Source organism: Mesoplodon bidens (assembly GCF_964165515.1).
Source record: "Mesoplodon bidens genome assembly, chromosome: 2".
Taxonomy (NCBI): domain Eukaryota; kingdom Metazoa; phylum Chordata; class Mammalia; order Artiodactyla; family Ziphiidae; genus Mesoplodon; species Mesoplodon bidens.
Window position 1 is genome coordinate 113,585,317 of NC_138177.1, and position 72,089 is coordinate 113,657,405.

Here is a 72,089-nt window from a genome sequence, read left to right on the forward strand (position 1 = left end):
TCTTCCTGAGTACTCCTTCTTAGAGAGAATCTACATCTTGCAGCTTTATCCGCTATAGTCCATTGTATTACACTGGAACACTTTTGGTGTGAGGGACAAGTGTGTGGGGGTCTGATTATATGTAATTCTTTTAGAGGTTCTGTGTTTCTGGGCTGTGACTTTCATAAGTATTTTTTCAATTGGAAGGATTTTTCCTTCTTAGGTGAAATAGAAAGGCTAAAATGGGATATAGTGTGTGGAAAGACCTACCCTCAGTTGGGATAAGGCTCTGGTAAAGTCTTATTTCCTTGAGAGTAGACTTTTGCTAAGGAATAATCTCTAGCCATATTGTACAATGATTAGTCCTCTTCTCTTGCCAGAGGCAAGAGAATGTCTTTCTTGAATTTTCTCTGTGAGAATCTTGGGGCGTTTCTGGTGGTAAAATTGATAATAGTGTATCCCACTCAACACTGTAGCCTCCAATAGTTTCTCATTCTCAAGCTAGTCCACACTCAGACTCCAGTAAATTGTCAAAATTATCATTTAAGTGTTCATAATATTTTATGGTTCTAGTGACTCTGTTCCAATTGGCCATGTATGGCTGCTATGCTCTTGATTTAAATCTCTCCAGATTTGGGTGTTTGTTTGCCTTGTAATCTCAGTTCTCTGATGCGTCCAAGAAAAGTTGATTTTCAGCTTGTCCACCCTTTCTTGTTATAGTGGTTGTACAGAAAAGAGTGTAACTCCCATGGTTTTTACACATCAATGGTAAAAAAAAAAAAAATAATAAAGTATCCTTACTCCATTTCAGCCAGGTGGGGAGGGCATAGATACATCTTTCTTTCATATATCTCAAGCTCAAATATCACATATTTAAAATTGTCTTTCTATATAAAATATACACCTTCTAAGATTACTCTGTAGAATATCACTTCATTTAACAATTAAAAACTTTTTAATTTGTAAGTTTAGTCTAATTGATAGGAGCAGTCTGATCTTGATCCCCAAGATGATGTTTGAAATGACAGACTCAGAAAAAGCATTACCAGATATGGAATTTACATGATTAAGAAATAAACATTTATTGTATAAAGCTACTAACTTGTTTTTAAAAAGACAACTCCTGTATGCTTAAATGTATGTGGTCTATCATTCTCAGAAGCATCAACCCGCTTCTAACTGAGGGAATAGACTGAAATCCAATTCAAATAGATGATTTATAACGTATGTTTTTGACTTAAATAGCTGTCAATAGTATAATTAGTTTTCACCAAAAGAAGAGAACCAGGCATTTAATGGCTTTTGTTTGAAGGATAATAGGAGAAAAAGAGACTAGATCTTAGCAAAATTTGGTCAACCTCTAGTCTACATGAGGGTAGATGTCAGATGTACAGAAGAGAAAAGGTGAGAAAGGACTTGTATGAATATGGTTAACCATTACCAATATCCTATGGAATCCATGTTGATTTGCTCTCTATAGTCTTATATGGTAAATGAAATATTTTTTAATATATGAACTTGTTTGTAGGTAGGATGAAAAATCAGAGATTAGCTGTATACCCCAGATAACAACTCCTAATTCCATAATTATGGAGAAAATCAAAGATGAATATTTCCTTCATGAAAAATGGAGATGGAAAGAACATGTTGGTTTAAATCTTTTGTATAAACCAACAGGAGTTCAACAGTTTTATAAAGCAATTTAAAATAAAATATTTCTCATCTTGGATTTACATTATATAGGCAGTGTAACTATAAAGTTGGCAGTTCTCTTATTACAAATGTAACTTCACCATGGTTCATTGAAACACTTTCCTACTTCTAAACCTGAACCTCATCTTAAAAATAAATTAACATCTTGGTTTGCAATACTGTATTTTAGATCTTGTACTTTAGAAGCACTGTAATATCTTTCATTACTCCTCAAACACTATAGACAGCTAAATTTATGTTTATTATATTTCATTTAATCATTAATATAAGCTGCAGCAGCCAAGGACCTCATTTGGATTATCAACAATTACCTTAAACACCATAGATGGGATAACAGAAATATAAAGTTTTCCCTTTGTGATCCTTTTAAAATCAAAGTACTAGTGTTGACAGTCTGAGACTTGCCACTTCAAAAGACAATATAGACAATTAGAGTAAAATTACCCAAGTGCTCTGTTTTTCCACCACCTCTTTTGGAACAAATTTTGATGACAAATCCAGCACAGCAGTTAGGAACACGGATTTCAGGGTCAGCTAGAACTTGAGATGAACCCCTGATCCTGCTATCCTCTTTTACCCTCAGTTTCTTTTTCCCTAATATAGAGATAATAATAGTACTTACCTTACAAAAATATACTGAAAAAGATAATGTTATCGATGTGTTAGTATTGAGACTTGAACAGAGTAAGCATTCAAAAAATGTTACATTATTTGAAGAATATTCTTTTAGCCTGGAACTCTAAAATCTGTGATTTTCTTTTACTCTGAGGTCATAGAAAAACAAAATTGGTTGATTAAATTATTCAGGAAAATGTTACCTTGTAAGTTGATTAAATTTTATTCTCTGACATTTTATAACCCTATTGGTATATGTACATGTGTGTATGTATGTGGGTTTACATTTTGGGAGGGAGTAAAGGCTATTAGTGTGAATTACATTTATGACTATGTTATCTTACCAACTGGTGAGGTTTTTATTCTTCAAAGAAAAAAAAAATGCATTGGGGCCTCCAAGGTGGCACAGTGTTTAAGAATCTGCCTGCCAATGAAGGGGACACAGATTCGATCCCTGGTCTGGAAAGATCCCACAAGCCGTGGAGCACCTAAGCCTGTGCACCACAACTACTGAGTCTGTGCTCTAGAGCCCATGAGTCACAACTACTGAGCCCGTGTACCACAACTACTGAAGCCCACGTGCCTAGAGCCCATGCTCCGAAACAAAGAGAAGCCACCACAATGAGAAGCTTGCGCACAGCAACTAAGAGTAGCCCCCGCTTGCCACAACTAGAGAAAGCCCGCGCACAGCAACGAAGACCCAACACAGCCAAAAATAAAATAAATACATTTATTTTTTAAAAAAAGAAAAAAATAAAACTTCCTTAATTTGGCATTCAAGATCCTGTATTCTGAGCTTCATTGCCCAAGATAAAAGAGTTAGAAGGAAAAGTTTTTACAGTTCCCATTGCTGCAGTTGGTCCCAAGGCAACAATAAATGTTCATCAACTCTCCTCTACTAAATATTCTGGATCCCCCTCACCCTGCCTTATACTTTTATGGATCTAGCTTGCTTTTCCCGTAAGTTTTAAAATAATTAACTTCCTACCAAGTGAGTGGTTGGTCTCATTAAGGGATGGTACCCTGTTAGGTACTCACTGTTGGTCTCTGCTACTTATCTGGTTTAGTGGAAGGGAATGCAAGCAACTGAGTTTATGCATAAGCTCCATTCCTGTCACTGTGGATACTCTGTTCATGAGCCCTTTGTGCAAGCACCTCCATAGTTAAGGACAAAAGCTGGCTGACATATACTGGTTGAATCCTTTTATCCAGTGGTTGTCCAACATCTCTTCTGCAGTGAGCACTTTCTAGGGGGCACTGATGTAAGACTCAAAGATCTATACACTTAGTGCCCACTCTTATAGGTTCCCATCTCTAAATCTTCTATCGCCTTCTTCCGTACTCTGCCAATGTGATTCTGGCATGTTGAACTTACTTATTGTAGGCCATCTTTGTCTCTAAGCTTTAAGGAGTCATTACAGGTCCTTGTGAGAATACTGAATTCTGAATCACAGGAGGTTGCCCTATTTTTAATAAATCTCTCTTGTCTTGCCTTATATTCTGCACTGCTCTCAGTGGAACACTGTAGGAATAGTCTCTGTCAATAGTCCCTGTCATTACATAATATAAGCGTTCTTCAGGTTTTTGGTGAATAATCCATACCAGGGACAGACTTTCCCCATTTATGCCAAGACAAGACTTGATCCCAGTTATTGAATCTAGAATTACTGGGGTAGGGCAGTAGGGAAAGTATAGAACTTGAGGAGGGCAAACATCCTCTGTCAGGCATTGACCTCAAATGAGACCTTTGAACAGTGTCCAGGCAAGGGGAGCAATGTTTTCCTCTGGCAATGATGAGGGGAAATATAGGGGTTGAAAATTCTCAAACACATTTACTCATTCAATGGCTCATCCAGAGTCTTGATGTCTCATTCTTCCCTATAATAGCCCTTACTTTGGTGTAGAAGATTTTCTGGGGCTGTGAATTGATATTTATTTGTAGATACACCTCTCTTGTGATCAAATGGTGGCCCTAATTGTCAGTACATTCTGCACTTCAGCTGCAGAAGAGAATCCCAAACACTGCTATGAAGGCTTTCTGCTTTTACAGTCCTGAGTTGATAGTTGGCTGACTTAAGACTGTCATTCTCTTTCTTCAAGGCTTTTATTTCAATCATAAAAAGTCAATATGCTCTGCAATTCTTATATTTATCCTCATATCTTTAACGTTCTAGAACATTGGCTCTTAAACTTTACACCACTTTAAAATCACTTGCAGAGCTTTTTGAAACACAGATTTGGGGACACCACTGATCCCTGAGTTTCTGACTCAGTAAGTCTGGGAATTGGCACAAGAATTGGCATTTTTACCAAGTTTCCACATGGTGTTAATGCTGGTGGTCCAGAGACCACATTTTGGGAACCAGTGTGCTAGAGAGCTATTGAAAGCCAGAACTTCCTCTTCCATTTCACATCTCAATCCACCATAGATGAGAATCTATGTAATTGTGTTGCCACATCATGCCTGAATTATGACAATTCGGTTTTAGTTTGGATTCACCCAAAAGCAGACTCTGCACAAAGATTTGGGCGCAAGTAGTTTATTTGGGAGATGTATAGGTCTGAGTCCAGTTAGGATACAGGACTCACACAGAAATTTAAATATGGAAGTCTTCATATAAAGAAGTATTAACTATAAAATGAGATTGGAGTAACAGAGATTAGCTAAACCTAGGAATAAAGAGAAACCTATAGAATATAGAAATAGCAGCTATAAGGAACAACCACTATCCCAACTGCTGAGATGGAGTGCCAAAGGAAGGTCCTCTAGTAGAGGGCCTCCACTTCTCCACCACATGTGCACACACATACACACACACCTCCATCCTCAGGGCTAAGATCTAGACCTGGTTGAAGAGGATGTACCTCTGGCTCAGTGAGTTTAACTGAGTCAGTGAAGATGCCTAAGGGGTTCTAAGGGGAGCCACCCACAGGAAGATGCTATGCAAATGCCACTTCACTTCAAAGCTGCTCTAGGTAGTCCCATGGAAAATCATTTATGAGAGGTACTGTGCTGGAGGCATTTTGCTGCCAAACAACCTGAGAGGTGTGCCAGGAGAAGCTGTTCATGGAGTGCTGACTGCCAGGTGCACTTCATATGCTGTTGCAGCTAACCTAAAGGAGGACACTGAAATCAGGAGAAACTCCCTTCCTCTCCAGGGTGTTTCTCCAGCATCCTCTACTGAAACAGCTTAATATTGTGCCAACTGGCAGAAGAGAAATTCTATAGGGCTTATCTCCATTATCCCAGAGCAGGAAACAAAGTGTAGATTTAAAACAAATAAATTGATAACTGGCATAGGAAGCAACATGTAGGAGTGAAGAAGTTAGACAGTAAAAAGAGAAGGTTCATAAAATTTTATTCATGAGCAGATTACTCTTTTAGGAAGCTAGAGTCCCTACCCACTGGGGATCATCTGATAGAATTTCTGGATCACAAATCAGAGTAACACCATAGAAGGAGAAGTTGGGTGTTCCCACTCACAAATTCCCCTTCTTCATTAGTTGGGGTAATTCCTAGGGTTGTTTCTTGGCTTGCACTTCCGGTCAACTCACGCAAGCCAAGGTCAGACCTGACCTGAGGCAGAGAGAATCAGGAAGTGGTAGGTTTATGTGGAAACTTTGTGAGATCACTACTTGGCTAGGCCATTGGATGTAGGCAGGCACAGCTTGAACAGCATTCACTGTACTATCATAAAGTCCTAATAAACTAGGATCTAGTTCACTCACAACTAGAATAAAGTGGAAAACAAAAGAAATATATCCCCAGAATTCATGTTAAATAAAATTGTCTAGACATTTCAAAAGGTTTGCATAAATTCTACCACTTCTGTCCAAGTTCTAAGACATTCTGATAATGATAGTTAACACTTACTGAATACTTACCATGTTCCAGGCATTGTCCCAACTGATTTTTTTAACTTTTTATTTTATATTGGAGTATATTGATTAACAATGTTGTGTTAGTTTCAGGTGTACAGCGTCGTTCCAGCTGATTTGCTTACTTCATCTCTTGTTCATGGTAAAAAGAAAAAGTTAGATACTATTATTATTATTAAGTTACAGCTAAGGAAACCTTGGTTTAGAATGTTTGACTTAATGGCCTAAGTCTCCAAATACAGAAATTACTGAAGTCTTCTTACCTTTGGTTCTTAGATTCCTAATCCTACACTCCTAATCCCTGGGCCATGCTGCATTTGTGTTGCTTTGTACATTGTACTTGCTCAGATAATGTTAATCAATAATGCTGGCCTTCAAAACAAGAACTCTGGAATTCAGTTATCTAAGACATATCAAGCGACATTCTCAAGTACTATTAAAACCTGCCAGATTTGTCTCCTTGCTTCCCATCTCTTCAAATTCAAACCATTCTGTACACTGTCAACTTCTCAATATTTCTGAAATACTTGCTTCTTTATATCATCTCTCTGATACAAATCAATGTATTCTGACTAAATCCTGTTAATCTATTCTAATTCAAAATATCCCTTTCATCGACCTAATCCTTATAGCACTCTTTTTATTTCTAGCTAGTTACTTACTTCTTTATATTATTTTTTATATTAATATTTTAATGTTAATGCTATATTTTATGCTATGTCTCTTTTCATACACAAGATAATGAACTCAATGAAGTCAGGAGTTAGATATTATGAATCACTCATATTTGCTCCAGTGCCTACTGTTGTTGAGTCCATTTTAATTCAGTAAGGACTGTTTGAATACGCATTGTTAAAAGTAGGAATAGCAACAACAATCCATGAGGTTTTTGTTCGTAAAGAGAATTAATGAGAAAAATCCCATTATCCTAATTCAGAGTGTTCCATTTAATCAAGGTTCTACTGTACTATTTTCCTTCTCTTTTCTGAGTAATTAAAGCCCTCCCAAGCAGATTAAGTACACAGAGATACGCCTTTCCTTAATTTTATTCTCCCTTTCAAATTCAACCAGCATTAAGAAGAGATGCTCTTATCTCCCAGTCAGAATTCTTCCTCCCCCAAACAACTCTTGTAGCCTTTAGTTTATAACAGCTCAGTGAATACCACAGAACATAGGTTACCTTGTATTAGTCATGTATGTACTTATTCATGTTTCTCACTAGGCTGTGAGATCCTGGAGTTCAGGGACCCTGTGATTTTAATTTTGAATCTACAAGCATACCTACCAGAGGGAACTGCACATAGGGACACTCAATAACTATATGATGAGTTCAGTTTGATTTACTGATATCTGGAAGTATATCTAACAAATAAGGGTAACTGTATATGGGAAGCAAATCTGTGGATATTTTCACATACCCTACTATTCTTAACTCCTCATCAGTATAAGATGTAACTGTAAAACTTGTATTTTACAAATGGGGAAACAGTCTTACAGAGGGTGAAAGTGGGAATAATAAAGCTCCAAATACACATTGTGGCTTCCATCATATGTTTTATATAAGCATTCCATTTTTTTACTAATTGCACCAAATGCTCAAAACTACCCTGTACCTGAGTATTCTATTCCTATAAGGTGAATAAAATGAGGTTCAAGGAGGTTAAGGAATTTATCTAAGGTGAGACAATGCAGCTAGAACCGAAATGCAAGTGCTTTTGACTTCTAGGACCACACTCATCCCATGGTTACACACTGCTGTGTCTAAGACACAACAAAATAAAAGGCAAGATTCCTGACCTCAGAAAATTTACAGTTGTATTTATGAACTAATTCTGAAGGCCAGTAGAGTTAGGAAGAGTCAGGTTAGGTGATTTTTTTTTTTCCTGTAAAACACTCCCTCATCCCAAAGGTCATAATGATTTTTGAGTAAAGGTCTCAGGTCGTAGCATGCATAGTGATTACCCAAAGAGCTAATTAAAAAGGCAGATTACTAAGCTGCATCCTCCTGATTTCTACCACCCTGGTTGATAGTGATGCAGGTCGCCATCAGGATCTTGGTGAAAGGTTCTTTCAAAGAGACTTGAAATGACCATCACTGAGCTCTGAATCGAATGCATAGCCAGAAAAATGAGTAGATACATTGCTTCCACCTCTCCAGACTCAGATAAGAAGCAGAAGGAACAGAGCTCTCAGAAAAAAAAAATAACAAATAAACAAAAGTAATAAAGACTGAAAATTTACACATCTCCTTTGTACGAAGTTAGGCTCTTCTTTACCAAGTAAGTGGAGGTTTGACTTTGCAGCTCTTAGCAGGAAAGTAAGCACCATGAGGGCTTCTGAGAGCACTGCACTGCAGAAGAACTCGTGAGCACAGAGATAACAGCCTTAATTAAAGGAAAAGAAGAAAAGCAGGGAGAGAAGCAGAGAGGTAAAGAAGGAGGGATACAGGCAGGCCTGAAGGAAGGAGAAAGAAGGGCAAAAATGAGACATTAAGAGTGTAAGGTATTGCAGTAACAGAAAAACAAGAATAGATTTGGAGAAAAGGGGAACAATATCGTGCTCCACTATTATAATCTGGACAGCCAGAGAGGGCAGTTCTACTGCATGCTTTATTAAACTGACTTCTGCATTTCTCCCCAGGCTGGACTGCACAGAGGAAATTCATTAGCTCCATTTAAACGAACACCCCAGAGCCCAGCTTCAGTTTACAGCAGATCACAACACCTTGCACACTGGATACACTACTATGACTCTAGAGAATGAATTTTTAAAAAAATTAAGTCAACCTTCATGGAACAGTTTTTATTCTTATGATTTTTTTCATTATAAGTGAAGAACTACTCTATAGACAAAGACTGGGAAAAGTCATTATACTAAATAATTCATAGAGAATTTTGTTTGTAATAAGATCAGCAAGACACTAATGCTCTAGGCCATTGGCCTGGGCTTAGAAATAATTTTATAATTGTAAAATTTTTTCCAGTATTGTTTCTAGTTAAAATATAATTTAACTCTGTAAATAAATGTCCATCCATTTACAACTCACTAATGAATACCAGTAACCCATACTCGAAACTTTAGAATCATTTTTAACTGCTCATATGTGATCCCCACATCCAATAAATGTTTAAGTCTTTTCTCTACTGAGTCTTCTCTTGTTCCTCTTGGGTCTTCCAACAGTATCCTCTTAGCGTATCAATCCCTGGCTGTCTCATAAATGTTGATGATCCTTTGTCTGAGACCTTCTCTTACTGTAAACTGCAGAGGTTAAGTTCTCCATTCTCATGACTTTAATTACCATTTTTATGTTGATAACTTCCACAATTATATTTCTAGTCTGCAACATTCTCTTTAGATTTATTTGCATATTATCAACTGTCTTTTGGTTATTGTATATGCATGTAACACAAACTAATGTCCAAAGCTGAACTTTTTACACAATCCTCAAGGAACACTTTCATCTCCACCTATAATACTTAACTCAGAGAATAATATCACATTCATCTAATTGGCCAGACCAGATGCTCTTTCCTCCATTATCCCTCATTTAAATTACCACCATCAGAGACACTTTATTAAAATGGCAAAGTGATGCCTTGCTAAACCTAGGACTCAAATGCAGCCAGAGAGGAGATAGCAACTGTAATCATTGACTTGTTGAAGTGACCTCCTTCTAATCCCATCAGCATCGAAGATGAGAGTGTGTAGGCAAGGGAAGAATTCCTGTATGGAAGACCTGAAGAATCTATTCCCTGAGCTTTTGTGAGAAAGCAGGGGAATTTTCAGAAAAGTCTGTAGAGATACTTTGGGAAGAGCAATACCTAGCAAGTAAATATGTAGAGGTTCACACCATCATTTATAAGTTATTCCAATGAAATGGTACATTATTCTGGAGTCAAAAGCTGGATAAATGGATGATGCTTTTACAATTAACACACACATTTTATTCTGGAAACAAAGAAATGTAAGCTGTGGAAATGGAAAAATTCCATAAATGGATGTAAATATGACATATACATTTTCAACTTGCAGTTAATTTGATTTTAAGGGGAACTCTATTATTTTGGAGAAGTTTGAATACAAACTAAATAATTATAATAGTTGAATTTTTGTCACAGTGATATATGGAGATGGAATAATAGAAGCAATTACAATAAATTAGGATGTTTGTCAGTGTAGATTTGCTTTCAGAAATGGGTGAAGATACTGCCTAGCTAGTTACCCAGTAATATTTTGAGAATAAAGAAAGGACTGAATCTAAGCAATGGAGAGCTGCTGGGAAGCCAACAGGAATGAGGAGAAATGGTGGCAGGCACTTGGCTTCCATGAAAAAGTCAAATATTTAGAAACCACTTACAGCCCTGGGAAATGAGGCACTCAGGATCCAGTCAGTAAGTTGGCTTCCTAATTAGCTGACTGACTTACAGAGCATTTCTCACCATCATACATCCTTTCCCACATCACCAGAATCCTAGACAAGGGCCCAAAATACCCAGATGACTACAGAAGGGAAAAGAGGTACTTTTACCAGGTATTCAGAGAAGATGTTATCCATTGTTGCCCCTGCATCAGGAAGGGTTTTAACACTTAAAAAAGAAACATCAACCATTATTTTTGACACTGTAGTCCCTATTAGGTTGAAAGTATTTAAGATTAAGCTACACTGGTTCTACCTGGGAGTACGAAGCTTGTACAGCGTGAACTGCAAGGACTCTGTGATGACCAGCACACCTTATTTCAGTAGACATGCTTCAAATGGAATAGAATTTCTTTAAGGCAGACAAAATTTGCAAGCTATGTGAAGATTGTTAGTGGTCATGTGTGTGTGTGTGTGTGTGTGTGTGTGTGTGTGTGTGTGTGTGTTTTCTTCTAGCTTAAGTACATGAGTCATTTGCCTGAATCCAATCCAAGCAGTCCAAATCACCTTTGATGTTAGAGTCAGGGACTTCTAGTATGAATGACTTATTTGCAGCCTGTTTGTTATGTGTCAGAAAGGGAATGTTCATTGATTCTCCACAAGGGATCAGAGGAATTCACCCTCCCTGATAGTTTTTGCAACAAGAATTCACCTTACAGTCAAAATTTATGAAATAACAAAGAAATTTGATTACATACGTAACTTCTTTCCTTTTCTTTTTTGTTATAATTTCTGATTCCATAAAGGATTTCCACAGTCATTACTTTCAGATCCTTGCCACCTTCTTTATTTTAAAGACTTCTCTCTACCTATCAGACTTACAAAGTCTAATAGATATGGGAAAGTGTTCTGTCCAAAAGTTTTTTTTTTCTTTTTTTCCATTACACAGTCATCAGCTATCAAACACTGTGAAATACCCAATATGCTTTTTACCTTTACATCTTTAGATTTTTCAGACTAGAAAATCATTTCTACAATTTTGGCCCTGGAGACCAGAGAGCTGGCAGTGTTGCAGATGACAACATTTCTTGGCTGTGACATCCACCTCTGACTGCCTATATTTTTCCCTTTCCTGAGCTTAATGGGAACCTTAAAGCCATAGTCAAAACACAATAAATGCTGGCCTTAACCCTCCCTCCTGCCCCGCTGATACTTTTCCTGAGTATAATATATTTGTTTCTGTTTCTTCTTTTATCCCGTTTCCTTTTTGTGTGTGTGTGTGTGATTAACTTGAGAATTAGTTCTCCCAGTTCCAGGAGAGCATCTGCTGCTGTAAAAGTCCACTGAATTTTATCCCTGTGACAAGGAATCTTATGCTGTCATAAAGATACCTTCAGCATCCCTCAGCGTCCATAGGCACAGTGGAAAGGAATGCACCGGGGAGCACATAGTTGCAAACAGCCTAAATATTGCCAAATATTAGAGAACTTAGGTGTGGCTAGTGGTCAGCCCAGGCTCTGGCATCCAGCCATGGAATGCTGGGAGACCTGGAGGGAATTTCAAGCTGTTAAAGATTCCAGCCAAGGTACTTCTTGCAGTAAAATTAAAATATTGGTGTCTAGTCGACATCAATGTTACATTTCAGGGTTTATTTTCTTTCATAGAGCTTTTTGAAAGTCCACCAATCACACAGTAATTTAGCAATTGTTAAGCTATATTATTTCTACAGGTCACCTGGGAAATGTGTGCTTACATCAATTAACATGGAAGCAATGTAAATGATCTGTATAATGTTTCCAAACCACCGCCTCAATTTGTCAAAGTGAATTTGATGTAACATCGTATCATTTATTAAAATGCCAATAATGGTTTTCTGAATCCTGCATTAAAGTCTTCACCATCGCTACTCCTTATTGGCCTCAATCTGGGAACCAGCACCCTCAACAACAACCTCAAGTCCCCAAATAAAATGTTCCAGATGGTAGAAGATGCTATGCACCTCCAGATTAAGACCCGTGCTCAGAATCAAGTTGCTACCTGATCAGCCTGGACTCAGTGCCCCAGCTCTGTCTGACAACAGGGTCTGTCTGACTCCCCAACTTCAGTCTAATTCTATGTGCCCTGTTTTTACAATTGAGCTTCATTCTTTTTTGAGTTCTGTTAATTGACCTACTAATCATGTCTTCTTTTTAGTCAGTGTTGTGGATGGTTTTTTTAGCATCTGAAATCTCATATGCTTATGGAAATTACCATTGTGTAAGTCTTGATGAAAGATGGGTCCCTGATGGGCAGCCAAGGGGGCAAAAAAGATATTTTCTGTTTTAAAAATAGAGCAAGCAGATAACTGGAATTTACATGTGATTTAAGTTTACCCCATGTGACTCCTCCTGCCAGGACATTTGAAATAAATGTCCAAAGAAGCAGGAATGATTCAGAATTTATTTGGGCAACAGTAGTGCAACATCCTTTGTAGAGTGATTGTGGCAGCAACAACCCAGCTTCCTTGTTCCCATCCATTTTCTGAGCATGGTGCTCCAGGCTTAGTTGATTTCAGTTGATTGCAACCAAGAAACAAGAAACAAACCAACAAACCAAAACAAACAAAACAAGGACTTGGCTTTTGCAACCCTGACCCTGAAATCTAGCCAACAAACCCAGATTTATTGCTGTCAGCAACATAGATAACTAAACTTGAGTGCCTTCCAGGCTAGGAGTCTCCCCATCTGCCCAAACCAGCAACTGTTTCATTATGGACTCCCATCGCCAATTTATTTTACTCACGTTGAATGCAACTTGTGTTTGAGTTCATCTATGCACTCTGTGCTTGCTACCCTGGATTCATTTTTCCCTGGAAGCACCTGCAACTGCATCAACTCTTGAAGTTAATGCATCAACTGAATCAACTCTTCCAGGACTGTTCCTGTTAAAGTGAGTGAGACTCTGTCAGAACCAGCCTTCTCTCAGTCTGATCCCATCTTGGGAAACAGGACACATTATCTTCAGAGAATTGATAGTGTGTAAGTGTTGTGATAATTGTGGGATGATAGGTCTTTAAGAGACCTAAAAGAATCTGAGCTACTTTGAGTCCAGAGTGGAGTTGCTTCAAAATTCTTGACGAATCACTGATCTTTATTATGGGTTTTCTCAGAGGGGAGGTATAAAAATTTATAAACATTTACAGAACTCTTCCCATAGAAAAACTTCTGAATGTTGAAATTTTTTTTAAATCACTGTATCTGCTCCTATTCATTCTTTCCCTCTGTCCATCAGTCACACCTACTTCCCCTTAGATCTACTCATCCAGCCACCAACTCCTCTGTAAGTGTGAGGCAAAAGCCCCTCCAGGAATCTCTCAACCCACTTGATCCACACCTCCTTTCCCATAAGTATTAGCCCCTGAGCGGCGCAGTCCTTTTCTCACTTGGACATATTAGTTTATTGGATTGGTTTTGCTCGGAGTGGTCCCTTAGAAACTCCAGTTCAGCCTTAGAACAAATGTTTATTGATTGTCTGTTATATGCAGGCATATATCCATTACACATTGAACTTACATAGAAATTGTAAGAAGGGATTTTTTTTTACTGTACTCTTTTGTTTTGGTAGATTTGACTTTTAAAAAAACGTGTTTATTTGAGTGAAATTATGCATGATTTTCATTCTATCCTATTTTTCATGGTCATTGAATTAGGGATTTTTTTTTTTTTTTTTTTTTTTTTTTTTGCGGTACGTGGGCCTCTCACTGTTGTGGCCTCTCCCGTTGTGGAGCACAGGTTCCGGATGTGCAGGCTCAGCAGCCATGGCTCACGGGCCCAGCCGCTCCGCAACATGTGGGATCTTCCCAGACTGGGGCAGTGTCCCCTGCATCGGCAGGCAGACTCTCAACCACTGCACCACCAGGAAAGCCCGAATTAGGGATTTTGTAATAGAATCATCCCTTCTTATCTGAGAGGTATTGGTTCCAGGACTACCCCCTCTCCCACTTCCAGCATATAGCAAAATCCATAGATGTCTTTTAGTTGGACCTTCTTATCCAGGGGTTCCACATCTGCAAATTCAAACAATTACTGATAGTACACAATAGGAGGTTGATGGAGTCCAAGCATGGATGTGGAACCTCAAGACATGGAGCTTATGCATACTGTACAAGCATGCCTGGGTGATGATGTGCATTTGGTTTTTATTTTGGCGAGCAAAATGACCTTGGTCCTTGTCTTCTTTGAAGAAGGGATTCCACAAAGAGACCAAGACTGTAAAGAAGGCGCAGAGTTTATCAGAAGCATAGTACTTGTGGGAGAACACACAAAGAAGCCATTTATTTAGGGAAGAAGCAAAAGTTACACACTTGGAGAAGAAAAGTGTGAGCATCTTCGCAAGTGAGGGGTGTGCAATAGGGGCAGCTTAGGTTATTAATATGGAGTTAATCTCTCAGGGTTTAGGTAAGGGTGACTCCCCTTTCCCCTCCCCTATGAGCATGCCATCTGAAATCCCTTGTTTGGACTTCCACCAGGCATCATTTTGAATCCTTCCTGTGAGCACCTAAGCAAAACCCACGGTGGGTAGGGGCCAAAACTGCAATGCTAATGATATTGCAATGCAGCCAAGGTTACTAGAAGATGACTTGAGACTCCCTCTGTGCATGTGTTGGGCTGGGAAATCTTCTTGACCACAAAACTGAGGAGGCTGCAGTGGGCTGCTTTGTCTTTCACCCAATCATCAGCAATCAGTACATTTTTATTTGCACATGTTCCATGGTTTTCAAAGTTAGAGTTCCTTGCTCAGATGTTACAAAGTGTCTGTTTTAGATGCCATTCCTCCATGAGTCATGGTCTCATTAAGTGCAAAACAAGGAGGTGGCTTTGTCTTCTGCTTAATGCGTATACATGAGGAGGCTCTCCTTGGGCCTCACCCTGTCTTTCTTGCCTCAGCTTCAAACCACAGCAACAAAGTGAATATTGTAGTAAAGCGAGTTACACAAATTTTTTGGCTTACCAGTGTATATAAAAGTTATGTTTATATTATACTGTATTCTATTAAGTATGCATAGGATTATGTCTAAAAAATGCATATCTTGGGCTTCCCTGGTGGCGCAGTGGTTGAGAGTCCACCTGCTGATGCAGGGGACATGGGTTCGTGCCCTGGTCCGGGAAGATTCCACATGCTGCGGAGTGGCTGGGCCCGTGAGCCATGGCCGCTGAGCCTGTGCGTCCAGAGCCTGTGCTCCACAGCGGGAGAGGCCACAACAGTGAGAGGCCCGCGTACCACAAAAAAAATAAAAATTAAAAATAAATTTAAAAATGCATATCTTAATTAAAAAAAAAAATACTTTATTGCCAAAAAAACACTATCACTTGAGCCTTTAACAAGTGCTGATCTTTTTGCAATAGGAACATCAAAGATCACTGATCACAGATTACCATAACAAATACAATAAAAAAAAAGAAAAAACTTTGGAATTGAGAGCATTACCAAAATGTAACACAAAGACGTGAAGTGACAAAATGCTGTTGGAAATAGACTTGCTCAATTCAGGGCTGCCAGAAACCTTCAATGTGTCAAAAACACCATATCTGCAAAGTACAATAAAGCAAAACACAATAAAACAAAGTATGCCTGTATAGGATTTTGACAACATCTAGAAGTAAGAAAAGTTTCCTGCATTTGGGGTTGGTTTAATTCTCCCCTTCTGTACTTTAATCAGAAATTTGTATAGTTTACACCATCAAATATAATATAATAAGTTATATATGAGGATTGAGAAGCAGAACCATGTAGCGAGCTCATTGTTGATGAGATCATTTTAAATAATTGAGGGACTGAGGAATTTCTGGTCCTGGGAAATATCTAAAAGCTGTTGAAAGAAGAGAGGGATAAACAGGGACTTGGACACAGCACTTCAGTGGCTCTGAGAAAGAACAATGACAGCAAGTTCTTTTGCCAACAAAATAGCTACATAGTTTCACAGCTTATCAATCTGTGTGTGTAAAACACATAAGAGGATCTATCATCTCACTGTTACTTTCAGCCTTAGTTCCTGTTGTACAGGCACCCCTGGGACCCATCTGTTGGCAGAGCTCAGTTAAGGGAAACTATGGTGGCGTCAACCCACTAACGTAGGGGGAAAAAATTCTGTGGGGCCTCGTGAGAACTTAGCAGAAGAAGAAGGAATTGCGATCGCCTAGTGTGTAGGAAAAGCCCAGAAAGAAGCACCTCTTTTTCCATCCCTACCTAAAGTACTTAGGGGCAGCTAAAGCTTCCCTGTGGTTGCCAAGATTGTCTGTTCTGTCTAAATCATCAGGATTGGCCTATGCAAAAATAAAAAGGAAAACACATGGGTATTTTGCTCTTGGAATACAGAATTGTGCAAAAGTCTAAACAGAAAGGGAAAAAGCAGGTAGGTTTCAGGGACTTGGTGATTGCTGGGGGAAAGATGAATTGGGAAGAGGCTGAAAGAGAATCTAGAGAGAATGATTACAGACTTGTTTCTCAGTCTGTAATGAATAAAGGTCAAAATGGCAACACTATCTGTAAAGTAAACATCCCAGGGAATATTATTGAAAAATTATGTACCAGAAACTGCTTAGGAAAGGAAAACAGATTCCAGAGGCTATATTTAGAACAAAGGGATTTTAAGGTGGTGAGCTAAGAAGTTAAAAAACTTGGTAACTAGTGAGTCAAGGACCACCAAGCATCCATTGGCATGGAGTGAACAGCGTGTCTTGGTAATTATGCCCTTCTGAAAAATCCCTAAAAATGGGAAACATTCTAGCAAATAGGCTTTGAATGACCAAGTGTGCTTCCTGAAGAAACTGTTAATCTCACTATACAAAAATCTTCCCAAAGAATATCAAGCTTATAGAGCCCCAAGACTATTCCTGATACTGGAGATGGAGTGATACAGCTGAGAGAATGAATCTGCTCTCATTAGCACGAGTCTTAAACTATGTACATCTTAGTATAAATTTTTTAATGCCCTCCTTGTTACAGGAAAGTTCTTTTATGTACTTATTTATGGAATTTTTAATTTATTTGAAAAACAAATTTCCCAAATGGCAAGACATTTGTATCAAGATTGTAACCCAAACTTAGTATTGCCTGACTTTGGCAATGTTGTGTAACTTCTCTGGGGCTCAATTGTCTTATCTATAAAATATGGAAATACAGTATCTGCCTCATAGGATTCAATGAGAAAATCCATATAAAGTTTTAACTGTGTCTGATACAGTATGAACTCAATAAAATGTTAGTTATTGCTGTAAAAATTTATCAAGATTCTTATCATCCCAATTATTTGACAGAAAGACTAAATGCAACCAGGTAAACATGTGTTTCTTGTCTCATTTCATCACAAGACCTGAAGAGTATGGAGATCAGGAAGTGATGATGATGGGCAAATATACTTTGACATATTTGCCTTTTGTAGAGAGTGTGATATAAAGATAATAGTCAGTGATTTATGATCACCATTACCAAATAACGATACTCAATTAGTTCAAGTCATAGAATCTGAGGCAAAAGGAAAAATAAAATGAAGGAAGGAAGGGGAGGCAGAGATGGAGGGAGGAAGGAAGATAAGATAAAGGAGGAAGGAAGAAAGGAAGGAAGGAAAGAGGGCAGGAAGAGGTCATGTTTTTATATTTCAGGTTACTGGAGGAATTCAGGAAAATGCAACTGATTATTCCTATGTTGGAACCTGTAGAGAAGATTGGGATTATCTTACATAATAGGATCGCTATTTGCTGTCATCAGAATGTGTCTGCCCAAATCCTAACTGCCAAAGGTAATAGTATTAGTTGGTGGGGCCTTTGGAAGGTATTATAATCAGGTCATGAGGGTGGAACCCTCATGCACTGGGTTCTCTTATAAGAGATTCCACCAAGCAACCTGGGTCCCTCTGCCACCTGAGTGTAAAACAGAAAGTGTGGGACCTGGAAGAGGTCCCTCACTGGATCCTGCTGGCACCCTGATGTCACACTTCCAGCCTCCAGAACTGTAAGAAATCAATTTCTGTTGTTTATAAGCTATTCAGCCTGCAGGATTTTGTTATAGCAGTCTGAACAGGCTAAAATACCATTTCTTTGAGAAACTGGAGATATACGGAGCTGATAATGCCATTGGTTGTTCCTTCAAAATTTGCTTTGTTGACAATTGGAACAGGATCTTCTGTTTTCTGAGTTTGTTCCCAGACTCCATGGGCTGGCAGCTGGGGAGGAAGAAGTGAATGGAGCTAAGAGCACTTCAAAGTAGTTATTTTAGGAGACAGCTGCAGGGCCATAGAGTTTTATGGGGTCCTCACCTCATAAAAGTCAAGAAAAAATAAAAGGAAAGATAAATGTGAAATTCATGTTTTAAGGAGACAAAAACCTGAAGTCAAAAAAAGTCAAATTTGGGTGGCAAAAGAATAACAGACTAAGGGGAAAAATTGCAGCCTGAGATCTAGATCACTCTGCAAATAGCTGGTTTGTCTTGCTGAGGTAGAGAGAATGAATAGACTATGAGTGAATCCAGAGAATCATCCAGCCAGCCATTATCACTTAAAATGCATTTTATGCTTTTAACACTGGCTTCAGTTAAAGTGAGAATTTGTAGCAATTATTTCTTCAGGGGAAAAATTCAAAACAAAAGCAAAGCAAAACACAGAAATATGTCTGATCCCATGAGCTGCAACAACAACGGGAGCAACATTTTTTTTCAAGTCTTCAGATGTTAAGACTTGTATTAAAGCATCTATCCAGAAACCATGTATAATTTCCTAATGTTGCCCAGAAGTGTTTGCCAGACGGATCTCAGAAACCAATGTGAGAAGGAGGGCTGAGCCAGCTCCAGTAGGGTTTAGACAGACATACTGAGCCAACTCCAGTAGAGTTTAGACAGATATACTCTAGAATACAGAGTTCAGTAGACATTAGATGAGCACCTAGTATATGCTGGGCACTGCACAAGGAGAAAAGAAAGATGACCTCACAATGAATCTACAAATGTGGCTAATGGCCCTAAGATAACCTAAAGTGGCTAATGAAATCTGAGGGTCATTGCCTCAATTTCCACAGCCCTATGGAATCAAAAGTAGTTGTCAAGATGTGAACTTTGTTTCTTTGCCACAGCTTCATTTTGGCAGATGTAGGCATTCTCATTATTCCCCCTAGAAACTCAGGCTGCTCCACTGTGAATTTTAGATAATCTCAGTAAAGAGAACCTATATTTTATCACATATAAATGTTCCCGATTGTAAGATGCAATAGTATTTAATGTTAAACTAAATCAGAGACAGAGAGAGAGAAGAGTGGAAAAGGTATACACTATGGGATTCTAATAGCTGATTTCTACAAAAACCATCTTAAATCCTCACTGCAGGGACAAATAAAAATTAAACTCAAAATTCAGGAAAAGATAGTTAAGGAAACTTGCATGTTTCAATATTGACACTGGATGCAGGAAGGGGGAAAAGTATCTCCCATGAAAATTTGAACTACACTCTACCACGTTTGCACGTTTGCAGTCTGAATTCACAGCATTAGTACGGTCCAAAAATCCTCAGTAGAGGATTTAATTTGAAATGGTCTCGGCTTAATAATGCCCTCGGGTGACTGGCAAGAGCAAATATAAAAGCTTCTGGGAAGAAGGAGAAATGAGAGTGAGTTCAATGCAGTCCAGTAGAAGTGGTAAGATGCCTCAAATGTGAGGAGCATCCTAATTTCAGACAGATGCAAATGTGAATAAGGTGCATCATAATCTGAGGAAATCAGGCAGCTTGTGTGAGATGCTGCTTGGTCAAGCACAGTGGTTTTTATACATGCTCAGTTCCACAAAGACCATGTGGATGATTTTGACTTTGTTGGATCTGATGTGGGGGAATTTATTTGTTCCTAGGTGCTGTTCTGATTTTGGTCATCCTGGAACTTTGACCTAATACATCCTCATTTGCTTTGATTTCATCATACTCTTTGCTTCTTATCTTTGGTTTTATCATACTTTCCTGGGTTCCCCCCCACTTTTTTTTTTTTTTTGGTTCATTCATTCATTTAAGAATACTTATTCAGTGCTTCCCTGGTGGCGCAGTGGTTGAGAGTCTGCCTGCCGATGCAGGGGACACGGGTTCGTGCCCCGGTCCGGGAAGATCCCACATGCTGCAGAGCGGCTGGGCCTGTGAGCTATGGCCGCTGAGCCTACGCGTCCGGAGCCTGTGCTCCTCAACGGGAGAGGCCACAACAGTGAGAGGTCCGCGTACCGAAAAAAAAAAAAAAAAAAAAAAAAGAATACTTATCCAGATAACTCAGAACTTCATGAGATAAATTCTTGACTTCTTGGAGTTGAAACAACTACCTAGGGATTTTCAGACTTAAGTAAATGTCAAGTTTACCTAAGAATCCTATTAAGAATAAAGGTATTCATTCCTCTTTTGGAGACTCTGCCTCAGAAAGTCAAAGATTGGGGCTTCCCTGGTGGCGCAGTAGTTGAGAGTCCGCCTGCCGATGCAGGGGACACGGGTTCGTGCCCCGGTCCGGGAAGATCCCACACGCCACAGAGCGGCTGGGCCCGTGAGCCATGGCCGCTGAGCCTGCGCGTCCGGAGCCTGTGCTCCACAACGGGAGAGGCCACAACCGTGAGAGGCCCGCATACAGGAAAAAAAAAAAAAAAAAAAAAAAGAAAGATAGAAAGTCAAAGATCGGTCGTCACTGATTCCTACTAAACTTTCAGAACTCTGGGCTAGCCCACTGCTGTTTGTGTTCCCATCTCACCTTCAAAATCCCAGAGCTGACTCTGCTTTATTTCTGCAAATCACTACTATTCATAGTCCTGGGTCTAAAGAAATCATTATAACTAAAATTTGTCCATGACAATTCATTAAGGCAGTTTTGACTCAAGCAAACAGAATCAAATAATTTTATAATTAGTTGGATTTGATCAACATCATGGGCTCAGCCATGTAATTCTAGTGCACTGTTTGCTTCAACAGCACCTGAATTGCCTGGAAAATTTGCACAATTTCCACTATGGAGGACACAACCCCATAACAGGGTTGTGCTTTCTGGGATTCCTATTATGTGATGAGTTCTCTATAGATGTTTGTTGAAGTGAATGAATTGGTGTCCTCAGAAAATTCTTAAGTCCCTTTTGAATAACCAGGAAACAAGTTCTATTAGAAAATGAGGTATTCTGATAATAGCAGAGAATTCTAATTCCATGTGGTGAATTGTACTGTTATTCCCTAGGGACACACGAATAACTGTTAGTGTGTACAGAAAAACCAGAAGGTCTGATTATATAATCATGTCAGACATCAGACACTTTTCTGTTTTTCTTGTTACAAGCAAATTTGCAAAGCATGACATGTTAAAAACCCTGATCATTTTCCAGCTTGATTATTGAAGTAGAAAGGGAAAGAAAATGAACAAAGTTTCAGAGTTCTAGTCCTGGCTCTGTCAGAAACGATCTTTATAACTTGGGTTTCCATAAATACACTGTAAAATGATGAGCTTCACTTACATGTAGTCTAAACTCTCAGGCTTACTGGAAAATTCCTATAAATCAACATGTGATAAACATATAATGCAAGGTAGAGTTTTCATTAATAATAATGTCATTAGAATGAAGGAACCAGCTCTCGTAATCTGGTTACTTTCAAGAACAGAGATTTACACTATAATTGGGAACATATTACAGTGCATTCACTTAGCCCTTCTGTAGGCTTTCAGTTTAGGAAGGGAACGGTGCAACTTTTGATTTGATATCACTCCATACCTTTCAATCAGGATTGACATGTAGCAGGCTATTTAAAAAAGACACACAATCCACATTCTCGGTGCCATCTTCTCCAGTCTTTATTTTCACTGTGAACTGTTCAACACACCATGCAGGTGGCTGACTTCTGAAAAATGAATCAGGGAACGTTGATTGCCAGGCTGTGTCACTCTGCTCTGAGGACAAAGCAGCCTTTCTGAACCCACCATTTATTTTCTTCTGCATGATATTATATAGACAGGAAAGGTGTGAGTAGGTCCTCAAGGTGCCTAACCTTGTGATGGCAGATCAGTTGTTCCCTAAGAGCACTCTTAATGACCTTATGTTCTATGGCAGGAAGGAGATGGCATAAGTCAGCATTTCACCACCACGTTCAAAGTTTCAAATTCTACTTCCCCCAAAATCTAAATCATTTTCCTTTCTGCCACTACGGGACTTAAAAATAAATTTTGAAAACGGTTATGTGCTTTACTATTTGGTTTAACTTCTTAAATCTTACTATTACGTGTCTTATTGTTATTATTATTATTTTAAATAACAGTTCCTCTCTCCTAATCAATAAGGGAACCCCAAATCTGGATGTTATACAAACTATACCCACAGGGGTACTGTTGACTGGGAGAAGGAAAAAGCATGTTTCACTGCAGTGTTTATTCAAGGATTTTCCCAATATTTTTTTCCTAAAAAGGGGCATCCCATCTTGTGCTGGGGAAATTGGAAGCCTGGAACCACAATCCGATAGGGATTGAAATGGCCATCTATAAATCTGCACAGTCTGCCTGATTCTGCCCCATCGAGCAACTGTAATAGGAGTTCTACAGACACAGCAGGAGCTGAATCAAACCTATAGAGGTAGAGAAAGCTGCTGTCAATGCTGTATATGCATTAAAGACCGTAGACGGTGGGGCGTGCATCCTGGAACCGTACAGTTTCCCAATGAGTTCAGTCCTCGATTGTAAAACCATTTGTGTTTATTTACCAATACTTTGCTATTTTATTTGTTAAGTTTGTCACTAAACCCTGTTTTGCATACACTTGTACTTGCTCATGCATGCCTTATGAGTATAGAAATTAGCATCTCATTAACTTGATAATTAGGCCAATGATAAATAGCTGTTTCGGTGCCATGTAGGGCAAGGTTTCTACCCAAGTTACTTATCTACCATACACAATAACAGTGCAATTATTTGTCACACAATCAATTATAGACAGACAATAAGAAATAAACTTTTCTTTTACACATTTGCTTTCACTCTAATTTAGATCCAAATTCATTCTCTGCTTTTGGAAAAACAATAATGCAGTGTTGTCTAACAATTCTTGATAATGTACATATTCATCTTGGCTTTCATATTTCACATGCAGCTCAAATATCTCACATTGTGCATTTTGTTACAAATGACTACTTCCAAGATGTCCTTTTTCTTTTCTTTAACTCTCTTGTTTCCATTTCATGATGTTGAGAACATGGCATACTTTGACATTCAGAATTTCTCAACTTGTTCTGTTTTGCTCTAGTTTCTATTTCCCCCTCTGAGATTAACTTATACGTTGACCTTCTCTTGCTTATAATAAATAGGTTTTGTGCTGAGAGAAATCATCTAAGAGATGTTAGGAGTACAATGAAAGCTATGAAAATGTTTTCTCAATTATTTAATTATAGTTCAATCCACATTTATTTCCAAAAATAAGAAAAAAGAAAAGAAAAAGGAAAGCAATGCATTTCCCTTTAATCCACATGGATTTCAAACTGGAGCTGTAATTTTAAAAAAAAACAAAACAAGAAACCTGTCTTTCCAACTAATAAAAAGGGAACTCGGTGCTGTGCTCACAGCAAAGTCGTGGAAGATAATTTGAAACTGCAGTTAGCTTCCTGGAGAGAAAAATAACAACCACCAAACAAATGGGTAATCAATGGCCAATTGCTTCAGAAAGGAAGCACCCCACAGAATTCCCTGGGAATTAATGTGCTACATAAGAGGCATTAGGAAATGTCTTAAGACTATCCAAGTGAGCCCACCTTTCTTAACAAATAAGTAAGGTATAGGGGTGCTATTTTTGCTAATCAAGACCTGGAGATGAAATGCTGTCTTCATTTAAATTTCCCTGTGCTGTTCTCTGAACAACTATATTAAAAACAATCTTCCCCCATGATTTCTGGTGCTGGAGTGGAGAATAGTTTATGTGAAAGTAAATCTGGAAAGATTACCTTTCAAAACTGCCAGATGCTTTGCATTTTCTGGTAGAAATCTGGATTCCAGGTCTGTAATGATATTTCCTGCTGTGCTCAACACTCAATCAGAACGTATGCTTCTTGGAGGGCAATATAAGGATTCCAAGGCTAACTTGGCCGTTTGGCTTTTATATTTTTCCAGTCCAGCTGGGGGGTATACATTTAAATTCTGGGCCCCCCAAGCTAAACTTCAGAAGGGGTCTTTGTTAATTTTAGATCTTCTGCAGTCGAAACCCCCTCCTTCCTAAACTTTCCCATGCAATGCAGTTTATGATTATATTTATACCAATGAATAAAACATACCCTTTTTAAAAGGAAAATTAAATTATTGCATTAATGATGCAAGTATGCATGGGTTCTCATTGCCCCTGGCTCTCCCATTTTAGATTCCAGTTCCTTCCTCTACCCAGTTTGAATTACATTAATGTCCCCTTCCCTCTCTTCCTTCATCCATCTTGTACATTCCATAATATGGTGTGGTGGTTATCAGCACATACTCTGGAGTCTATGAGACCAAGGTTGAAATCTTAGCCCTTTCATTTTAAAGCTGTTGCACCTTGGGATGATTAAGCTAATTATCCTGATCTGTGTTTTACTCATCTATAAAAAGGGGCTAGTACAGCATCCACTTCTTAGGGTTATTCTGAGGATTAAGTGAAATCATGTCTATAGAGTATTTAGCACAGTGCTGCACATAGCATACATATCAGGTAATGTTAGCTGCTTTCCTTAACTGAAGGACAGCCTCATGGAGAGGGAACATGGAGCGGGGGGCATGGATTCCTGCTACTTTGATTCAAATCCCAACCCCAGTGTGAGCTTACCCAGCGATCAACATTCAACATCTCTGTGTTTGTTTTCTCATCTCGAAAATGGGAAATAATAGTAGTACCTCCCTCATGAAGCTATTGTGAAGATTAAATGAAATTTATGATGGGTAAAGAGTGAGTTCTCTATATTTTTTAATTAAATTAACCTATAAAACACTTGGTCTAATCCTCTCCCCTCTCCCACCATTTCAAGTTGATCCAAACTTCTCCCCTCACCTCACTGTAATCCACACCATTTCTCACAGTGCTTCTCTTGGAACTGTGGGGAAACACCCAAACCAGCTTTTCCTGTGTGGTGCAGCATAAGATGGTGTCACCTGAGTCAGTGGTGCCTGGTGAGGCAAACTGGTCATTTAAGACAAGTAGACTAACCTAGGGGTCATGCAGTCATGCAGTTCAGGCTGATAGGAGCTGCTCAGCTTTGAGAGTCCTTCTTTTCTGACTCCACTTATTCATCCAGACAACTTCCTTGTTCTCTAGCCTCTAACCCTCTAAAGTGCTGCATAGTGAAGGTATGGATGGGTCCCTTCCTTCTGGGATGCTTCTTTATGGTACTTCTAGCCATGACACACTGGGCCTCAGCAGACCTCCAATAAGGCAAGTCTGGAGCATAGGGTGTGCTCTGCCATTTCCCTGATTATAAGTTTCACTCAGTTAAGCCTGGTCTATATTTGTATTATGGTGCTGGTATCTCTGTCATCTTTGTAGGTTGGTCGTATCATGATTTCCTTAAAGTACATGTATTATTTTCCTAGCTAGCTGGAAAGTTCCTCAGGAATATCTGACATTATGTATGACCTCAAAGCCTGGCACTATACTTAGCCTATCACACACTCAGTACACTTTTGTATTTGGATGATTTTGATAAAAATAGTTAAGGTTGAATTTAGTTGCAAGTATCAGAAAAAAATCCCAAATCTTTATGATTTAGCCAAGATTTTATATTTCCTTCTTACCTTCAAAATGATGGATTCTAGGGTTGATGTGTCCACTGCAGAGGGATCTAGGTTTATTCTCTCTCTCTGCTCTGACTTCAGATACTGACTTTAGATCTTGAGGTCTTCACATGGTCCAAGAAACCGTCAGAGCTCCAGCCATCATGTACCCATTGCAGACAACAGAAAGACAAAAGGAGTGAACAACTCAGTTGAAGAAAACTTGCTGGTATTTGAGCACCAAGCACATGCTAACATTCCATCGGCTAATTGACCACGTGTAGCTACAAGGAAGACTAGAAAATGTGGTCTTTGTTCTCAGTGATGATGAGCCCTGTTAAAAGTCACAATCTGATGAATAAAGAAGGATGGGGGAATAGACATTGGGAATGCCCATCCTGCTCTGCACTAACAGTCAAGGCTCTTTAGTTCCTTGTTCTAGGTCCTTCCCACTTCCCTTGATTTTTATTTTTTGTTTGCACACAGAAATATTAGATTTTTGTCATTAAATATAAGTAAAGTAGCTTACTACTATGAATGGTAAGTGGCAAAGTCATGTAATCATGGACAATTTACCTTAGGTTTATTGATTTCCAGTATTAGCAACATAACTCCTAGCTCACTTGGCTGTGTTTGCTACACAGAGTTGTTGTAAAAAATAAAACAAATTAATAATACCTAATATTTGTCAAATGTGTGCTATATACTAGAGACCAGAGGTACATCTTTTAATCTTCACAAAAATTCTATGAAGCAGATTTTATTACTCACATGCAAGTATTTAGAAAAAAATCAAAGATGAAGAGCCTAAAAGTGTGACCCAGTCATACCATTGGTAAGAAGCATAGCTGGGTTTGGAGTTGAAGGCCTTCTGATGCCTACATCCACTTTATTATACCTATGCAATGCTCTATAAAAATCAACTGTTGGAATACATTGTAAACCATATAGGTACAGTTCTGTATCCTACACACTTTAATTGTATGTTTCATGTTCTTGATGATTATTTTAACTATTCCCTTTAAAACAGAGCATCATATGGAAACTTGACATGGTAAGAGATGACTTAGGAAAGAAGGTATAATAAACGAACTCAACATTTCTCACAATTTGGTAGCTCTTATCATTTAGAACATTCTTTATATAAGCTTATGTCTCATAGATCTCATAGTGAATTGGAGGCATTATTTCCCTCTCTCTTGGTTTTTGGGCTGTATACTAGCAAGGTTAGGAAGAGCCAGAACAGAACTATGACCTTTAAGTGTTCTCAGAAGAACAAGAGATCACCATGCGGTATGATAACTAAATTACCATAGTTGTTCACCCAGTACCGCCTCAACTGCAAACTCTTTGCAAAACTTTTCCCCGTATCACTCTTCGTTTGGTGTGGCCATATTAAAAACAAAAACCAAAGTAGTGTTCCAGAAGGGGGAAAAGGGCTCTAATTGCAAAATAAAGGGATACAGAATATTCCTTTCTATATTAACATCTCTCCCATGGCAATGAAAAATAAAATTAAAAACAATCTCTAGGCTCAACTCAGTCCCCATTCTTTGAGAACTGCTTGTCACATGTCAACACCATACCCTAGATCTGAGAACAGTGTTTGTCATTTATGACCCCACAACCCTGACTTTAGGTGACTGGACTGATGGGGGAGGTGTTCCTAACTAAGACCATTCAGGTTACTTCTTCCTCAGGAATTTATAATCAGGGCTGAGAGGGAGCCAGTCATTTTAGGTTCAGAAATGACAAATTTCCCCCCCCCCTTATGCGAAGAGATGAAGAAAGTTGAACTGTAGAGAGTCAAAAGCGAAGCACATGTGATAAGAGGACCAAAGATATAAGATGGAGAGGCTGAGTGCTCTTCACTCCCGAAGGCTTTTCGCTCCTGCCTGCCTCATTTCTTTCCTCTTTACTTGTATTGGCTCAATTTGATTTCTGTTATTAAATGTAACCCAAAGAACCTTAACTAATTCAGGAGGGAAACAGAATATTAAGAGAGGCAAAGTGGGAGAAAATCTTCTAAAACCATTTGCTAACTGCACAGTAATGAGGCAGAAAAACCAGGACCCCTAGAGAGACAAAGCAGCCTTTTTGGTCATACTCTTCCCACCTGTCCCAGCTCAGAGTGGAGAACAGTTTTCTCACTTGTCGGGCCACTCATGACAGTATCTAATCACAGAAATCTCTTCCAGAAGGGTGTTCCAAGATCTTTGCCCTGCAAAATATTTGAAACTGAACTGTACAAGCTTATAAACAGACTCCCACTATCCACACTGTAATGGAAACAACAGGACTCCCTGTGCGTATTTTTGGGCAGGGAAATCTCCTAGAAGCTATGAGGCTTGAAACCAAAGATGCTTGGAATATAATGCATGAAGATGATCTTCTTTTTCTTGGCACTCTTCCACAAGCCTTCAGTCACTCCATGAACTAAATTTCTTTCCATATGTTTTTCATTCATTTACATTTAAGATAAAAATTATTGGCTCTGAGAGCCATTTGTTGAGTGGCAGTTCAACGATTCTTTTCATTGTGTTCTCAGCTCAGTGATGATGCATATCATCCACATGATGTTCCAAGAAAGTGGGATCATTACTGATGCCATCTGAAGTCATCGCTTGGTAATAATAGACTTGCATGGTTTCTTTTACTCGCCAGCAAAGAAGTTTGGAATAGGATCAATATCTGTTTTGTAGCTCTATTTTAAATTCATACCTTTTGAATTCATTTACTGAAAACTAACATTCTAACTGGGACAAAGATCCCTTGTTTAATTTTTGGGAATCATATGTATATCTTATCTTGGTTGCTCCTTCTAAGAACACATTAAGTCACAGTTCAAATCTCTAAAGCTAATTTTGGGACCTCTTGCTTTAGTTTACATTCTAGAAACAAATGGTTATTTGATTTATTTTTTCATTCTGAGAAACAATGAAAAACTTTTATTATGGTCACATTTACACTACAATGAGCTGTTTGACTTGCAATTACTTCAGTTATTCTCCTGACATTGCCAATATGTATATTAACATTAAAAATATAAACATAAAGAAAACTAAACAAAGCAGCCACTAACATAAAATATTTCAAACATTCACTCTAATACCTGCCTGCCCATATCCTGTCTTTGATGAAATGTAATTTCTATCTTGCCTTCTCTGAAGCTGTATCTGTCTACCTGATGCCAAAATATCAAGTAATTTTGACAAGACAGTCCAAAATCAATGAAAAACATTCATTTACCAAGTTCTATAGTAAAATATAGCTTTATGTTTTTTTCTTGATTGGGATTCTATATAGGGGAGTTTTCCTAGATGTAAAGATAAAATAGTTATGGTCTTGGAGAAACTATTTTCATCATATATATATATATATATATATATATATATATATATATATATATATATATATATTCCTGAGACTTCAGTGAAACTGTCCCACTTGGGTTTTTAGAATAAAAAAAAGCATATTTTTCCTCATTTGCCTGTGAAAATATGTCTTTTTGAGAGGATGGAAAAAACTATATTATTTGAAGTGCAACTTGATAAGAGTTTCAATTTTATGAACCCCAGGAAAAGAAATTTATTCCATTTATACAAATAGTAAAGATTTTTTATATACTTAGAACCATCTCTATTCACTAGAAATTGGTGTCACGTACTGAGTATTTCCTATGTAGATGTAGAATTATTCATAAAAGATTGCAGAATACAAGTTTCCCTATAACAGTTATTAGAGTTAACATTGAGGTTCTAATAAGTGTTGAGTGTTGTGCAAATATTATCTCATTTAATCTTTCATAACTTTAAATACCCAATTATTACCCCAGTTTACAAATGAGAAAATGATATTGTAAATAGTTTAAATTATTTGCTTGTAGTCACATAGCTAATAAAATGAAGAACTGAGATTCAAACCCAAGTTTCATCAAATCTCAAAAGCTCAATGTCATCATTGTAGGAAAGTACATCCATTATAAGTTTTGAAAATCACCATTAAGGAGAAGAGATGCCAGGAGCTATGTTTGGCCCCACATTTACTTATAAAGTGGACTTGAGAAAGGCACCTACTTCTTCTGCATTTATATACATTTTTTTTTCCCTTTCTGTAACACAAGGATAATAATACCTTCTGCCTGAGAGGGTCAAAGGAGATAGGTTGTGTGAAAGTACTTTGAATCTGCTAAGTGCTCTTCATAGATAAGATAGAACTATTAAGCTCATCTGAATCTAAAATCCTAGAACTTGACAGTGTGTGTTTGCTGTTTGAGGTCACACATGAGAACCCACGCTTTCCGAGGAGCAGGGCTGTACATTCTTTCTGAGTGAGGAGTGATGGGTACTGATTGCTCCAGCTTTTCATGTCATCTGTAGAAATAGAAAATATTGTTTTTTATCTGAGGAAACAAGACACTGTTTCTGAGTACTCGCATTCTCATCAATTTCTCTTGAAGAACATATAATTACACAATGGATGGATCTGAATCCTGAGATTACAGAGTAAGAGATGGAATTGTGGGATGTTGGAAGATGTAAGGAACACAGTGGAAGAGGCATATTTGCATCCACTTCCTTACCAAAAATTATGGCTTTATTTTCTGAAAGAGAAATGATAATGATAACTTATAGGAGAAATAGACTCTTCCCTGAAACATCTTGAAGAATATTTTAAGAATAAAAAAGTGGTTTCAGAACTGATCACAGATCCTATTTTTTGGCAACTTTAGTGTTTAGAAAAGTTCATGGTGGGGGAGATAAATTAGGAGTTTGAGATTAACATATACACATTACTATATATAAAATAGGTAAACAACAAGGATCTACTGTATAGTACAGGGAAATATACTCAATAACTTGCAATAACTTATAATGGAAAAGTCTCTGAAAAAGAATATATAGATAGATAGATAGATAGATAGATAGATAGATAGATAGATAGAGATAGATAGATAGATTCTTTGCTATACACTTGAAACTAACACAACATTGTAAGTTAACTATACTTCAATTAAAAAAAAGAAAATTTCTTCAGATGAGCTACTTTTGGTATTGACATTCTCTCTCTCTCTCTTCTGATGTATATGTATATGTATATGTATATGTATATGTATATGTATATGTATACATATGAGAGAAAAGGCAGCGTTAGTATTTGGATAGCTGTCTCTTAATGAACACATTATGTACCAGGCAAGGGTCTTCATTTGCCTCCTAATGATGTTATGAGTGATATTACCAGATGAAAAGCAGAGGTTTGGATAGGTTGGTGACCTCCACTCCTTAACTCTGTTAATAACCATAATTGAGAACCTACTATGTGTCTGACATTTTACATACATTATCTTCAGCCCTCACAATAACACTGAAAGACAACTAACATTGTTCTTATATTGCCATTGCAGACACTAATTTCCAGAAGACTTGAAAGAAACAAAAGTCATACAACTAGTAAGTCACCATCTAAGAATCCATGCCATGCTAGACCAGCCTCAAAGCCCAAATCCATGCATCATGGTACAGATTACTAATGGTCAATAAATTCACTGGCTGTAGGCAGAATTCACTTCCTCAAGGCATCACCTCACCTTCCCTGTCATATAGTGTTCTCTAGGACACAGCCATTTTCTTCTCTAAGACTAGCAAATGAGCATCTCTCTTTAGTATGCTAAAACAGTCGTAGAGAACATAACGTAATCAGTGGAATGAGAAACCATCACCTTTGACATATAAGGTAACCTTATCAAAGAGTGACATCTCATCATCTTTGTTATATTCTTTTGGATAGAAACAAGACACAATTTTCACTGCACTCAAGGAGAGGAGATTATACAAGGGTATGACTCATTGGGGGTCATTTTACAGTATGTCTGCCAGAGCTAATATACTAAATAATTCTACCCAGATTAGAATTATCATACTATCTAAACCCTATGATTCTGTGTTGTATTGTATTATGTCAATTTACAAGTACTTGAGAGCTTAAAAAAGCATAAAAATTTCTATATAAAATTATGTAGCAAACATACTCTATCTTAATGTTTTCATTGTCACTGTTTCCCCACATATCTAGATCTTGATAATCATTTTGTGCATGAAAATAAGTGCTCACAGCACCACTAATTATTACAGTATTTTATTCTTTCAATGATTCTTTCAACATTTATACTTCAGTTGACTGACACAATTTACCATATAAAATTCAGAAGGAGATTTTCTTTCAAGTTATATTTAAAATGTTTGCCTGTATTTGAAAGTATTTGGTTATTAACAATAAATTCAAATGATATACCTTGTTCCTTTTAACATAGTTACAGTGATTATTTATGAAAGGAAACTATGTAATCACATAGGCATAGATAATACAGGATTCAGGGACGTCAGCTATAATGTTGAAGTAAGCAATAGGCTATTCAGCTTCCAAAATGCTGACTTTGAAGTTGAACCCAATACCAAAGTGGAAGCTATTGCTGTTGTTTCTGCTGATTTTCCCTCATGGTAGCTTTAGAATTGCTATTGTAGCTGTAGTTCTGACCCATTTTTCACTCCTATTTTTATATACTTGTATTTTCTATCATTTTCTCTTGATTAATTTCACCAAAGTTTTGTCTGTTGGTTTTGCTGAAGAATTCCCTTTGGATTTTGTTATTAACCTTCTCTATTCCTTGGATTATTTTTCTATAAAAATGAAGATGATAATGGTTCTCTTTAAAATTTATTTTCTATTTCCATTAATTTCTGTTCTTTTTATTTTTTTTTCTACTATGCTTGGGTTCTTTTTCCCTTAAGTTAGATCTTCAGCTTTTAATTTTCAGCCTTTTTCTTTTTTAATATAGCATTTCAAACTATAAATTTTCCTCTAGCTACTTTTTTAGCTTATTGTACACATTTTGACAGATTGTAATTTCATTATCTTTCAGACCTAAATGTTTAAAAATTTTAGTAGTATTTATTTTCTGACCTAAGAGTTATCTATAAGTCTGATTTACTATTTAACAGATGCCTTGCTTTAATTTATCTTTTTATTGATTTCCATTATAATTGCACTTAGGCCAGAGAAAATGATCTGACACTTCTTTATCTGAAATTCATTCAGACTTCCTTTATGGACTGGATGGGGTCAATTTTGCAAGTGGCCTGAACATTTTAAGATGAAATATTCTTTAACTGCCTTTATTTGATAAACCACAAACATATTAGTGAATTTACATTAAAAAAAATTATTTCTCACTCAGGTGAAAGTCCAGGAAAAAATGTTGGTGGTCACTTCAAGCAGTGATTCAGGATTCAGTGTGCTTCCACCTTGTAGCTCTAAGCATATTTGAAATGTTGACTCCTAAGGTCATCTTGGAGATTATCTCCATTCTAAGTAGCCATGAGGGGAAAATGTCATGGAGGCCATCTTAGTCATATGGCCACAAATGGCTGCAAGAGGAGTTGAGAAATGTACCAAGAAGAAGAGGCAATGGATTTTGTTGGCTAGCTACAATACTACCACAGTTCTGATGTTTTTTAACTCTACAAATTAAACATCTTCACTCTATTTTGTTGTTCTTTTAAATAGAGTTATAAATCATGTTTGTTTGGATTTCTACATGTTAATTAATATCTTTGCTCATTTTCTTAATTGTGGCTTTTTTGTATTAGCCAGAATAAGCAGGTTAAGCTGAAGCAGCAAATTAACCCTGAAATCTTAGTGGGTTAACTGTCAAACATGTATTTCTCACTCACGCCAAATGTCAAATGAAGGTGAGTGGAGCCATTTCTCCTTAAAATAAGTCAGAGATTCAAGCCAATGAAGACCTCATCATATTGTGGTGCTGCTCTGGATTACATGTCCCTCCCTTTTATGGCTCATTAGTCAGAACTTACAGTGCGGTCTCCAGCTGAGGGCAGTCACCACACAGAGGAAAGAGGCTGGTGAACACACAGGGCTGTCTCTGTCACACATCTCTTCTGGTTTCATTTCCTTCTTTGTTTAGAAATTTCCTCTTATGAACTTCTGTGGGTTGTAAACACTTTTATTTTTCTCTGAATATATACTTATTTATCTTCATAATTTAAAGATAGTTTTGTTGGAGTTGCAGTTTAGATTAATGATTATTTTCTCTTATGAACACTTTGAAAATAGTATTCCTTTATCTTCTGGCTTCCATTGAGCTTATGGAAGTTAGAAGACATTTTACTCTTTTATTTTTTTCTGTAACTTTGTAGTTTATAAATTTTTACAACAATGTGTTTGTGTGTCATGTTAATTTTGCTTGGAACTCAACAGTCCTTTCTGAAATTTCAAGTTTTTTTCTTCAGTTCAGTGAATGGCACTCTATTATTTCTTTGTTCATTATTTTTCATCTGTTCCCTTTGTCCCCTAGTAATTATATTATTCATACATTAGGTATCCCAGATCTCTCTTCCATATCTCATATGATTTTGCTCATATTTTCCATTTCTTTGTAAATTTGTTCTGCATTGGTGTAATTTCTTCAATTTGATCTTCTAAGATAGCCATTATACAATATAACTATTTCCTACCATGTTATCTTTCTTTAAAACTATCATATCCCTTCCCTCTTTCTTTTCACTAAGGGCAACTCACCATACTTCTCGGAGTACAAAAGGTATCAGAGAGATCTTTTTCATCTTCCTAGTACAAAATCGATTTGTAAGTAACCCTGCTGCGCCTGCTTTTTTTTTTTTTCCTTTTGTCCCTATTGCAATAGTAAAATATTCTATTTGTTCTATAAATCTTTATACCTCTCATATTGTTAATCCTTGTCTCTATTTTTCCACTTATTTTACCATACAAACATGTTATGGTAGCAGGAAATACAACATGGCAATTCTGGAGTCAAAAAATGGGAATTCAAAACTTAACTCTGCCAATTTCTAGTCTTCTACCCTGAACAATTTAATTAGATTTGTTATAAATCTCTTTTCTCATCTAATAAGTGGGCAAATACTAGTACTTAGATCTTCGTATTGTTGAGTAAATAATTTATTAATTTGAAGCAATTGTCATAGTATCTGACCCATAGAAGTCAATAAATAGACTTTTATATCTTTGTCTTAAAAAAATTAAGGCAACCTCACTTGAAGCTATAGGATGCCCTGACTCCTATCCAGTTGTCTGCTCCCTTTCACATCAAAACTATCTTCACAATGTGTCTATACTCTCCCTCTGACTCATTTCATCCATTACTTGAATTGAAATACCATCAACATGCTGGTAACTCCTGAAATTGTATCTCTACCCACTTATCTCCTTTGCATCCTAGACTCACATCTGTTCATTCAGTATCTCCATTTCAATGTCTGATTTGTATCTCAGCCTTAACATGTCAGGACTGAATTATTTTTTATTGGAGTATAATTGCTTTACAATGGTGTATTAGTTTCTGCTTTATAACAAAGTGAATCAGTTACACATATACATATATACTCATATCTCTTCCCTTGTGCCTCTCCCTCCTTCCCACCCTCCCTAACTCACTGCTCTACGTGGTCACAAAGCACCGAGCTGATTTTCCTGTGCTATGTGGCTGCTTCCCACTAGCTACTGGTTTTGCATTTGGTAGTGTATATACTTCCATGCCATTCTCTCACTTTGTCCCAGCTTACTGTGCCCCCTCCCCATGTCCTCAAGTCCATTCTCTAGTAAGTCTGCGTCCTTATTCCCGTCTTTCCCCTAGGTTCTTCATAACCATATATATATATATATTTTTAGATTCCATATACATGTGTTAGGATACAGTATTTGTTTTTCTCTTTCTCACTTACTTCACTCTGTATGACAGACTCTAGATCCATCCACCTCACTACAAATAACTCAATTTCATTTTTCTTTATGGCTGAGTAATATTCCATTGTATATATGTGCCACATCTTCTTTATCCATTCATCTGTCAATGGACACTTAGGTTGCTTCCATTTCCTGGCTATTGTAAATAGAGCTGCAATGAACATTGTGGTACATGACTCTTTTAGAATAATGGTATTCTCAGGATATATGCCCAGTAGTGGGATTGCTGGGTCATATAGTAGTTCTATTTTTAGTTTTTTAAGGAACCTCCATACTGTTCTCCATAGTGGCTGTATCAATTTACATTCCCACCAACAGTGCAAGAGGGTTCCTTTTTCTCCATAACCTCTTCAGCATTTATTGTTTGTAGATTTTTTAATGATGGCCATTCTGACTGGTGTGAGGTGATATCTCAATATAGTTTTGATTTGCATTTCTCTAATGATTATTGATGTTGAGCATTCTTTCATGTGTTTGTTGGCAATCTGTGTATCTTCTTTGGAGAAAAGTCTATTTAGGTCTTCTGCCCATTTTTTGATTGGGTTGTTTGTTTTTTTGACATTGAGCTCCATGAGCTGCTTATAAATTTTGGAGATTAATCCTTTTTCAGTTGCCTCATTTGCAAATATTTTCTCCCATTCTGAGGGCTGTCTTTTCATCTCTTTTATGGTTTCTTTTGCTAGGCAAAAGCTTTTAAGTTTCATTAGGTCCCATATGTTTATTTTTGTTTTTACTTCCATTTCCCTAGGAGGTGCGTCAAAAAGGATCTTGCTGTGATTTATGTCATAGTGTTCTTCCTAAGTTTTCCTCTAAGAATTTTATAGTGACTGGCCTTACATTTAGGTCTATAATCCATTTTGAGTTTATTTTTGTGTATGGTGTTAAGGAGTGTTCTAATTTCATTCTTTTACATGTAGCTGTCCAGTTTTCCCAGCACCACTTATTGAAATGGCTGTCTTTTCTCCATTGTATATTCTTGCCTCCTTTATAAAAGATAAGGTGACCATATGTGTGTGGGTTTTTCTCTGGGCTTTCTATCCTGTTCCATTGACATAAATTTCTGTTTTTGTGCCAGTACCATACTGTCTTGATTACTGTAGCTTTGTAGTATAGTCTGAAATCAGGGAGCCTGATGCCTCCAGCTCTGTTTTCCTTTCTCAAGATTGCCTTTGCTATTCGGGGTCTTTTGTGTTTCCATACAAATTGTGAATTTTTTATTCTAGTTCTGTGAAAAATGCCACTGCTAGTTTGTAGGGATTGAATTGAATCTGTAGATTGCTTTGGTAGTATAGACATTTTCACAATGTTGATTCTTCCAATTCAAGAACATGGTATATCTCTCCATCTATTTGTATCATCTTTAATTTCTTTCATCAGTGTCATAATTTTCTGCATACAGGTCTTTTGTCTCCTTAGGTAGGTTTATTCCTAGGTATTTTATTCTTTTTGTTGTGGTAAATGGGAGTGTTTTCTTAATTTTTATTTCAGATTTTTCATCATTAGTGTATAGGAATGCAAGTGATTTCTGCGCATTAATTATGTATCCTGCTACTTTCCCAAGTTCATTGATTAGCTCTAGTAGTTTTCTGGTAGCATCTTTAGGATTCTCTATGTATAGTATCATGTCATCTGCAAACAGTGACAGATTTACTTCTTCTTTTCCAATTTGTATTCATTTATTTCTTTTTCTTCTCTGATTGCTGTGGCTAAAACTTCCAAAACTATGTTGAATAACAGTGGTGAGAGTAGGCAACCTTGTCTTGTTCCTGATCTTAGTGGAAATAGTTTCAGATTTTCACTATTGAGGACGATATTGGCTGTGGGTTTGTCATATATGGCCTTTATTATGTTGAGGTAAGTTCCCTCTATGCCTATTTTCTGGAGAGTTTATGTCATATATGGGTGTTGAATTTTGTCAAAAACTTTCTCTGCAACTTTTGAGATAATCATGTTTTTTCCCCTTCAATTTGTTAATATGGTGTATCACATTGATTGATTTGCCTATAATGAAGAATCCTTATATTCCTGGGATAAACCCCACTTCATCATGGTGTATGATCCTTTTAATGTGCTGTTGGATTCTGTTTGTTAATATTTTGTTGAGGATTTTTGCGTCTATGTTCATCAGTGATATTGGCCTGTAGGTTTATTTCTTTCTGTCATCTTTGTCTTGTTTTGGTATCAGGGTGACGGTGAACTCGTATAATGAGTTTGGGAGTGTTCCTCCCTCTGCTATATTTTGGAAGAGTTTGAGAAAGATAGGTGTTAGCTGTTCCCTAATGTTTGATAGAATTCGCCTGCGAAGCCATCTCGTCCTGGGCTTTTGTTTGTTGGAACATATTTAATCACAGTTTCAATTTCAGTGGTTTTGATTGTTCTGTTTATATTTTCTATTTCTTCCTGGTTCAGTCTCAGAAGGTTGTGCATTTCTAAGAATTTGGTCCTTTCTTCCAGGTTGTACATTTTATTGGCATACAGTTTCTTGTAGTAATCTCTCATGATCCTTTGTATTTCTGCAGTGTCAATTTGTACTTCTCCTTTTTCATTTCTAATTCTATTGATTTGAGTGTTCTCCCTTTTTTTTCTTGATGAGTCTGGCTAATGGTTTATCAATTTTGTTTATCTTCTCAAAGAACCAGCTTTTAGTTTTGTTGTTCTTTGCTACCATTTCCTTCATTTCCTTTTCATTTATTTCTGATGTGATCTTTATGATTTCTTTCTTTCTGCTAACGTTGGAATTTTTGTTGTTGTTGTTCTTCTTCTTCTTCTTCTTTCTCTAAGTGCTTTAGTTGTAAGCTTAGCTTGTTTATTTGAGATGTTTCTTGTTTCTTAAGGTAGGATTGTATTGCTATGAACTTCCTTCTTAGAACTGCTTTTGCTGCATCCCATAGGTTTGGGTTGTCGTGTTTTTGCTGTCATTTTTTTCTACATATTTTTTAACTTCCTCTTTGATTTCTCCAGTGATTTCTTGGCTAGTAAGTAGTGTACTGTTTAGGCTCCATGTGTTTGTATTTTTTACTGATTTTTTCCTGTTATTGATATCTAGTCTCATAGTGTTGTGGTCAGAAAAGATACTTGATATGATTTCAATTTTCTTAAATTTACCAAGGCTTCATTTGTGACCCAAGATATGATCTATCCTGGAGAGTGTTCCATGAGCACTTGAGAAGAAAGTGTATTCTGTTGTTTCTGGATGGAATGTCCTATAAATATCAATTAAGTTTATCTTTTTTAATGTATAATTTAAAGCTTGTGTTTCCTTATTTATTTTCATTTTGGATGATCTGTCCTTTGGTGAAAATGGGGTGTTAAAGTCCCCTAGTATGATTGTGTTACTGCCGTAGTCCCCTTTTATGGCTGATAGTAGTTGCCTTATGTATTGAAGTGCTCTTATATTGGGTGCATAAATATTTACAATTGTTATACCTTCTTCTTGGGTTGACCTCTTGATCATTATGTAGTGTTCTTCTTTGTCTGTTGTAATAGCTTTTGTTTTAAAGTCTATTATGTCTGATATGAGAATTGCTACTCCAGCTTTCTTTTGATTTCCATTTGCATGGAATATCTTTTTCCATCCCCTCATTTTCAGTCTGTATGTGTCCCTAGGTCAGAAGTGGGTCTCTCGTAGACAGCATTTATATGGGTCTTGTTTTTGTATCCATTCAGTCAGTCTATGTCTTTTGGTTGGAGCATTTAATCCATTTACATTTAAGGTAATTATCAATATGTATGTTCCTATTACCATAATCTTAATTGTTTTGGGTTTGTTATTGTAGGTCTTTTTCTTCTCTTGTGTTTCCTGCCTAGAGAAGTTCCTTTAGCATTTGTTGTAAAGCTGGTTTGGTGGTGCTGAATTCTCTTAGCTTTTGCTTGTTTATAAAGGTTTTAATTTCTCCATCAAATCTGAATGAGATACTTTCTGGGTAATGTTGGTTGTACGTTTTTCCCTTTCAGTACTTTAAATATTTCCTGCCAGTCCCTTCTGGCTTGCAGAGTTTCTGCTGAAAGATCAGCTGTTAACCTTATGGGGATTCCCTTGTATGTTATTTGTTGTTTTTCCCTTGCTGCTTTTAATATTTTTTTTTGTATTTAATTTTTGATAGTTTTATTAAAATGTGTCTTGGTGTGTTTCTCCTTGGATTTATTCTGTATGGGACTCTCTGTGCTTCCTGGACTTGAATACCTATTTCCTTTCCCATATTAGGGAAGTTTTCAGCTATAATCTCTTCAAATATTTTCTCAGTCCCTTTCTTTTTCTCTTCTTCTTCTGGGACCCCTATAATTCGAATGTTGGTGCATTTAATGTTGTCTCAGAGGTCTCTGAGACTCTCCTCAATTCTTTTGATTCTTTTTTCTTTATTCTGATCTGCAGTAATTATTTCCACTATTTTATCTTCCAGGTCACTCATCTGTTCTTCTTCCTCAGTTATTCTATTATTGATCCGTTCTAGAGAATTTTTAATTTCATTTATTCTGTTGTTCATCATTGTTTGTTTGCTCTTTAGTTCTTCTAGGTCCTTGTTAAACATTTTTTGTATTTTCTCCATTCTATTTCCAAGATTTTGGATCATCTTTTGTATCATTATTCTGAATTATTTTTCAGGTGGACTGCCTATTTCCTCTTTATTTGTTAGGTCTGGTGGGTTTTTTCCTTGCTCCTTCATCTACTGTGTTTCTCTGTCTCCTCATTTTACTTAAGTTACTGTGTTTGGTGTCTCCTTTTTGCAGGCTACCAGTTTGTAGTTCCCATTGTTTTTGGTGTCTGCCCCCAGTGACTAATTTTGATTCAGTGGGTTGTGCAGGTTTCCTGGTGGAGGGGACTAGTGCCTGTGTTCTTGTGGATGTGGTTGGTTCTTGTCTTTCTGGTGGGCAGGTGCACATCTGCTAGTGTGTTTTGGAGTTTCTGTGTTCTTATGATTTTTAGGCAGCCTCTCTGCTAGTGGGTGGGTTTGTGTTCCTGTCTTGCTAGTTGTTTGGCATAGGATGTCCAGCACTGTAGCTTTCTGGTCGTTGAGTGGAGCTGCATCTTGGCATTGAGATGGAGATCTGTGAGATTTTCATCATTTGATATTATGTGGAGCTGAGAGGTCTCTGTTGGGCCAATGTCCTGAACTTGTCTCTCCCACCTCAGGAGCACAGCCCTGAAGCCTGACTGGAGCACCAAGAGCCTGTCATCCACACTGCTAGAATAAAAGGAGAAAAAAAGAAAGAAAGAAAAAGGTAAAATAATATAAAATGAAGTAAATTTATTAACATAAAAATAATTATTAATAAAAGATTAAATGTAATAAAATAAAAAAAGAAAGAAAGAAAGAAGAGAGCAACCAAACCAAAAAACAAATCTATCAATGATAACAAGCACTAAATCTATACTAAAAGAAAGAAAAAAAAAGAAAAGAAACTGACAGAACCCTAGGACAAATGCTAAAAGCAAAGCTATATAGACAAAATCACACACAGAAACACACATATACACACTCACAAAAAGAGATAAAGGAAAAATATGTATATAGCATTGCTCCCGAAATACACCTCCTCAATTTGGGATGATCCATTGTCTATTCAAATATTCCATAGATGCAGGATACATCAAGTTGATTGTGGAGATTTAATCTGCTGCTCCTGAGGCTGCTGGAGAAATTTCCTTTCTCTTCTTTGTTCGCACAGCTCCTGGGTTTCAGCTTTGGATTTGTCCCCGCCTCTGCATGTAGGTCACCTGAGGGCGTCTGATCTTCACTCAGACAGGACGGGGTTAAAGGAGAAGCTGATTTGGGGGCTCTGGCTCACTCAGGGCGGAGGGTGGGAGGGGTACAGAGCACAAGGTGAGCCTACGGTGGCAGAGGCCTGTGTGACATTGCAACATCCTGAGGCATGCCGTGTGTTCTTCCGGGGAAGTTGTCTCTGCATCACGGGACTCTGGCAGTGGCGGGCTGCACAGGCTCCCGGGAGGAGAGGTGTGGAGAGTGACCTGTGGCTCTTGGTGGCTGAAGCAGCAGCCTTAGCATCCCATGCTCCTCTCTGGGGTCCACGCTCATAGCCGCAGTTCATGCCTGTCTCTGGAGCTCCTTTAAGCGGCGCTCTTAATTCCCTCTCTTCATGCACCAGGAAACAAAGAGGCAAGAAAAAGTCTCGTGACTCTTTGGCAGCTCCAGACTTTTCACTGGACTCTCTCTCAGCTAGCTGTGGTGCACTAGCCCCCTTCAGTCTGTGTTCACACAGCCATCCCCTAGTCCTCTCCCTGGGATCCGACTGTAGCCTGAGCCTCAGCTCCCAGCCTCCACCCACCGCAGCAGGTAAGCAGACAAGCCTCTCGGACTGATCCTCTATGCGGGAATCTCTCCACTTTGCCCTCTGCACCCCTGTTGCTGCGCTCTCCTCCGCGGCTCCGAAGCTCCCCCCCCCGCCACCGCCACCTGCAGTCTCCGCCCGTGAAGTGGCTTCCAAGTGTGTGGAAACCTTTCTTAGTTCACAGCTCCCTCCCACTTGTACATGTCCCGTCCCTATTCTTTTGTCTCTGTTTTTTTTTCTTTTTTCTTTTACCCTACCCAGGTACGTGGGGAGTATTTTGCCTTATGGGAGGTCTGATGTCTTCTGCCAGCATTCAGTCGGTGTTCTGTAAGAGTTGCTCCGCACATAAATGTATTTCTGGTGTATTTGTGGGAAGTAAGTTGATCTCCATGTCTTACTCTTCTGCCATCTTGAAGCTCCTTCCCAGGACTGAATTCTTGATCTTGCCCCTTCCCCGTCAAATATTTTCTTTTTCCAGTCTTTCTGATCTCATTAAATGTTACCACCACATAGCCAATTTCTTAAACCAAACTCTTAAGAATCACCTTTGATTTCTGTATTTCCCTCAGCAACCACATCAGCATATATAATTAGTTTTACCTCCAAAACATATCTTAAATTTGTCCTCCTATTACTATCTCCATGGTCACAGCTTTTTTGCATCCAACATCATCATACACACATTGCATTATGTCACAGTTTCCTAATTACCCTGCCCATTTCTGTTCATGTACCAATAGCCCCTTCACCTATACTCCAGATAGCTGCTGGAATCACCTTTTCATAATCAAAATATTATCATGTTGTCATCCAACATAAGATTCCTACCATTTTGTAGCCTAAAAGTTGAACTCATACAAAACTTATAGATCCTTGACTATCTCTCTGCCTTTATCTTGATCACTCTCCTTACGTTCACTGTGTTCTAACCTCACTGGCCCACTGAGAGTTTATAGGGCATTTGAGATCCTTCCTGTGTCAGGTCTTTCAGGCATAGTTTCCCGTGACTGAAATAATACTCATTTGCCAATTTCCTCTTACTCTTCAGGACTGTACTAACCCTTCCATAAAAAGGATTTACCTACAACTCTATATAAAGTAGTCCTTGCTCCCACCTCCCTTTTGTTTCTTATTTTAGCACCCTTCTAATTGTCTTCTTGGCACTTCATACAACTTATCATTCTCATATTGTGGTCTCTTGTTTGCTTCCTGTCTCTCTAACTTAAATAGAAGTTCCTAAAGGACAGGGCCATCTGTCCTGTATCCTGTTAAATATGCTGTGCCTAATACACAATAGACTCTAAATGATTTATGTATTGAACACATGAGTAAATAAATAAAGACTAAATTGTTTCTGAACTATATTATTTTGTTAACTTCTCGTTTAAATTTAAAAATAAAATAATGTCTTATTTCCTTCCAGAAATACATTTTTAAGCCTTAATCATATCTCTCCAAAAGATTTCATTATAGTTGTACTCAATTTTCTTTTCTTTTTTCCTTTCTTTTCTCCTTCCTCTTTATTTTATTTTTTTGGTTATTCCACTGGTTGTCTTGCACAGAACCACCAAGTTTTTTCATTGACTTGGTTTCCCTCTTGTGATCTAGTTGCATTAACTTAAACTGATTGTGATGGTTCGTTGGCTAGTCATGCTTGGATTGGCCCATGGTTGATGCCTCTCAAGCAGTGATGGACTGGAAGTCAGTGAAGATAAATAAGTGAATTTGTTTTTCAGTGAGTCAAATGAACTGTAAATCAAATGAATTGTAAATCAGAGAACTCTCTTTTAAGTCATGTAGAGAAAGCTCCCCGTTTTTCAGGTGCAAGTGAATACAGGCTGTCCTCAGCCCAAAACTACAGAAAGTGATTTTGCTGCCTCTACTATCTGGAACAATAATATTAGTTGTTTTCTAAAACTAAGCACCATGCATTGACCAGAGCAGTCCCCTACCCATGTTGAGAGGATACTCCTAGGTTTGCATTCTCTGTCACCCTCATTGGCCTCCCCCTAGACTTTAAAGTAAGGCAGGGTATATTTCCAAATTGCCTAGTTCTTAATCTTCTCTATTATCTTGTTTAATCACACTGTTTAAACAATTATACACCCTTCAGTTACCTTCTAAATTAAGCCTGGATATCCAGCTATTCCAGGGCTCCTTCCATGATATAACAACAACAATCTTAGCAGGAAATTGGGAGAAAAAGGTTCAAGAACAGATTTTTAAGTCCCCATTTCCCATCTGTGTTTTATTTTGAAAGCCTGGATTGAATCAATAAAAGAGTAAAGGTCCCTATATGATGAGAAGCCCAAGCAAAGATCAAGAAAACAGCATAAAATTTGACTCAGGTGTGGAAAAAAATCTAGGTGTGGGCTGGGGGTGAGGGTAGTTGAGAAGGGTTAGCATGAAGAATTAGCTAGAAAATTTAATCATTTTTCAGATGTTTTTGACAGTGAAAAAAAATAGTTCAAAATTATGTAAATTAATTTCAAGCAAGGTTTAAAATTTTTAAATTTGTTGCAATGTCCCTTATAATGTACTATAATGTATAATGTATTATAATGCATAATGTATATGAGATTAATATGCTATAACTATGTTGTGATCAAACATTTTGGTATTGGCTATATTGACTGGCTGTTTGTATGCCTCAGATGGTCACCTTAAACAGATAATATCAGTAAAAATATGTTGGAGAATTTATAGAGAACTCACCAACTGTGATTTATACTGGACCTCAGAGAACTAGTCTGATGTTTATCTTGATGTTTGTTCAGTGGCAGTAGCTATCAATAGCTGGACCATAACACAGCTTATACATTTTAAAAATGTGGTTAAAGGAGCTAGCACAGTTTAACTTATATTTCCCTGCCATTTTTTTGCTATGATTACTTCCTGCTTGATCTACTGCAATTTTAATACTTAGTACAAAACATGGGACATAGAAAGCACTCAATGAGTAGTTGTTGAATGATTGAGCTATGTTCTAGAATGGAGAATTTAGTGTTTGGGTTGATCCTTTTTGTAATCCTATTTATTCATGATAAAATGTAGCAGTCAGAAACAAAACTATAATAATGTTCAAAAACAGCTTTCTAAAAAGTTTTATAAAAATATATAAAATATATAGTAAAAGAATTACTGGGAGGAGCAACAGAAATATAGATAATAAGTCAAAAATAAAAATTCCAAGGGTTAGAAAGGCACCTGAAAGATAAAACTCAGGAGAAAGAAAGTGTATTTTTAAAAGGAAAGTGTGAGCGATAGAAGTGTTAGGATATTTTCCCCTTCTGTACAAAATGCCTTCCTATGCAGTTCTTATTAAACAAAACTAATCAAAGGAATGTGTCCTGGTAATATAACTTGTTATGAGTTGCCACAGTCTGAGAGACCATTGTTCTCATTTTTCTCTTACTGTTAAACTAACCCAGAAATAATTTAAAAGAAGACTAGAAACTAGGAGACCTGTCTAGACAGGGGCTTTTAATTTTTCTGAAGCTTGATTATTATTAGAACAAGTTCCTTTTTGAATATGCTTCTTAAGAAAAAAAAAGTTGTCTCTGGGAGCACTGGCATGTCCATCCTTTTTGTATCCTGATAAGTGCTTTTACTGACTCTTGAACTTTATAACACAACTCACCAATAAATTTTGATGATGGGGTACAGACTACATGGGTGGCAAAGGATGACACATTCATCTCCAGTTTGTTTCTTTTTAGAGAAGATGATTTTTGTTGGCTGAATTTCTGCTGAGTAGAGTAATTTCTGGCCTAAAATGCAATGCTTTAGAAGTTTTTCAAGCATTTGGAAAGGGCTCAAAAGCTGGTATGTTATCTTAAATGTTATTTTGATGGCATAATGGTATTTAGATTGATGTGAAAATGCCTCCTCCTATACCCTTTGTGGGAAGACACTACGGGAATGTGTATTTGGAATCATCTCATGATCTTTTGCATGCTTATAGTGATAAGGTGCTTTAAGGTGATGAACTCAGTTGAATTTTAATTAATCTGAGAAGGTAGAAACCCCCCTGCCTGGAAATGGACACGATCAAATATGTTTTAGACATGGAGGCTAAGTCAGAGAATTCCAAAACAGAAGAGTTAATAAACTGAGACTTCCAGATATTGGCATATATGTGGTTGGAAACATTCAACTCTTGCTAAGGCAAAGAAACAAATATACTGTTTCTTATGGTGTCACCAGGTAAAAGATGGCTGGATTTAGAAAGAAAATCTAAATGACAATCATAATAACTAAGGTGTGTTGAATACTTACTAACATGCCCAGCCAGTGCCGTGGTCGCCACTTCACAAACAATAGGTCATTTAATTGTCTCCAAAAACTAATGAGGCAGAAACTATATTATCCCTACTTTAAAGTTGAGGAAGCTGAAGCTCAGAGAGTTTTAACAGCTTATCCAAGGTGACATAGATATAGAAATAATGGAGCTGGGATTTGATCCCATGACTCTCTGACTCTAACATGCGTACTCTCTATTCTCTCAATAATATGGATGTGTTAATTTGTATAAGATCCAAACATCTGCCTATTCTTCTAAACTGAATTGTCTTCTGATGTCTACAAAGAACAGCATTTTTGAATCTAGAACAAAAAGTTGCCTTTTAATTTTGGCTTAACTGTGGGTTGTAAAATTTTAATTACCTTTTGTTTAGAAAGTGCTATAGAACCTGAACTTGTAATCAGTGCTGGAAGTAGGCACACCAAGGGGTTGTTGATTTCCCTAGTGAATTTGAGTATCATTTATGGAAATGTAATTACAGTGGAATCCTGTTGTAACGATCAATTTGAGCAAGCCCCATTTGATCATTACATCCAAATGATCACCACATACAGACCATAAAACAGTGAGCCTCTCAAACCAGACAGGCTCAACTGTAAAATATCCATCTTACAAAAACAGTATTATTATCACTATGTACTTCAGAACCAGTGCAGTTCAGTCGAATTATTGGCTCTAATTAGCCCTTCTAAAGCCTATACCATTCTTTAGCTAAATCGCTCGTATGGCTCATATGAAAGGTTCGAAATTCAACTAAGTCAACAAGTATTTATTATGCACCTGCTGTGTACTCTGAATGGGGCCAGGCACTGAGGAGAATATAAAATACATAGGAAGGCAGTTGCCTTCTTTTTGAAGCTCGCTATCCACTTTAGGAAACAAGTTGCGTAAACTGCTTGAACAACCCTGCCTAAAATGAGAGGTCTCAAATCCTCATATTATAATATTGGTCAGTTTCAGAGGTGAAAACTTTGGCTCCAGTAAAAAAATAGGTTAGGAGCATATCCTTTTGTCACAAAACTGACTGCAAAAGAAAACGGGATAGGAAATGAAAATAAATAGTTTCTTCCTGCAGAGGCAGCACCTGAAGTCAGAGACAGTAAAAGGGGTTCATCTCACATTCCAATTTCAATGAATTGGTTCTTAAGTCAGGGAGAGCAATGAGATTTTCTCTCTTATATTAATATCAAAAAATTGTTAATGGCTGACTGCATTGCCGAGCTGAGAAGGATTTTTAGACCAAATTGAGACTCAGGGGAAAGAGTGATATTGCTGGTGAGTTAACTCCTGGAAGGGGGTGGAAGCCATAGGTGAAATACTGAGGCAGTGTTCTCTCTTGGACTTCTTTAATTTCAAGATCTCTGAATTGAGACGCCTACTTTCTAACTACCCTCTTAGAATCATAGCACAGAAAATACTTTGTGGATGATGCACACAGTAGGCTGTGATCTTTCCTGCCCATTCTACTTCCCTTTTCCTTTTCACTCTCTTATACTCTCACACTCTGCTTTAAATATTAACAGAACCCAAATTGCTACTTTGTCCAAATCAATAATCCCCATCTGACCATTCTTGTTTCGTACTCAAACCAGATACTGTAATCAAACACTTTAACATTGCTCTAACACCCTCCATTCTAAACCCTTGACATTCAACATTTTTCTTGAAGTATGTTGTTCAAGCCAGTAAACAACTGGAGCCAAGCAGAAAAGCTCACCTTTCTGCTCAAGCAGATACGTTCTCCTTTGACTTCAAGGAAGTCACAATTTATGCAAGCAATGGTATCTGTCTATTTAAACTGTTATCTCACCCAGTAACTACATGTTTCTAAACACAACTATTCCTTAGGGCAGAAGGCAGTTGCCTTGTATTTTGATTGTCTCCAATATCCTCTTTATGTATTTATTGTTTTCTCTCCAGAGAATCCACTCCAGAATGTTCCCTGCTGATTCTCCAATATAGTATATTCCTGTACTTTAGCCCAAATTCACATACATCATATTTTATCACATAAGATACATTCTGTGAAGCTTTTTTCTGACCTCTCAATCCTTTGTATAATATAACCATTATGCTTTGAAATGTGCTAATATGGCATCAGTACAAAATATTATAGTATCTTTTCGAGTCTCTCTTTCTCATATAGCTCTGGGCCATGTCTTTTCATTTCTGGGACCTTATCACCTGGCAAAGTTCCAGACACATAGTAATTTTCCCAAGATACTTTTCTCAAGCTCTTTGGGAATTTTAAGAAAGGAGCCATAGCCAAACAGATTCTTGGGTGTCATCGTTTCTGTGGGTTTTTTTTAACACATACTTTTGAGAAAAGAAATATGGTGCAGAAAAAATGTCATGAATTAAAGTAATATCTCCTATTAAGAGTGCTTACCTTGAAAAGCCAAGCACTGACATATGACTTGCATATCACTTTCCTCCATTTCTACAATGATCAGGGATAGTAGATTCCCACCTCGCCCCCTCCACCTCCCTGCCCAGAACTCTCTGAAAAGGATAAAGTCATACATGAGGACTAATTTTCAACTGAACCACAATGGAACAATAGTAATGACTACATTTATCCCGGCAATTTTCAGGGTTATAATGTTTCCTGACCATAGTCTTAGTGTTTTCAGCATTTGGAGGCCTTTCTGTTCAGACCCACAGCTCTGTAGAGTAAAACTCATAAACGTAGCATATAATAGAGAATTGTTCTGAGGGCAGGGAGGTAGTAAGGCAGGATTTAAAATGAAGAAAAATCTTGTTAACATTCACAGGGAGGGAGACAGCCATTTTTAAAAATAAATAGTCTGTGAAAAAGAGATCGGTAAATTTCAGACAGACAAGAGAACAGAGGAGACTAAGATTACAGCAGTGAAAATAAACGTGTATCATCTTGGCAGCCCTGTAGGTTGGAAGGGACAGCTCAGATAGCCTGAACCAAAACTAGCATTTAAAAAAGTGCATTTTGTAATTGCACTTCTTCTCTTAGAAGCCTTAAGACAGAAAAAAAAAAATAGAAAAAAAAATAGAAGAGAGAGAGAGAGAGAGAGAGGGAGGGAGAGAGATAGACAAGGAGATGGGGATCAGTTGAAACGAAGACTTCCTCCAATGCTAATAGTAACTACAGTAAAAACAACAGATTCCATTTTTGCCTATGACTTTTCCCATATATGCTTTTTGGAAACAGAGAAAGGTTGTTTTTTTTTTCCCCCCATTTTTACAAATCCTGGCATACAAATTAACCTCTGGGGTTCCTTCATTTTTACCGATTTTCTAATAGTGATTAGACTTGAGGGTTAAGGCTGCAAACTTCTTGAATGGTGACTTTGGTCCTGAACAATTAAAAGGAGCACCACGATGTGGGCACATATAGGAAAGGAACTGCTTTGAGCTCAGTTTCAAGGGAACAAGAGAAAGATCCTTGTCAGTCTCCCCATCATCTAGCCCATCGCTGTGGTAGGACAGCCAGATTGAGACACGAGCCCAGTCAAGAATAAGGGCTGGGCAATTGATTGACATATCCTCCCTGTTGTACTTGTTAACAACCTAAGAACAGCAGTTGGAGGTTGTCTCATCTATTGTGCACCTGGAAAACATTTGATTCTAACATGATTTCCCAGTTCAGTGATTAGTGAGTGAATTTTCAGAATTAAAGAGACCTAGAAATAGAAGCCACAAGTTGGGTCAGGTTGGTAGAAGTTGAAATGATCAAGTGGCAGGAAAGGTTTGCTTTAGGAGAATAGGCAGGAAAATAGGATGGACGTGTTGGGGGGATTTCTTGAGCACATGTTTTGCCTTCCACTGCATATTTCCTGCCTACCATATACAGCAAAAAGCAGGTTGAATGAGACACCTCAAATGGGAATCATGGATTTGCCATGACTTCTGACCTTGGCCAATTTTTGAACTTCTGAATAATAAAAATGTGTCCACTAGTACTTTTCTAACAGAGTTGTGAGGGCTGAATAAGACGGTGTATGCAGTATACCCAGTACAGAGCCTGGCATACATGGGGCCATCCACCCATGCTGTTTCCTTCCTTCTCTTCATTTTCCCCCATTTTTATAAAGTTATGTAGAATTAATCTTGGATATACTTGTGAGTTTGGTTCACGTTCCCAGAGCTTTTAAGTCAGGGATCAAGAAATCCTGGGGGTCCAGTACCTTTTCCCTTGCCACCATTTGCATTGCAGAACTTGATCCTTTCAGTCTAACTCCCAGTGCAGTATGCTTCCAAGGTAGGTTGTTTATTTCCTTCTCTGGGTTTTCATTAGAGCCAGAAGATAAGAGCCCTAAATTTGTGAAAGCACCTGTGAGACTAAGGCCAGGCACGTGACTTCTACAGGCGGTGGCTCCTCCTTGAGTGAACCAACTTAGCTTTAAGCAGAGTTATTACGTGTGTCATTTGGTGTCATTACTATGCCCAAGATGAATATGAGACATCAACCTCAGTTTGTGAAATGCAGACACTGATGGATGACAAAGATTAATTCAATTACAATTAGGACAAAACAAACATATTTTTGAAATGGAACTCATAGTGGGAAAGGAGAGGGGAAACTTCTATCCTGTTGTACTGATAGGTTTCCTTTTCTAAATGAGCATGGCAGCAGACAGGTTATACAGAAATTCCTCTGGCAGTAGAGATGACAGTGACATTAGCAGCATTTGGGAAAGAAAACAAATTGGCATCATCAAAATACAGCATGCACCTTGTAAATTTATTTCTTATTATTTCTTTTACAACTTGCATAGCATACATATGTATCTGTAATAGCTGCTGAGTGCAATAACACTACTGTATGGCATATTCAAAACCACATATAGGTATATAGTTCAGTGCACTAATTATGGCATTAAGAATTGCCTTTTTAAGTAAAGAGTTTGCCATGGTGAAAATCAATAAAGAGAAGAGGTAGTATGAATTTTAGAGTGACTCTGACCTGGGCTCATATTCTGCCTCTACCTCACAGTAAGTGTGTCTTTTCCAAGTTTCAATTTCCTCATTGGAAGTGAGAGTATTAATATCTACCATGAAAGGTAGTTACCCTTAAAGAACTCTAGTGAAGACTGGAAGTCTTGTTTGCTCCTAGTTACTTGCTACTCTCTTTATAGACTGAGATGGGATCCTGATCATCCTTCCCTAAGCCCACCAGGGAATTCAGTACCCTTAATTAGAGAAGTTTTCCAGAACTACTCTGAATTATAAATATCTCTTGATCTTGCCATCTCTCCCAACTAGACTATGAATTTTTTGAGAGAATGACCCAATCTATATTTTCTATAAATATAAATCAGTGCATAAATACCTTAAGTAAACTGTCAAAAATGAGGGACCTCTTGCTCCCTATCAAACATTACCAATTCCCTGACATTCTGTTATAAGAGATAACCTGACATATTATCTTCCAAATCACTTCTCCAGTGAGCCGTCAGGGAGAATCATCACCAGTATAACTTTAGCTGACCTTCATGCTTAATTCACCCTCAGATAGATGGTCTTAATATGAAGTAGGTTATCATGTTTATTTTGAATATAGAAACAAGATCAGAATTCCGAACTGGAGAGTTCCAGCATTTTCATAAATAACCGCTTTTTTCCCAAAATTATGTTAGTCATATTTACATATAAATATTAGTATACCTTTATGCATAAAATATCTATATAATGGCAAGTGTGACGTATTGAGATTAGAAAAAGACAAATAATTTTTCATTTTAAAATTTTTCTCCAAAGGCCTATAGAAAACTAGATCCATAAACATAAAATGTGGGAAAAGAATCCAAAAGGAGTTATACACTCTGAGGCAGGGAATAAACAAGTGACCAGATGGCTGTTAGCAAAATTTGATGTGGGCCTGAAGGCAAAGGTTATTGAAAAATTTCAAGCTTATATATGTGTGTATGTATATATACATATATTAAATATATGTGTATGTATATACAATATATAGATTATATGCATAGATTTTAATGTTAATCTATATTATGTTTATAATATATATGATATAATGTGTGTCTGCATACACAGACACACACATACACACATATACACATATGGTAGGGTTTTAAAATTTGTAACCAGGCAGTTATCATCCCAGGAGATCATATTTCATTCATGACACAAATCTCTTCCCTAGTAACAACAGTGCAGTATATAAAAGTAGACAGTGGGAACAGAGGTGCTTTTTTTCAATGAAATTACATTTTTTCCTAGCTTAGATTAATTTCAAAGAACTGATGAAGATGTATTCTTAGGAAAACAAAAGAAGAGAAACCGAAAAAAAGATCATAAAATTTCAGGATGAAAAATGTTTCTCAAAATAGCTTTTTTTCATGAAACTCTGCACCACTTAGTGGTGTTTTGTCCCACACAACTAGTAGTTTTCCACTCTCGGCCTCCCCTACATCTTAGAGAATTCAGAGGCTAAGAGGACTGTGTGCAAATGTTGTTCTTGTCCCTGCTAACTGCCCTTTTGGTGGCCCCCTGTATCAGTACTCACTGTGCCGAGAATGAATGGCACCAATTACATTGTGCATCCCATTTTTTTTCCTCTTAGACTTGTGTTGTTCAGATGCACTGAACCCATACAGTGTTATGAGGTAAAATCTACTCTCCTGACCTGTAAAAATAAATGTTACTCTCTGAGATACTGGGGAAGGGTTGTGCCCCGGAGAATGTGCTGCCCTCCCTCCCTACAGTGCATATATCACTGTGATGCTCACAAAGTAACGATGCTTTCTCTTTCCAAAGAAGGATATGCGAAGTAGTCATTTTACTCACATCAAGGTCAGAGAACAAAGCACTCCAAAACCAAATGAGGAAATTTGGGTGTGAAGATAATGATTTTAGAATATATCTAGAAATATGTTAACCAGTCAAGACAGCATTTATTTTAAAGTGTGGCATTATAATTGGTATGGGAATTTTTTCTGAATATTTTTTGTCACTTTCTGAGAGATCTATTATGATATGTAGTGCTGAAGGGAACATGTTGACATGTCTGAGAGCTAAAACAAACCTGAAGAATGAAGGTGAATATAGCCAGCTGTGAAGAAAGCATTAAAAAGCGCTGGGTGGTACTCAACGTTGTACATCTAGAATTTAGAGGTTTGTAAGGAGAAGGCAATAATGTGGCACTGGTAACCAACTTTCCTGAGAAGGAATTAAGAAAGACACACCGTTCACTACTACAGACTAAGGGATCTACACATGTGTGCTCCTCCAGTGCAGTGCCAATAGGGATACACATGAGAAAGATGCAGCTGCACCTCCCTTTGCATAGTGCATTCTTGAAAAGCTCTGTGCAAATCAAATCCCATCATAAAACCAGAAATGATTCATCTTTTCTGACTGATCTTCAATAGGAATGGCTCTTCACATTTAACCTTTAAGATCCTCTGTCTGAGCCACAGGGGTTTCAACTTCCTTTCTGATGCTCGTGATTCCTAAATATTAGTTCTTAATGACGTTTTCACAAGGCTGTGGTGAAATCAGAAAATCAAAGAAAAAGAAGTCAATTTTTGGAAGAAAAAATTATTCAAATTACATGGCTTTGTTTTATTCTGAGATTATATTTTTCCTTCCTGTTTGATATTTAAAACACAAGACTTTTTTAAGTCTGTGCTGATAATAGATGTTCATTTTAGTGTGTTGCTTACAATTTTACTAGTTTGTGAAATCTAAAACTACTGGGGCCACAGTATACAACCACCCAAACCATCCCAATTTGTCATCAAAAGTTGATGCACTTTTTAAACACTTAAATAAATGTAAAACTTCCTTTATAAAGACAATATGTCATGCCTCATCTTGTAAGCCATAGAGGTGTCTTCTAGCATTCCTGGTTTTCAGCAGGGGATACTACATATTCCTTTTCCTTTTAGCAAACTCATCAGACTGGTGAGATGAACAATAATAAGATCTGTACACTTGAAACATAGTAATTCCACCATCTAGAAGTTCACATTTTACAGGTTTTATTAGTCAATGCTCTTAGCAACAAGAAACAAAATTAAGTATTCCCTACCATTTAATATCATTTATGAAAATTAAGTAAATAATGCATGTAAAACACATAGTCAAGATGAAAAATGCTTTGTGATACCACTTCCCTGAAGAGTTATTTGGTGGTGAAAAATGTTGGTTATCTTAGCACAGTCATACAGATTGCAAGCAAAACTATAGTAGACTTCTAAAAAAACAATGTATGGGGTAGTTTTGTACTCTGATTTGCTGTGCTGAGTCTGAGCTGGCAGAGCTCTGACACAGGCTGTTGAGTGCTTTTGTTCTCAATCATTCCCACTTCCCCAGCTCCCCACCAAAGGAGAGATCCTATTCAAAACCCTATACCATAATACACATTTTAGTTGGAATGACAGATATTAATCAATCACTGAAATATATCATTGTAAACGTTGACAAGTGCCATGGCAGGAAAAGTGCATGGTAAAATAAGAATGTGTTACAAAGGCCCCTGGTGTGAGCCAGCAATTTCCATGAGGAAGTGACAGTTGAACTCAGATTAATAGGACAATTATAAGTTAATGAAGTATTCCCTGTGAGGGAAATGGTCGGGATCGGGAGCCAGGAGGGAGTAGGGTGAATTAAAATGAGTTAGAATATGGAGGACAGTGTCATGGCAAAGAAAAAGACATTGTCTCCAGCAATATGGTAGGACAAACTGATCTGAGCAGACCCCCTCACCCAAAAAAGATATAAACGCTTGACATTTAATAAAAGGTGATTTTAACTATATTACCAATTTCAAAAGGAAGCAAAATAAATTTCCATAAGTCAGAATGAAAGAGAAAAAGGAAAGCTAGGGTGGTTAAGTCTTACACTGCAGGGATCCATCAGGGTTTCAGACTAGATGTTGACCATCTGGGTGGGAGCTAATGTTCTAAAGCTCATGTAGAGACAAGACACATGTCCGTGGGCTGCATGAGGTGTGAGATAGGACCACACTCTCTGCAGAAGGCCCAGAGGCTCAATGTTTTCTCATCCTCAAAGATTCGATATATACCCACTCACTGATCTATAGAAATATCTATCAAACTTTCCACTTGAGTCAGGCTCCATGTGGAAAAATAAAAACTGCAGACCTGCTCCAGGTCAAGATGTGAGATAGCTGTGAACACTACCTAAGCAATGTGGAAATATTAAGCAGAGAAAGGAAAACAAGAAGTTCTTCAGTGGACAATAGACAACCCTGAGGCTTCCAACAGAAGAATAGTCCATCATGTTGTGTAAGAAAATATTAACAATCTAGGGTGTATGAATACCTCAAATTTTTTAAAAAAAATTAAAATTACAATGAAGATGAATTCCCAGTTAAAAATGAAAAGTCGTATCATAAAATAAACCACCATGGGGGAAAGTCAGAAGAAGCAGTTTTTCCATGAAGTGAAAGTAACTTAAGTTTCAAAGCTCCTTAGTTGCATAAACCTCTTCAAAGTTTGTGGAAGAAGTCTTGGTAATATGTTCTCATGGCTATATTTGTCTTCATAAAATTTTAAAGTAAGATTTCTTGGGAACTCCCTGGTGGTCCAGTGGTTGGGATTCCACACTTCCACTGCAGGGGGCACAGGTTCGATCCCTGGTTGGGGAACTAAGATCCTGCAAGCAGCGTGGCCAAAAAAATAAAATAAAAATAAAGTATTATTTCTTAAGGGCAATCAGTTTATACTATTGTCTATTTTCCCTTCAATTTCCCTGTCATCATGGTTTCTCTTGTGTTGAATGGTGGTAGAGTGACCTTTAATACTTTTCATATTCACCTAAGAGAAGCTTACATTTACTGGGATATCGTCATGTGGTTCCCAGTCACTTTCTTGTCTAGGTGAGTTATTACTAACTGACTCAATGTAAGAATGGCTTCCAGACATACTCCTATGGCCCACTGGACCAACTCACTTCTTGTTGTGACTTTAAGGTGCTGGAACAGAGCTTGTATTTCAGAGTTTGCCTTTCTGTGCAATAATTTGAAGGATATAAAATAGGCATGTTTAACATGATTAAAGATATTTTTAAGAAAATTAAATTTTAAAGAGAAAATATACTATATGAAAAGCTATAAGATATGTTGTGAAAAAAGCAAGCAGACATTCTGAAAATAAAATATACTCATGGACATTAAAGAGCAAATGGTCAGGTATACAGACATCTTTGAATATAAAATTAATTAACAAAAAAGTAAATATTACAATATAACTCAGAAACTAACACAGAGAAATGAAGAGGTAAAAAGTTTGAACAGAATATCAAGATATGTATATCATTGAATGAAAGGTCAAAATATGTATTTAATAAAGTTCCAGAAGAGGATAATAAAGAAAATGAAGAGACAGGCTATTCAAAGAAGGAATAGTTAAGGATTTTTTAGAATTGAAAATGAGTCTTCAAATTGAAGATGCACACTGAATCAATGAAAAGTCAGATATATCATGCTAAAATAGCAGAAGCTCATGAACACAGAGACTATATTATAAATTACTAGAGAGATGGGCTTACCTGGTGGTGCAGTGGTTGAGAATCTGCCTGCTAATGCAGGGGACATGGGTTCGAGCCCTGGTCTGGGAGGATCCCACATGCCGCGGAGCAACTAGGCCCGTGAGCCACAAGTACTGAGCCTGCGCGTCTGGAGCCTGTGCTCCCCAACAAGAGAGGCGACGATAGTGAGAGGCCCGCGTACTGCGATGAAGAGTAGCCCCCACTTGCCACAACTAGAGAAAGCCCTTGCACAGAAATGAAGACCCAACACAGCAAAAGTAAATTAATTAATTAATTAAAAATAAAAAAAAATTACTATAGAGGAAAATGGTTTATCTCCAAAATAATAAGAATTAGACTGACGGCAGACTTCTTATCAGCAATAATACATGCCACATGACAGACAGAGTAAATGAACCAAGAGCATAGAAATCTATAAAGAAATCTTTAAATTGAGAGCAAATGAAGATTTTGGCAAGAAAAAAATACTAATTTTCTTTTACTCTTCACAGGCCCTTAATGAAAAACTACTCTAGAAGAAATATGTTGCATACAAGAAATAATGATGAGCATTAAAAAGCGTATACATATTAGTGAGTCTAAATAAACACTCTATAAATACATAATCATAATTAACATTTTGGGAAAGGTATAACAGAAGGTGGAAATAAATTGCTAATATATGAAGAAGAGCTCTTTTACTATTTATAAGGATAGAGATATTCATTTAGTTTTCATTAATGTAGGTAAAAATGCTAATTTTAAAAGTAAAAATTAAATAATGAATTTAAAACCACAAAGCAAATAGAAGAAAAATTGAGGTGAGTGATTAAGAGAATTTTATTTTCCTAGTAGAAGACAGGAAAGGAGGGGAAAAAAAGGGAAAAAAAATAAATAGAAAATACAAATTAAAATGACAGCAATACTTCTAAATATATCAAGAACTACAACAATAGAAATGATTGTATATACCTATCTAAAAAATAGGGATTCTATAATTGGATGAACAAAATGCCATTATCAAACTAAATACAATTTATAAGAAACACATAAAATGTAGAATACAGAAATGTTGACTAGCCTCTTAGATAGCCTCATCCAGCAGAGGGTAGGCAGCAGAAGCAAGAAGAACTACAATCTTGAAGCCTGTGGAACAAAAACCACATTCACAGAAAGATAGACAAGATGAAAAGGCAGAGGGCTATGTACTAGATGAAGGAACAAGATAAAACCCCAGAAAAACAACTAAATGAAGTGGAGATAAGCAACCTTCCAGAAAAACAATTCAGAATAATGATAATGAAGATGATCCAGGGCCTCGGAAAAAAAATGGAGGCAAAGATCAAGAAAATTCAAGAAATGTTTAACAAACACCTAGAAGAATTAAAGAACAAACAAACAGAGATGAACAATGCAATAACTGAAAGGAAAACTACACTAGAAAGAATCAATAGCAGAATAACTGAGGCAGAAGAACGGAAAAATGACCTGGCAGACAGAATGGTGGAATTCACTGCTGCAGAGCAGAGTAAAGAAAAAAGAATGAAAAGAAATGAAGACAGCTTAAGAGACCTCTGGGACAATATTAAATGCAACAACATTCATATTATATGGGTCCCAGAGGGGAAGAGAGAGAGAAAGGACCTGAGAAAATATTTGAAGAGATTATAGTCAAAAACTTCTCTAACATGGGAAAGGAAATAGCCACCCAAGTCCAGGAAGTACAGAGAGTCCCATACAGGATAAACCCAAAGAGAAACACACCAAGACACATGGTAATCAAATTGGCAAAAATTAAAGACAAAGAAAAATTATTGAAAGCAGCGAGGGAAAAATGACAAATAACATGCAAGGGAACTCCCATAAGGTTAACAGATGATTTCTCAGAAGAAACTCTACAAACCAGAATGAAGTGGCATGACATATTTAAAGCGATGAAATGGAAGAAGCTACAACCAAGATTACTCTACCCAGCAAGGATCTCATTCAGATTTGATGGAGAAATCAAAAGCTTTACAAACAAGCAAAAGCTAAGAGAATTCAGCACCACCAAACCAGCTCTACAACAAATGCTAAAGGAACTTCTCTAAGTGGGAAACACAAAAGAAGAAAAGGACCTACAAAAACAAACCCAAAACAATTAAGAAAATGGCAATAGGAACATACATCTTGGATAATTACCTTAAACGTGGATGGAATAAATGCTTCAACCAAAAGACACAGGCTTGCTGAATGGAAACAGAAACAAGACCCATATATATGCTGTCTACAAGAGACCCACTTCAGACCTAGGGACACATACAAACTGAAAGTGAGGGTATGGAAAAAGACATTCCATGAAAACGGAAATCAAAAGAAAGCTGGAGTAGCAATACTCATATTAGATAAAATATATTTTTAAATAAAGAATGTGCAAGAGACAAGGAAGGACACTACATAATCACCAAGGGATCAATCCAAGAAGAAGATATAACAATTATAAATATATATGCACTCAACATAGGAGCACCTCAACACATAAGGCAACTGCTAACAGCTATAAAACCGGTAATCGACAGTAACACAATAATAGTGGGGGAATTTGACACCTCACTTACACCAATAGACAGATCATCCAGGCAGACAATTAATAAGGGAACACAAGCTTTAAATGACACAACAGACTAGATAGATTTAATTGATATTTATAGGACATTTCATCCAAAAACAGTAGATTGCACTTCCTTCTCAAGTGTGCATGGAACATTCTCCAGGATAGATCATATCCTGGGTCAGAAATCAAGCCTCAGTAAATTTAAGAAAATTGAAATCATCTCAAGCCTCTTTTCTGACCACAACACTATGAGATTAGAAACCAATAACAGGGGAAAAAAATTAACAAAACACAAACACGTGGAGGCTAAACAATACATTACAAAATAAACAAGAGATCACTGAAGAAAGCAAAGAGGAAATAAAAAAATACCTAGAGACAAATGACAATGAAAACACGACAATTCAAAACGTATGGGATGCAGCAAAAGTAGTTCTAAGATGGAAGTTTATAGCTATGCAAGCCTACCTCAAGAAACAAGAAAAATCTCAAATTAACAATCTAACCTTACACCTAAAGGAACTAGAGAAAGAAGAACAAACAAAACCCAAAGTAAGCAGAAGGAGAGAAATCATAAAGATCAGAGCAGAAATAAATGAAATAGAAACAAAGAAAACAATAGCAAAAGTCAGTAAAATTAAAAGCTGTTTCTTTGAGAAGGTAAACAAAATTGATAAACCATTAGCCAGACTCATCAAGAAAAAGAGGCAGAGGAGTCAAATCAATAAAATTAGAAATGAAAAAGGAGAAGTTACAACAGACACCACAGAAATACAAAGCATCCTAAGAGCCTACTGCAAGCACCTCTGTGCCAATAAAATGGACAACTTGGAAGAAATGGACAAATTCTTAGAAAGGTATCACCTTCTAAGTTTGAACCAGGAAGAAATAGAAAATATGAACAGACCAATCACAAGTAATGAAATTGAAACTGTGATTAAAAATCATCCAACAAACAAAATTGCAGGACCAGATGGCTTCACAGGTGAATTCTATCAAACAATTAGAGAAGAGTTAACACCCATCCTTCTCAAATTCTTGCAAAAAATTGCAGAGGAAGGAACACTCCCAAACTCATTCTATGAGGCCACCATCATCTTGATACCAAAACCAGAAAAAGATACTACAAACAAAGAAAATTACAGACCAATAGCACTGATGAATATAGATGCAAAAATCTTCAACAAAATACTAGCAAACAGAATCCAACAGCACATTAAAAGGATCATCATGATCAAGTGGGATTTATCCCAGGGATGCACGGATTCTTCTATATATGCAAATCAATCAATGTGATATACCATATTAACAAATTGAAGAAGAAAAACCATATAATCATTGCAATAGATGCAGAAAAAAACTTTTGACATAATTCAACACCAATTTATGATAAAAACTCTCCAGAAAGTAAGCATGGAGGGAACCTACCACAACATAATAAATGCCATATATGACAAACCCACAGCAGACATCATTCTCAATGGTGAAAAACTGAAAGCTCTTCCTCTAAGATCAGGAACAAGACAAGGATGCCCACTCTCACCACTATTATTCAACATAGAGTTGTAAGTTGTAGCCATGGCAATTAGAGAGGAAAAATAAATAAAAGGAATATAAATTGGAAAAGAAGAAGTAAAACTCTCACTGTTTGCAGATGACATGATACTATACACAGAGAATCCTTCAGACATCACCAGGAAACTACTAGAGCTAATAAATGAATTTGGTAAAGTTGCAGGATACAAAATTAATGTGCAGAAATCTCTTCCATTCATATACACTAATGTTGAAAAATCTGAAATACAAATTAAGGAAACACTCCCATTTACCATTGCAACAAAAATCATAAAATACCTAGGAATAAACCTACCTAGGGAGACAAAAGTCCTGTATGCAGAAAACTATAAGACACTGATGAAAGAAATTAAAGATGATACAAACAGATGGAGAGATATACCCTGTTCTTGGATTGGAAGAATCAATATTGTGAAAATGACTATACTACCCAAAGCAACCAATCTACAGATTCCATGCAATCCCTATCAAACTACCAGTGGCATTTTTTACAGAACTAGAAGAAAAAATCTTAAAATTTTATGGAGACAGAAAAGACCCTGAATAGCCAAAGAGGTTTTGAGGGGAAAAAACGGAGCTGAAGAAATCAGACTCTCTGACTTCAGACTATACTACAAAGCTACAGTAATCAAGACAGTATGGTACTGGCACAAAAACAGAAATATAGATCAATGGAACAGGATAGAAATCCCAGAGATAAACTGACACACTTATGGTCAACTAATCAAGGGAGGCAATGATACACAAGGGAGAAAACACAGTCTCTGCAATAAGTAATGCTGAGCAAACTGGACAGCTACATGTAAAAGAATGAAGTTAGAACATTCCCTAACACCATACAAAAAGATAAACTCAAAATGGATTAGCGACCTAAATGTAAGACTGGACACTGTAAATCTCTTAGAGGAAAACATAGGAAGAACACTCTTTGACATAAATCCAGCAAGATCTTTTTTGATCCACCTCCTAGAGTAATGGAAATAAAAACAAAAATAAATAAATGGGACCTAATGAAACTTAAAAGTTTTTTCACAGCAAAGGAAACTACAAACAAGACAAAAAGACAACCTTCAGAATGGGAGAAAATATTTGCAAACGAATCAATGGACAATTAATCTCCAATATATATAAACAGCTCATGCAGCTGAATATTAAAAAACAAACAACTCAATCCAAAAATGGGCAGAAGACCTAAATAGACATTTCTTCAAAGAAGACATACAGCTGGCCAAGAAGCACATGAAAAGCTGCTCAACATCACTAATTATTAGAGAAATCCAAATCAAAACTACAATGAGATATCACCTCACACCAGTTAGAATGGGCATCATCAGAAAATCTATAAACAACCAATGCTGTAGAGGGTGTGGAGAAAAAGGAACCCTCTTGCACTGTTGGTGGGAATGTAAATTGATACAGTCACTATGGAGAACAGTATGACGGTTCCTTTAAAAACTAAAAAATAGAGTTACCATATGACCCAGCAATCTCACTACTGGGCATATACCCAGAGAAAACCATAATTCAAAAAGACACATGCACCCCAATGTTCATTGCAGCACTATTTACAATAGCCAGATCATGGAAACAACCTAAATGCTCATTGACAGACAAATGGATAAAGATGTGGTACATATATACAATGGAATATTACTCAGCCATAAAAACAAACGAAATTGGGTCATTTGTAGAGACGTGGATAGATCTAGAGACTGTCATACAGAGTGAAGTAAGTCAGAAAGAGAAAAACAAATATCGTATATTAACACATATATGTGGAACCTAGAAAAATGGTGCAGATGAACCAGTTTGCAGGGCAGAAATTGAGACACAGATATAAAGAACAGAAGTATGGACACCAAGGGGGTAAAGTGGCATGGGGGAGAGGGGAGTGGTGTGAGACAAATTGGGAGATTGGGATTGACATATATACACTAATATGTACAAAATGGGTAACTAATAAGAACCTGCTGTATAAAAAAATAAATAAAATAAAATTCAAAAATTCAAAAAAAAAAAAGAAATGTTGACAGTAAAGGGATGAATAAAACATGAGTCAAATAATAATTGAAAGGAAGGTTACATAGTAACATATATTAAACTAATAAATAGTAAATTAACAGTATGGTGGGAAAATGACAGAATGATATAGTAGTTATGACCTTGCCTCTCAATATATAAATTAAAAATTTATCAGAATTACAAGGAAATTTTTAAGTATACATTATCATAATTGGACATTTTAACACATCTCTTTCCTGAGATATCAATTTGGTCAAATATTATTAAGAATAGAAATTTGAACAGAAAAAATAATCAACATGCCTGATAGATAGGCATATACCCCCATACCTGTAATTTAGATAATGTTTATTTTTTTCAAAGTACCATTTACAAACATGAACAATTTTTATAAATGTTTCTTTGAAAAAATGTGTATATATGAACATATAAAATGTATTTCATTGAACTTATACTTTTGAAAATAATTGACAAACAATTCAAGAGAAAAATTAGCAAAAGATATTGCCAGGCAATTTTAAGGAGACAATGTCTCTGGTCAATAAGCATGTGAAAAGCTGTTCGTTCATTAGAAAGGTGCAAATTTAAATAAGGTGAAATTCCCTGTCCATCAGGTTGGCAAAAATTATATTACTATCCAATTTGCTGGTGATCAGAAAAAAGAACTGGGAAATTTATATAATATCAAGAGGGAATACTGGAGCAAACTCTTTGAAAGAAATTGTTAATATCTATAAGAGCTGAAAATATTCCATGGCTTAGTGACTCTGACTTATAAACTCTAGAAAAGTGTATTATATATATATATATATGTGTGTGTGTGTGTATGTGTATGTGTGTGTGTGTGTGAAAATATATAGATATATATCTAGAATATATATATATATATATATATATATATATATATATATATTCACATTGCAAATCAGAACATACACATGCATACTCATGCACATAACTGAAATAATTTCACAATATAATACATACACTTTTACATGCTTATTTGATAGAATTGTATTCTCTTCTACTCTATTCTATTCTATTCTATTCTATTCTATTCTATTCTATTCCATTCCATTCCATTCTATCTCATCCATTTTACTCTCCACTTTACTTCAATCCAATCCATCCCATTCTGGTCACAAGCCATTCAGTTGATTTTAAAATACCAATTGATCATGTCCCTTAATTAGAAAATAATCCTGTTAGAAAAATTCCCACACATGCTTAGAATCACTGAAAGGTATCTGCAATAATGAAATGTGTGATCAGTCTAAATGTTATTAGGTCAAAGAATGGATAGATAAATAATTATACAATCATACAGAGGAATTCTCTGGAGCAGCTGGACTCCTAATTTACCTGAGACAGTCCCTATTTCCTCCTATTATCTCCTTATCCCACCTGGTTGGTTCTCCTTTCCACTTTCAAATGTGTCAAAGTTTGGAATGATAAAGTCAGGGCCAGCTTCATGGGCATGTTACCAGAACAGTCACCGAAGGTGCCACTTTCAGATGGGCTGCATTCTTGGAGCTTAATGCTGTGCAATGACTGTCTTGAAATTCTTAATTATATTATCCTTGAATTAGTATTTTCGAAATGAAGTTGAGGTAACAATGGGATATGTGTGGAGTAGAGAGGTTTAGAGACTTGGATCCTATATGGTCCTACCTCATGCCCCCTCCTCACCTTCCTGGGCATAACTTGGCTCCCTGTTTCTCTACCTGCTGGTGTCATAGGTCCCACCTGGCCCCCTACTCTCTGCTACTGTTCATTTTTTAAAATTTTTTATACAATTTTTAAAGGTGATACTCCATTTTCAGTTATTGCCCAGTATTGGCTATATTCTCCATGTTGTACAATACATCCTTGATCCTATCATATATCCAATAGTTTGCACCTCCCACTGCCTCACCCCTATATTGTCCACCATCCTCACTAGTAACTCTATATCTGGGAGTTTGCTTCTTTTTGTTGTTGTTGTAGTCATTAGTTTGCTGTATTTTTTAGATTCCACTTACAAGTGTGTAAGTGATATCATACAGTATTTGTTTTTGTCTGACTTGTTTCACTTAGCATAATGCCCTCCAAGTCCATCCATGTTGCTGCAAATGGCAAAATTTTGTTATTTGTGTTCTTTTTTGAAGATAGCCATTCTGACATGTGTGAGGTGATAGCTCACTGTGGTTTTGATTTGCATTTCCCTGATGATTAGCTATGCTGAGCATTTTTTTTTTATGTGCTTGTTGGCCATCTGAAGATGCTCAGCCTGCCACTGTCCATTAACTGCTGCCACACTCTATCTGAGGTCCAGGGATGGTTGGGGTCAGCTGAGTGCTCCGTGATGTTCTGGGCTGGGATATGGCACAGCACAACTCCTGAGCTTCTTGTCCAACCCTGATCCATGTAGGAGCACAAAGGCTGAAATCCTGTAGGAGTTGCCTGTCAGCTGTGGGTTGCAGCATCAGGCCTATGAGAAGGAGAGATGCCTGAGAAGGGAAATAACTCCATTCCTGAAGAAAAACAGCATTAAATAGCAAATATAATACACCATGGCAGATAAGAAAAAAAAAATGTAGAAGAAAGACCAATTTTACATTTTAGTATCCTTTATGGCCCCTCCCTTCTTTTTTCCCCACTTTTTGAATAAGGTCCCAACAGATTTTGTAACTAGGCCTGGGTAAATTATATGATCACCCTAATAATATTTTATTCTTTCACAGATCAGTGAGAAGCCATTAAACTGTTTTCATCAAGGAATGGCATGATCAGATTTACATCCTAGAAGGTTGACCCTTTAACTTCTCTTCCTGCTGTGAGTTCTAGTGTCTGTCAACCCCACCTGAATGCTGTATGCTAATACAATCACGCTTAAGCATTGGTTTTCAATTATTATGTACATATTGTAATCGTATTATAAACTTGAATCAGTAGGAGTCAAAAAGGGAAAGAAAAAGAGCAATCTTCTGCCACTTGTCCTGTCTTCTTCCTAATCTGTGTCCACCCCCCTCAGGTGTTTCTCTCCACCTCTGATTGTCATCCATTTGAGCCCTTCTTGTGTGGGTGAAGGATCCTCTTGCAGCACTGCACGTGGCACACTTAGTGTACATTCAGGTGATTATTTTTGTTGATTAGTTTTGTCAACTCCTCTCATCCTTTCAGCAAATTTAGTTGGATCACCTTGAGGGTACTTCAGTTTTAATTTAAATACATTTTTTAACTTGCTTGTACCCTTTGACAGCAGCTATCATTCAATTTGCTCCATAAGATATTCTGCATGTTTATTCTCCTTTTTTTTTCCCCTAAGATATATTGAGTTCAAAAAGAAAATCATAAAATAGGACTGAAAGGTGGCTTCCCGAGGTTATTACATGCCTTTCCTCTTCAGAAGGACTGCAAGGAAATCACCTCTGAGGAAGGAAGTCTTATACTATTTCCAGAGATTTCTGGAGAAAGGCAAATTCACAGGCTCCCTCCATACTCCTTTCAGGGTTAAGAGACCTGTCAGGGAATTTTTCTTATATCTAAACTAAATCTAGCTTAATGTTCCATTTAGGGCAGGCAAAGTACACAGTGTTCATTTAATAGTCGAACTAAGGCTTTCTTTTTGCTCTGACATGCCCCAAGGTGTTTTAGGACGGTGGTTGGATATGTCAGAGAGAAAATAGGTTTTATGTTATTTGGTCTGAATTTCCATTAGATTCCTATTTGTCTGGACAAACAGGCAGGAGTGCCCATCTTTAAATAATGAGCTCGGAGTCACCTAGGGAATTACTTACCAATGAGTGTTACCTTCAGGATGAGAAAAAATAGCTAATAAAATCATTCCTGAGGGTTATAAAACCTCAGTGTGTAGTATATGCAGCTTCAGCCTGGATAAATCATTCCTCTCTAATTTATTTGGAATTTTTGAAAGAGTTAAAAAAATAGTGAAGTGTAGAGAAGTAGTAGGTATTAAATATTTAGACATTCAAAAGGCTTTTGATCAGGCACCTACCCAGAGCCATTTAGGATCCATTTCAGCCTTATGTAGGGTCCAAGAGGTGAGAAGTAAAATGTTTTCTTATAAAAACTTAGAGTTAAAAAAAATGGATAACAATGAAAATGAAAAGTAGGAATAAATGATGCTATTAGCCTGAAGGGAGGTTAACAAGAAGGTGACCCAGGGAATGGTACTGGAACCGAATTTCTTATATATGTTAACAAAAATCAATCTGGAAAGTCTTCTGAATAATGAGGTTGCAAAATATGTGTGTAACAGTGAATTATTAGCTTAATCAGGAATAGGGAACAATTTGAGGAACTCCAGAAGAACCCAACAAAAAATAGGTAGTAAAATATCTTTTGTCAGATAAAATTGAGCCAAAACAAGAGAATGGCACTTCATGTTATAAAGAATAACTTAAGCTACTGATGCACTCTGGTGTATTTTGAATTAACTATAACCATCATTATGAATAACAGTCATTATGAATATCTCAGTAAACGTATCTGCTCACAGCAGAAAGACTAGGAAAAGTCTACAGAAGTGCAAGTGAAATGATTAGATGCATGCGAGGAATGATGGAAAAGGCCAGGATTATTTCATTTGGCAAGGAGAGAAAGAGGAAATTTGCTAGAAGAGGGTAAAAAGTGAAATGTTAAAAGAAAAAGTCTAGTTGAGTACTCTTCCTCACTCTTTCTTGTAATACTAAGCATTCAAGTGAATTTAGATAACACAAACTCTAAATGAGAAGGAGGGAAAATGCTTATGTAATTCATAGTTAACATTAACAGCTCCCTGCATGGAATGTCATTGAGCCAGATGCCAACTACTGAGCAAGGTATCACCTGGGTTACACATTCACAGGGGTGATCTGGGATTAAACTTTCTCCATGAGATCCTATTAGAGACGGTGTGTGAATGTGTATTCTAAGTGGCTTTTCAGTCGCTCTCATATTTGAATTAATTTATGTCTGTCTCTCTCATTAGGCTATGTATTCCTAGAAAGCAAGGATTTTTGTCTTTCACACTCTTGTGTCCTTCCCCCTTTCCTCTTTGGTGTCTAGAAATATGCTTTCCTTCTGCGGGGCACTCAGTAGGTACTTACGTGTGGCTTGGGGGAGTGGGAGGGTTGAACAACAGAAGCTATGATTTTCTTCCTAGAGTCTACCTTGCCCACACCACTCCTACCAAATGTCTATTTAACTCCAACTACACCCATCTAGCAGCAAGGAAAGTTGAAGAGAAGACCTCAGAGAAAGGAAAGGAAGCAGGGAAGAAGGGTTGGGAGGTTTTAATCATTATTAACAAACTATCGTGTACCAGGAACTCTGTTATGCATTTTGTCGTGTCTTTTTATCAATACCTTAAAAAGCAGTTATTTTAGACACTAGTCACCATTGTTTGGCAGAGGAAATGTTGTTTCTAAATTCCTTCCCTGCTCTGCCCCTGGCCCACTCCCGAGAATACAAAAAGGCTCAAGGAGCTGAGCTTTACTGTATTTCTTGGAAGCTCTCTACCTGAGAAAAACATAATATAGAACCAATAGGATGTATAACACAGAATATGTATATATACAAAGTAGAATATATATATATATATACATATATATATATATATATATATATATATATATACATATGTGTGTGTGTACGTGTACATATATATATATAGAGAGAGACAGAGAATGAGAGTGAGACAGAGAGAGGGAGAGAGGGAAAGATTTTAAGGAATTGGCACATGTGGAGGTGGCTGGAGAGGAGACCCAGGAAAGGGTTGCAGTTTGAAACCAAAGACCATCTGCTGGCAGAATTCCCTCTTCCTCCAGGGAAGTCAGTCTTTTTTTTTTTTTCAGTAAGGCTTTTTGGATGGGCCCACCCACGTTTTGGAGAGTAGTCTGCTTTACTCAAAGACTACTGATTTAAATGTTGGTCTCATCTGAAAAAATAATACCTTCACAGAAACACCTAGAATAATGTTTGACCAAATATCTGTTTAAATTGACATGCAAAATTGCCCATCACAGTATGGCTGTCATACCCAGTCATTGGTGCGGAGCAGCTGACAGGAGGTGTGGCCTGAGCATGAAGGCAGTAGGGGATAGAGGCAGTGCAGCAGCAGCTGGGCCCCCCATCAGTTATGGTCTCTGCAGCAGATCTGAGCAGCTTCACACACACTAAAGCAGTGATCAAGGCAGCACCAGAAGAGCTGTCTAGTATATAACTATAAGCAGGTGCCACAGATTTGAACATAAGCAACAGACAGGCAAATGAGACCAAGAAAACACATCTGAGACAAGAGCCAAACAAGTAGCCATGAATGAGGCAAAACACTGGAGCCGAAAGGAGAGTAGAAAATCAAGGAGTGGCAGGATGAGCAAAAAACATTGTAAAACAGGCATCATGAAAGGTATTTCAAATGTAGAGTCTCATCTACTCTCTAAAATGTAATTAAGCATAAATTAATATCATTATGAAAAGAAGGCACTGAAGCTCAGAGAGACTATGTAACTTGGACAAATTCATCTGGCTATCAGTAAAGAAGCCAGATTTAGAATTTCTCTTCCTGACCTTAAATCTCATCTCTTTCTACTCTATGATACTAACTTTCTTATCTGTCTCAGGACCATGAGAACTAACTATTGAGTGAAGAACCAGGAAAGGGGCAGCAGAAGCAAAGCATCTTTCGTGTGAAGCAAACCATCTGCCTCAGCTGAAAAGCATCTTAATATATTTCCTACTGAAGCAACTTCCAGTCCCCAGGGAAAGTCCAGGCTCAGGTCTACATGTGAAAGAAAGAAAGTAGTAGATTCAGTCAGGGGAAACAGTGGGTATGAGGGCAGAGGCATGAGCTGATCCCAACACATCTTTGTGAAATGGGAATGAACTATCAGAAACAGAAGGCAGCTTTCCTTTGAAAGTCTGTCACATTCACAGTGAGGGTGATAAAAGACTTTGCTTCCTTGCCTTTTAGGTGACTTCAATATGGCCAGACTTTGAAATCTAATACTGTACTGAATTTTGTATTGAATGTGGTGGTGCAATATTGAACTATAAAAGAAGGGGCTGGAACAGTACTTTTCAAATACTTGCTGCTCAGAATCTCTCTGCCCTTTTCCCACTTACGGGTATGATCTTATCTATTGATATTTTCTGTCTGAAAGCGCCCTCTGTCTATTCTATCAGGTTGCCCTATTTTTCATTGCGTAATAGGCTGCATTTTGAAAATGAACAGCCCAAACAACTTCGATATGTTGCTATTACAGTGATGTTCTTTTGAAGAAATTCTTCACTTGGCATTTGCACTTTAATCAGACTTCAGGCTGCTGCGACAGCAGCGCCCTTCCATTGCCAGACCCTACCACGACCCAGGCACTGGCTCCTTTGTACATCTCAATGATTTCTGTCATCCTTCACACCTTGAGTGTCCCTCCTCTATCCTGAGCTGGTAGGGCGCAGCTGGAGGCTTTCTTCTGACTTCTTTCCAACCATGCCCTTTGCTACCACTCTGCAGCAATCAGCAGACGCACTGGGTGGCTGCCTTTATTCTTCTCCTTGTTCTGATCTGCCCACCTTTTCTCTCGATGTCCACTTGAAGTGCTCCTGTATCACATGTGCAGGTCCTCATGGGCACTAAATCTAAAGTGAACATGACAGAAGGAGCTATTGGGTGGCCAAGAATCTGTGAAAAGCTATTTGTGTTCCCAGAGCAGGTGCTGAAGAGTCAGCCCGCTTGTGTAAACACCTAGCACTGAGATGGTGGTATTTTAGCTGCATTTTGGAGAATTGCTAAATGAGACTAGTCTGGGGACAGAATGTAATTGTACAGCTATGAGGAGCATCAACAAGCTACAGTCCAAGTTATAAAAGAAACAAAGGGAATGATATTGTGCGTTGAGTGTCTCCTTGGCTGTGATGGTTGATGACACAGACCGAGGCTCCCAGCACCCTGAATAATTAAGGACGATGTTGGCAAAATGAGCACTCAGTTAGTGCGTATTTAATGGAAGTGAATTTAAAAGCAAGGGAAACTGTAGTTCTTAAGCTACTTGTGCAGGACGTGTTGTAGAGTTTTGGGTGGTCGGGTGAAAATTAAGAACCCTCCCTGCAGAGACATGCACACACAAAAGCTTACATTATTTTAAGTGGTCCTGTTACCCACCTAAGTTGCTGCCATGATCCTCATTTGAGATTTTCACATACTCGAGATTCTAAAGTAAAAAAAAAAAAAAAAAAAAAATCAGAAGAAGAAAAATGGAGTATCAACAACCAGGGTTATATCCTCTGTGGCAAAAGGTTGATCATCTGACATTTAGATACAACCCCGACATTTACTGTTTATGTGCAAACATTTCTTAACCTCCCTAAAGTTCATCTGCAAAATAAGGATGAAGCATGAGTTTTCTTCTCTATGCTGTTGTGACATGTGTATAATTTATGTGAAATAGTTTATGCAACCTTTCTACAGAGCATAGTATCAATGTTATTATTATTGAGGAAATCTAAGCTGGTTAGTTTATTTTTTTGTTTGCTTGTTTCTTCCTTCTCATCTTCCTTTTCTTCTTCTCCTTTTTCTTCTGCTTCTTGCTTGATATTTGGTAAAGAAAAAAAATGCTATTAGTATTTTAGTGGTTGTTCTGTATCCATGAAGTGTCACCAGCAGCAAAAATACTCAGATGTCCCATTAACATCTAGGGGGTTGTAGCAGTATGTGTTCCTTAAGTAACATTGTTTGAACAAAAAGCTTGGTGTCAG